Below are 63,794 nucleotides of genomic sequence, written 5' to 3'. Positions count from 1 at the left end.
CTTTACCAATAAATGCATTTTTCTGATTTGGATATACCACTGACGAAGTCGTAAATGTAATTTCTCCTTTTTATTCAATGTAGCATGTGTAATATTATGTAATGTTATAAACATTTATTTTGCCAAAAAAAAAAATCGGAAAATTACTTTCTGTATTGCAATTCTACAAGTCATTAATGAAAGATATGTATTCAAATCAAGTCAGTGAATGAACCCGCTTGAATGCATCGTCGTTTATCACATTCTGTACAGAAACAATAGAATCTGTGAAAAGATTGCAACATAATAGCAGACTCGGTTTGATTTGGTCTGTCCATTAGAGGTATATAAACATCCATCACGCCAGTAAGCATCACGCCCGTAAGCATCGGCGTAAGCGGATTTTTGTTTTGATACAATTGAATGTTTTTCACAATCCCAAATGACAAGGAAATTTAAAAAATATCTATGAGTCTAAAGTGGTTTGAAAAAAAAATGCAGCACAAACTGTACAAGTAGTGTGCTCCAAAAGGAAACTAAAAACAAGAGGGCCATGATGGCCCTATATCGCTCACCTGTTATCATTGCACTTGAGGACAAGAAAGTCCTCAGAAAAAATATCTAAGGACAGGAACAACAAAGGGAAGAAATTTAACCAAAAAGAAAAAAAAATTGGAGGTACCATCCATACCAACCACAGAAAACTAGTCTCGTGTTTTCCCTACGGCCAATAATAAAAAAGTTACTAAAAATAAGCTATATATAGTAACGTAAAAGGGAAGTAACTAAAAAAAATAAATATTGTAAATGGACAAAAGGATCTGCCAAACAAATCTGTTGACATAAATGAAATTTCAGATCAGTATCTTCATTATTTATGGAGATATACCCATTTTAATTTGAAATAAAGGGAGGTAATATGACATAAAATCAGTCCATAGTTATCTGTGACCCGGATTGTCTCAGTCCAACTAATAACAATAATGAAATTTCAAATAAATCCATTTTGATTACAATCAGGGGAGGTAATCAGATATAAAATAACTCTGGAACCTATGACTGGATCTGATTTGTCATGGAATCCAAGATTTATTGTTGTTGAAGACATTTTGGAAGTTTGTATCAAATAAAACCATAAATGAAGACTCTATATGGCTGCAAAAGCCAAAATAGCCAATTTTGGACATTTAAGGGGCCATAACTCTGGTTTAACTGATTCCTTGTTTGTATTTGAATTAGAAATATATGTTATATATACACATACATACGAATGTATGAATTCTATTCATTAATTAATTTTTTAAAAGTTAATTTTACTTCTTATTAGACTGACGTATTGATCTATTCAGCACCTGAGTAATTTCATGTAACATTCTTGATATTTCGTTTCGCATCAAGATTGTGTAACTGACAGTTGCTGATAATTTAAAGTAATAAGCAGATTTTATTTGTCTACCAATGTATAACTGATTATTGATGGAGCTAAATTGCTTGGTCAGTATGTACATGTCTCAGTATTTCAAACTTTTTGTTCTTATGTTTGATTCAGTTTTCACTAACATACAAATGGTTGTAGTATACCTTCATTAAATATCTTGTTTCATACCATTACTTTTTTGTACATTAATAAGGTTGTCAATAATGAATCTCTTTGTCAGTGGAAGAACATGTATAAGTAGATATACTTGTATTTTGTCTACCAATGTGATTAGTTTAAAACTTAATTTCTGATATCAGGGTATATTTTTATAATTGAAATATTAAGTGCTGTACATTGTAACAGTTCGTAAATTTAGAAAAATCATAAACAAATACACAAAGCCTATTTTTTCATTTTAATTGTAATCAGTTTAAGCTACTTTGTAAATTTATGTTGTTACTTAAATTGTTTGTAAATTTACATTTCCTAAAATTTGAAAGTCAGAAGTTGACATTTAAGTCCTTCAGAGTTATGCAATAATGGACAATTTTAATGATCAGTTTAAGCTACGTCATAAATTTAATAACCAAGTTATTACTTGTTCGTAAATTTACGAACTGTGCCAAATACATTTCTTCCCATTTGTCAATTTTTCACAGTTTTACTCTTGTATATGAATTTACGGACAAGTGACAACTTTTTTGCTTTGTTAGATTTACATTTCTTACAATTTGTTAATTTTTCACCTTTTCATCTTGTTTGTAAATTTATTAAGTTTCTCAAATTTTTAAGAATGATAAACAAGTAAATCACTTTCAGCTACTTCGTAAATTTACGAATTATGTCAGATTTACAATTCTTCGCATTTGTAAATTTTTCACAATTTTCATCTCTCTCGTAAATTTTCAAAGTGGAACTTTTAAGTTTCTCAGTATTTGCAAAATAGAAATTTTAATCACTTCAAGCAACTACGTAAATTTACGAAGCTGTTACATGTACATAAATTAAGAAATTATGTCAGATTTACATTTTTTCACTTTTATAATTTATTCACAATTTTCATCTTGTTCGTAAATTTACGAAGTGGAACTTTTGAAGTTTCTCAGATATTGGCGAAATAGAAATTTTAGTAACTTCCAGCTACTTCGTAAATTTACGAAGCTGTTACTTGTACATAAAATAATGAATTATGTCAGATTTACATTTCTTCGCATTTGTAAATTTTTCACAGTTTTCATCTTGTTCGTAAATTTACGAAGTGGAAGTGTCTCAGGTTTTTGCAAAAAATGAAATTAGTGTTACTTTAAGCTACTTCCTAAATTTACGAAGCTGATACTTGTACATAAATTAACAAATTATGTCAGATTTACATTTCTTCGCATTTGTATTTTTTTTTTCAATGCACATTTCTTTTTTATGCATGTGCATAGCTGATTGTTCCATTTTTATTTGTTACTTATTTCATGCCAAGCCTTGGCAAACTTCGTAAATTTACGAACTACTTCTTTTGAAGACTTTTAAAATCCAATTAATGTATTAGTTTATATGAAATTTTTACGACTTATTCCATTCGTAAATTTACGAACATGTCTTAATTAATAATATCTTAGTGCTAAAACTTAAGTATGTTTTTATTTCTTATGAAATGCCATTTAACGGTTGTTTGTAAATTTACGAACTTTATTATATTTGAAAATTTCCAAATAACATCGCTTTTGGCAAACTTCGTAAATTTACGAGCTACTTCTTTTGAAGACTTTTAAAATCCAATTTATGTATTATGAAATTTTTACGACTTATTCCATTCGTAAATTTACGAACTTGTCTTAATTAATAATATCTTAGCGCTAAAATCAAGTATGTTTTTTTTTTCTTATGAAATGCCATTAAACGGTTGTTCGTAAATTTACGAACTTTATTATATTTGAAAATTTCCAAATAACATTTTTATTATGTATTATATGTATTATATATATATATATGAAATAAATGTATCATGACATGTCATTTTATGTGTTGATTTTTACTTCCGTTGAAAAATTTACGAAGAAAGTATGTTGTAAATTGGGAAAAAAGCACAAAAAGTTTTAGGTGATGAGGTTAAATGTGTGAAGAAAAGCGTGTTGATTTTTTCTTCGCTAAAAAATTTACGAAGAAAGACAAACAGAATTTGGAAAAAAATCGCGCTTTTTTTTTAGGTTTTGGCTGAAAAAGAGGAATCTCGATATAAAATCCTCTTTTAAAATACAACAAGTTATGTACAAACAAAGGATTTCTTATTCCGGACGGAATTCAAAAAGTAACTACAAATGTCGGTGACATAATTGGCTTCACTGATCAAGTTAGATTTGCAGACCAGACTTTTCAGGTGAGAAAATTCCTTGGAATACCTTATGCCGAGCCGCCGACTGGTCCTCTGCGATTTGAAAAGCCAGTTATGAAGGCAAAGTTGCAGACGCCATTCAATGCACATAACTATTCTCGGAAATGTCCACAGCCGTATTTGGAACATGGCACCATGTCGGAAGACTGCCTTTGCCTAAATATTTTTACACCTGGAGTTTCTAATATAAATGTAGCACCGAAACCGGTAATGATATGGATTCATGGATGAGCGTTTTTTCTCGGATACGCAGATCTTTATGAAGGCGACGTAATAAGTGCTCTTGGTGACGTCATCGTTGTAACATTAAATTACCGTCTTGGCGTGCTTGGTTTTTTCAGTACCCATGACCCAAAGGCTAAAGGTAACTATGGTTTATGGGACCAACATATAGCTATCCGCTGGGTGTACGAATATATTGCTGCGTTTGGGGGTGACGTAACTAACATCGCGATATTCGGAGAGTCAGCCGGTTCTAGCAGCGTTATATATCAAATGTTGTATCCCGGTAATAAAGGATTATTTAAAAGGGCAATAGCTGAAAGCGGAACGATAGCTGCTTGGGCAGTTTCTCACGGACATTCAAATTATGAATCGTCGATAGAATTTGCCAAATCTGTCGGATGCAATAATTTAGCTAATATGTCTGCATGTTTGAAAGGTAAATCAGAAGCCGACGTTATCTCGGCTACCATTAAGACAGAAATTGGCAAAGTCGAAGAAGCAAACAGAACATGGGTTCCTGTATTTGATGATGACTTTGTGCTCGCAAAGACGCCCGATATATTATCTGAACTTCTTGACTCAAACATGGGATCAAAGTATTCAAACTTTTGGGAGGTAGACCTTATGATTGGTGCTAACAATTATGATGGTGTAGTGTATCAAGACTTGACGATGATATTACTAAATAATACAACACCTACATCGATCAATTATAAAGTATCTGCTCAGCAATTTGATAAGGTTATTGTTCCAAGAGCACTTGAAGCATGGCTTGACGAAATGCCTACAACTCTAGCTGTAGACCTAACTATAAATGAGTACATGTCTTGGGACGATCCAGCAAATAGCACAAAGCGCTTGCAGAATGCCATCGATATTTGGACAGACTATGCTCTAAACGCACCAATAATTCAAACCACAAATGCGCATTTGAATAACATCACATCAACGTACGTTTACCAGTTCACGGCTTCACCTCCGAAACATCTTTTACGGATTGCACCGGAACTAGACGGCGAAAATGTTGCCTGTCATTCTGACGAAATACTGTTCGTATTTGGATTTACAGAGACCATACGGAAATATTTGAATTTATCAGAAGAAGAAGTTAAAAGCCACTACAAGCTGTCTAAAGATGTTATAACGATGTGGACGAACTTTGCAAAGACGGGGTGAGAAACTTTCTTGTACATCAGGCTAAATTTCACACCGAGTAAAGTTAACTACAAATTGTGAAAATAAAATTCCACAAAAGCTTGCTGGTACAAGCGGTGGTTGGAAAGTAATGTAACTAAACCTGTAGTTTGCAAACGATGCTTATTTTATTCCCAAGTCCGGGTTATTGTGACAAAATGATTTCTTGCATTCTCTCTAGCAAGTACACAGTATTTCAGCTGAAATCGCGGGACATTTTGATCCCTATTTTCGGGTATACATGAAAGTAAATGAGCCGCACCATGAGAAAATCAACATGGTGCATTTGCGACCAGCATGGATCCAGACCAACCTGCGCATCCGCGCAGTCTGGTGTTCGCTAACGATTTCTCTAACTGCAATAGACTTTGAAAGCGAACAGCATGGATCCTGACCTGACTGCGCGGATGCGTAGGCTGGTCTGGATCCATGCTGGTCGCAAATGCACTAAGTTGGTTTTATCATGGTGCGGCTCATATTACGAAGGTATATATATATATATTCAAGAAAGGATAAAAAAAGTTCGTTAACAGTTTTTATGTGTTGTATGAATTAGCATTTTTAATCAAATTAAAAAAAAAAAACTTTCCTTTTTTAACATATGCTGAATTTGAGGGTGTTTATAACACTATTTCCTGTATTCATTTGTATTTCAGTATTGTAAGTACAGTCAAACTTGCTCAAAGACCACGTCTTTTAAGAGACCATTTGCATTAAGAGACCACCTTTTCAATTCCTATTTGTGTTAATAAAGAACAAAATATGTTGTATTAAGAGACCAGTTGTGTTAAGAGACTACTCTTTGTTCTTCCCTAGGGCGGACTCTTAATCATTAATGGAAGTTGTATATGCATTAACCTTATTTTTTAGTACTACAAAATCCGGAGATAATTTTTGACAATTGAAATATATTGCCTGTGTTCGTTTCGCTTAGTTTAACCTATTTTTAATTACCTTTCAGAAACCCTAACACTCCTATGTCACTGAACACACTTGGTAGCAGATCTTGGCCTGCGTATGATGTGCCTGGAGAGAAGTATCTGGAGATTTCTTCCAAGCTGACCGAGGTCAAACAACGTCTGCGAGCAGAGCAGGTAGTGTTCTGGAACAATTTGCTGCCAGAAATGCAGGCATATGCAAATAGCAAATCATAAATATATAAGAAACTTGCGTTTTAAAAGGTAGAACCGTTTGAAATTGACTTTGTTTTATGTGTCTTCCTATCAAAAGAAAGAAATTACGTAGTCTGCCATAATTACAATGGTAAATAATAGATATTATTTTAGTTTCTAATGATTTTAAACTCTCATTAGTCGCCGGGAAGAACCGGCGACTATATTTGATACGCTTTAGGATTTTGCCACTGGTATAGAGAAGTTATTAAAATGTGACAATGAAAAAATGATATTGTAAATAAAAGATATATAAGGCAGTTATTGAAATGCTTACATAAAGGAATTAGGAGCTGAGAACTGCATAAGATTTTTATTATTTCAAAAGAAAGCATTTTTAGGAAAATAGGAAAAATGTATTAAGAACTTATTCCTATGAATAAATTAACGACTGCTAGAGGTTTCCAGTGAACAATGATTGGCTGAGTCTTTACCTGTGTCTAGGTCACGCTGCGTATATTTAGAATATACTACTGCAGACGAAAAACAAATCTACATGAGCGCATGTAAGACATGGGAAGTAACACAGTGGGCATAATTTGTAGAAATAAGGTCAGTAATTCGGTCGAAATTGTGCTTTCGTGGTGTAGTCGAAAGAAGTCCATAAAAATAAATCCTAATTTTCCAAATTTTCCAATCCAATCTTCAAAATATTAGCCGACAGCTTTCCGGCGACGTGATGCTCTGCATCAAAATTTTACTTGTCGCTTTTGTGCAAGTTGTGACCCTATTGCTACCAAACAGTAGCGGTACTATCACTGTTCTAAATGACGTTCAAAAGTCGCCATATGACCTATCATGTGTCGATGCGACGTTAAATCAAAAAAAAAAATGACGTTCAAGGGAAAAGAGGAATTGGGAGTCACCTTCATACGAGCTAGTAAAAGCCATTATGGTAATAGATTTGTCAAATTATGTGTTGTCACATGCTGATGTTATGATTATTAGAGTTATATGTTGAATGTTACTCTTGTAGGACAAAACTTACGTGTTTATGTCAATCAATTTTGAAACAAAACGTAAGTATTTTAGGGATATTAAGGCAGTTTTACCATTTATTGTTGATCGTACTTGACTGTAATAAAGCAAATATAAGTAAAAGTTATAGTTATTTCTTGCTAATGCGAAAGTTTGCAGTTTCCTTAGTGATGCTTCAGACAACTGTCATGTACCACCTACGCACACATTCACGTATTACGCAGAAGTTTATACGGGCAGTACAAACACTTGCAAACTGGAATGTCTTAAATCTTAAAAGAGACAAGAAGAGAGAAACTATCCGCAGTTGCATAACATAGGCGTTAAATCTGTGACAGCAGAAGGTGTCTCTTTTTCCTAAAAAAATAGTTTGTTTTTGTCCTGTCCAACATATCTTTAAAACATTTCAAAAAAGGTAAAATACTACACAGATAACTTGCATTTCAATGCATGAGACAAGACAATCAGCATACACCTTTAGAAGTTAACATTAATAGTGCCTCCGCTGCGTTCCAATGAAAAGTCCAACAGGGAATGCTATGTTCCAAAAGCGCAGCCTCCTCGGATCGCAACTCACACCACGCGGACGTGCACATCACACGCACACGCACATACGCATGCTGATGCGTGTGCTTATACAAAGCAAACACACGAGGACAAGACGAACCGTGAAATAAAAACACAGCGGGGCACCGCCTTGGAACGGTCAGTGACAAAAACACCACTGAGGAGCTTAAACCGGTTAACCTCACTTTTACCCCAACTGTGTTAACACATGCAATGGCAACAGAAGGTATGGCACGTGATTTAAAATAACAGGTTTTCATAGACAAAGACATGACATTTAAAATAACAATGTGTTTCATTATTTGAAGTCTAAACTTCTTAACAACAGAATCCGACAAATTGATAGATATATAGGCTGTAACTAGTATGAAAATGGTCTGCAAATAATAGGTAAATGATTGTGATACGAGAAAAAATTATTGAGGCCGAGCTATGGGACAAGGGCTGACATTTCCATATTCCTAATGTCTTCATTTTGTTCTGTATTTGTCTTCTGTATGGGAGAGAAGTATAATTAAGTGAAATACTTAAGAATACATAACACACATAAAGGCAGTCTATGCAGCATTCATTTATTTTTACATGCCGCATGTCCAACATGTTCAGTTCTTAACCTATACCCTGCTAAACTTCTAAAATGGACTGGTCTATCACTCAGTTTGGGGAGTGCCATTAATCATTCGAAGGGGTGTTCACCGAACATTTTCTGACCGGATACGGAACAGCGCAGACTATGACGTGCATGCTGATCTTGGTCTGCAATTATCACAAAGACAAAATCACTTGCCGCCAGCAGGCTAAAGGTCAATGCTCGTTAATGTATGTTATGAAAATATTTGTGTCCGTTTCCATTTAACATAATATTTTGAAACAACAGTTAATGTTCACATGGATGTCCAACAATTGTAAGGCCACACCAAATTGATGTCTTGTTCTTCGGATTTTTTTCAAAAATATTTGGGGCGAGCGAGCGAAAAAAAAAATATTATTTTTTTTTTTCAAATCATCCTTTATTGAAGCGAGCGAAGAGCGATGAAATAATTTTTTTTAAATAATCGCTTGTGTCATGTTTATCACCAAATCAAGTGTATTTCTATTCATAAGCCGGAAAAACAAATGTGTGTGAAGTAACATTCAGACAGCATTGTCTTTAGAGTATTGAATGTTTAATGTGTGATGCATACAATAAAAAGTAAGAAATATATCAGCGCTTTTATTATTCTGAAATGTCATATTTATCCCATGTCACTTAACAGTTTTCTCTGCTCGTGACATTAGACCTTTTAACCCTTGAAGTGCTGGACAACATGCATCTATTACAAATGTACATCACACAGCACTCTATTGAACCTGTTAATCTGAGGTGGTACTATTCAGTGCCAAGTCTGCAGGCTGGGTTTTATTGTCAGAAATCAAATGAAAATCCAGCACTTTGAAAGTTTGACTATACAAAGTAAACAAAAACAAACGTTGACACTTTTGAGTGACATGTAAGCAAAATGTCTAGAAATCCGGATGTATTGTCATATACCATCTTTAATATCACTCAAACCAAATAAAGAATTGTAGAACAATCAACAAAAACAAAAAATTTTTTGTTTCATTTTCCGTCAAAGTGGTGCGGGAAATCCGACGAACAGGTAATCAGTTTGATGTGGCCTAACCGTTATTTTAAAAGAACAATTGTGACATACTACACTGAAAACACCTTATATTAATATAGCTTAAAGCTATAAATATTGTAAACATTATTTAGAAAGCTGCTGTCCTGACACAAGCGTGGCGTAAACTCCTTTTTTGTTCAAAAGTTGCTGATGACTTCCAGATTCCACAACTTTCCCGGAATCGATGACGTAGATCACATCAGCATTCTGTATTGTAGACAGTCTATGTGCAATAACTATGCATGTTCTTCCTTCTTGTGCATTATCCAACGCTGCTTGCACAACCTGAAGAAATGAACTATTTAATATCAAATAGTGTTACAATATACATTGTAATTTCAATATGTCATTATTATGATTTAAAAAGTATTTTTCTATATCTTAATATTCTCGTACATTCACAACTTATTGAAGTCTATAACCTATACTGTGTTGGTGCGCCGTAAAACCCAAATAAATAAATAAATATTGAAGTCTAGCGGTTTATTTGCCACTTAACGCAAAACAATAAAAAAAATGAACCTCTGTAGATAGATACAACATTGCGTTAGTCGCTTGTGATCCGATGTGGATAATATACGTGTCATAATACTCGTATGTTCTAGGAATATGTAAGGGTGACGCTATGTATTTTCTTACGTTGCTATTTTATACTGGTTGTCATTTACACATGACTGCAACTGCATACATGTAAGCCGCTTTCTAATAACATGTAACTTCTGTCATTGAATGGAAGTTAGCTGACAAATTACACAGACACCTGAAGTCTGGACCCACCGTCCCTTTCCTCCCGCCTCTGCCAGCACCTATCAGCCAAATTGAATAGCAAAGCGCATTTTAAAAACATGTTGAAATTATAGCAAAACATTGACTATGCTCTCCACCTATTTTCAGTTCATTTCAACATGCTAAAAGATACCGGCTGAGGGAGGGGGAGGCTTTGCGGAAAACCCCAAGTGTCTGTGGAAATTTTCATTACTGTCATGAAATTTAACATAAAAAGATCATACTCTCCTTTTCTCAAATGTTTGCTGTCTAGCATATTGGTATAATATTATACAATACGAACCTGTTCACTTTCTGTGTCTAAAGCACTTGTTGCCTCATCGAGGAGAAGAATTGTTGGGTTTCTAACCAATGCTCTTGCTATAGCTACACGCTGTTTCTGTCCTCCAGACAACTGCGTGCCCTTCTCTCCAACTTCTGTATCATAACCCCGCAGATTGAGAAAGTATTTGGCATTGTAATGTAATAATGATCTTGCGCTTCGGTTATTACATTCCAAATCAATCTATAATTGTTTTAACCAAAATGTAAATGTATGGCTATGAGGGAAAATAATAAACTAATATCAAATGGCTGTCATTGTCATTTTGAGAGAATGGTAAGTACTGATTAAATTTTGATGATGCTTGATGTTTGAGCTCAGTGGTAACAGCTCAGGACTATGGGTCGACAAGAATCAAGTTCAATCTCTGAGTGAAAAAATGTTTTCCGTGATGACTTGACAGATTGGAGACAATAACAGAAGTCATTCGTACTTTGTATATTAGGGTAATTGTACTTGTAAAGTATACAGAACAGTTGGTGAAGTTCTAGATCAAGTTTTACTGTTTTTGGCGGTGACGAGGCTCTGTCGAGTTATCGCAAGATCCGTATTTTCCTATCCTTGCCTCAAACCAGTAAAATATTGTTTTTACTTGCATACCGTGTTCTTCAAACAATAGAAAAAAATAAATGTTTCTTTTCTTTCAAGCAGTATTTTGTTATAGTAGGATATGAATTTACGTAATCACTTATAAATTACAGCACGATAGTCATCTTGCACTCTGGATGGAGTTTTCCAATAGAGAAAATCATGTCCGGCATACAAGAATCAACCAACGATATCACAGAATCCACGAATAGCGGGTCATTGCCCGCCGTTAGAAATGAAACATTGTTATCCCTTGCCGATAAAATCGGGAGGGGGTTATTGAAATGGCGTTGTCCGTCCGTCCGCAGCAATTTCTCAGTAACTACCAGGTAGAATTTCATGAAACTTGAAATAAACATGAACCAACATACTGTGATGATGCCCGTCAAGTTTTGTTTTTGATTGGTCAATTTCCCTTAGAGTTATTGCCCTTGATTTAATGAAAAATGTCCGTCCGCAGCCATTTCTCAGTACCTAGCAGGTAGAATTTCATCAAACTTGAAATAGACATGAACCAAGATACGGTGATGATGCCCTTCAAGGTTTTTTTTTCGATTGGTCAATTTCCCTTAGAATTATTGCCCCTTGATTTAATGAAAAATGCACAAAAATGTCCGTCCGCAGCCATTTCTCAGTTACTAGCAGGTAGAATTTCATCAAACTTGAAATAGACATGAACCAAGATACGGTGATGATGCCCTTCAAGGTTTTTTTTTCGATTGGTCAATTTCCCTTAGAATTATTGCCCTTGATTTAATGAAAAATGCACAAAAATGTCCGTCCGCAGCCATTTCTCAGTTACTAGCAGGTAGAATTTCATCAAACTTGAAATAAATATGAACCAACATACTTTGATGATGCCCGTCATTTTCTTTTTTATTGGTCAATTCTCCATGCAGTTATTGCCCTTTATTTGTTTAAAAATCCACAGATTTGTACATAACAAACCAACCAATTTGAAGAATTTCATTAAACTGCTTTTATTCTTTTCCATGAACATTTATTATAAACATGTGAAGTTGTGTACCCACTCCTGCTCGCCACCTTGCCTTGGTCACATCCCCTCCCAACCCCCCACCCCAACCCGCAACCCATTTTTTTCATTTTTAATTTTCCATCAATATTTATAATCAACATGTAAACTTTTGTACCCTCACCCCTCCATCCCACCCCCACAACCCCCCCCCCCCCACCCCAAAAAAAACATTCGTTTTCTGTTCATTTGATTTTAACTAATGAAATTATTTGCTAATCTTTGTAACATTCTTAACTTTTTGCTTGATAAATTTTTTGGCGTTCCTCACCACAGACCCTTTCGGCGGGGGATATCAATTCATCGAATTTGCTTGTTGAAACTGTTTTATTAAAGACAATAAGAACGAATAGCAGAGGAAGTAATTACTTACTTCAGTTATGTGTAAGAAAACAATATTAAAGCCACATATGTTTACAGATAACAAAACGTAACAAGTGTACACTGTTTGTGCAGTATAATGCCTTATGGAATTCAGTACTAACGGAGACACCTGAAAGGTCCTAAAAACAAAAGTGCATATTACTTAGAAGTTCCCAAAATACTTACGGATGGTAAATTAGAAATAAATTCATGTATATTTGCTGCTCTGGCGGATGAAATAACGTCGTCCATTGACACTGGTGAATCTAGACCGTATGTTATATTGTCTTTTATACTACAACTAAACAGAATAGGTTCTTGATGGACTACGCTTATCAGATATCTCAATCTCACTAGATTTATATCTTTGATGTTTAGTCCATCCACCGTCTGAAAGGAGAGGCAGATGAAATGTTATAACAAACGATTCATTTATTTATTACACTGTAATCGTTCAGACAAATACCGCCAAATACTTAAGGACACGTCACGGCTGAGATAGTTTAGCATTATTGCAATACACAATTGGTATTAAAATTGTGTTTCCAATACATGTGCTCATTAGATAAATCCTCAATATCTATGTGAAAATAAGAGATGTGTTTTGTATGACTGCAACACTGAGTTGCTCTAATTAGTGACAATTGACTGAAACAATAGGATTCGTAAGTGACTTGGATAGACAAACCATGAGTTGTAAGCTACAATATAGAATACCCATTTTTAAGAAAATCAAACTGGAAGTTAGAAATAACATCAAAAGTTTAATTAGGTCATGAGTCAACATAAACCTGTAAAAAATTGTCATTAGTTTTCACGAGCTGTCAAAATTATTTTTATCTCTCTATTCTTCAAATGCATTGTGTTTGTAAGTATCTTGGTCGGATATTGTAGTGTGTAACTTACTTTACATTCCACATTAATATTTGTGCTTGGAATTGCTTTGTTCAGCTCACCGAAGTCACGTATGAATTTCTATTGTTTTAGTTTATCGTCTGGTATAAAGGTACCAAACCTCAATATTAAAATATAAGAGTTGTTCCTTTCTGGTAGACAAAGGAAACTACTTGGTTAAATCATAACATAACGGTTTTTGGAAAGAAATGAATACTCTTTGGTTTTTTGTTATTCACCGGAAATTCAAAACGTTATACCACCTTAAGGTTTAGGAGTATATCACCAAAACACATAAAAATTTAGTAAACAAACAACATCCGAACCAACAATCTACCTTTTTATTACATGTTCTACATTACTGTATGATCAAAACGTTGTCCCCCTTTAAAAGCGAATGTCATTTGTAAAGTCATAAAATAAACAGTTGCTGAAAACTATGTTCCACCACATTGCAGTCCTTCTCTGGCAGTCAATTTATGCTATCACATGACATCAGAAATTAATTGTCCTAACTTATTCCTCCTGCAAAATTATATTTTAGCCTAGCAAAATTAAGGCTGAATATAGACCGGTCATATAAACCAAACAATGAACTGGCGCTAATGAGTCATGTTAAAACAGGCAATTTATAATCCTTAGTTTGACTTACTATGGTCCCTTCTTGTGGATCATAGAAGCGTTGAAGCAGTGAAACAAGGTTGACTTTCCACATCCACTTGGACCTACTAGCGCGACTGTTTGTCCTGGCTTAATCTCGAGGTCAATACCTTTCAGAACTGGCACATCTGGTCGCATAGGGTAATTAAATTGAATATTCTTGAACTGGACATGTCCGGATATTTTGGACTGAAGTGTAAACAAACATCAAAAGTATCAATCAATGATTATTTCTATCTGCTGTCAAGTGGTATTATTACCGCTATCTATTTCTGTCTTATGTTTATCTATAGAACGTGATCTATAATTCATAATCACTTTTACATTTGTTGAAAAATCAAAAAACGTATTACGTATTAGATGAGTTTGGAACATTACTAGTTTAAAGAAAATTCGCAACTAAGACAGGTCGTGGCTTTTTTACAGTAAAGGAAAAGGTGTGGTTTATATAAATTTAATAATAAATTTAATAAAACAACAGCTTTTCAATGAAGAACTTTTATCAACTACATGTATTTGATATGTGTGCACAAATTTTTGAATTCAAACTTCATATATACCAAATATTGTCCTTGTTTTGAGAAAACATCTATAAGTGGAATTGTATCCAAAACTTTAAATATGAGACCAGCGGCAGTGGCGGCTTTTGAATAATCTGGTAGAAATGAACTGCTCTGCCCAATCACCATTCCCGTCATTGAGATCGCGAAGAAAACTCTGAAAATTTTTTTATTCAGGTATTATAATACTGACAAGTGTACTCTTACCTGCATAGAATAGATAACTCTTTTTGGCATTATGTTTAACGGACAATAATCAAATTAAGAGTGGCTTCATTTTTATTTATTTATTGTCATTCAGTTATAAAAATCATTGCCCGACGCGCTAATAGTTTTGACTATTGACAGGCACGCCATTTAATAAGTGTTCTATTACATGACATGAAAAATGAATTTCAAGAAAATCTCAAAACTGATCAATGGTACGAAATATGGACCGGCCTTCTTTTTTAAGGACTCTTGCCGTAATTTACACTTTATTAAGGAGGTAGGTTTCCTAAATATTTGTATGTGCGCATGTCCATCCGGAAGCAAACGTGACGATTTACGACGACGTTTACGACAAACTAAATGTGTTTGTATATTCATTTTTGTTAAAAAAAAATCATGAACCTGTCTCCGATCTGATGCTTTATGGTTTAATTATACAGAAATAATGAATAAATTGTCACAGAAACGCTTCAAAATAATGTTGCCTTAAAATGACGTCACTGATGTCATGACATTACGTGTCAGTTACCGCGCAAAATCAATACCTTTTTTTTGAAAGTACGTAATTCTGAGCATTTTCTTTATTTGAACTATTTTCAAATAACCATCATTTGCTCAAATATTTTTATGAGTCTTTTGCTCTCAATAATAATCAATATTTTACTTTTATGTAGTTATATCAAAATGTTATGCGGGATGTCAGAAAATGGATGATGGTAACCAATGTTATTTGGAATATGGGTGAAAAGTTACTTGTTACGGCCATTTTCAATAAAAGAATTTTCAGTTTGATTTGTAATACCTTTTTTCAGTTTCCTTTGATGATTTGCTACTAATATACTAAAACTAGTAAGCTCTAAAGTGTTCAAATTTCAGTAGAAAATTGTGGTTTCTTGAATTGAATTGGTGTTACCATGGAAACGAAGCCCGTGGCCAATATTTCTAAATGTAAAATTCAAAAGCGTTGACAATGGTCCATTTAAGGAACACAGCTTCGGCTTTTTATTTACATTTCAACAATATTCTTGAGAATAATAGCAGCATGCTGAACGATTTTTCCATGAAAAATGCCAGACGAAGGGTACTGCTGTGAGTATTTTAAGCTGTGAAATTTGTTTGAATAAATGAAAATAACACGAAAATATAATTTACGTTAGACATAATATGTTTTAAAGCTGCATTAACAAGAAAGACAATTTTATTCAATATTTTTCATAAGAAATTACGACAAAAAGCAAGACATAAGCTATTTTAAACATCTCTGTTGCCATGGTTACTTTAAACTTTAAGAAAAATAGGGTACCATGTAAAGTGCTTGGTATTTGCTTACAATTTTACCCGAATATTCCATGTTGGTCACTGAATGGCACTGAAGCCATCGAAAAAAAAAAACAAAAAAAAACATTTTTATGCATAGTTGTTTAAAAATGAAAGAAAATGCGGTACCATGGAAACACGAGCCCCGCGACATATATATTTTTAGCTTATATTAGAAAGCTAACGCACATACCAGTAAAATTATCAATTATGCAGACTTCTACGGATATCAATGAAACTAAAATACACTGAAAAGTGTTAAAAATCCGTATTTTCCTTCTTCTTTCAATATAAAATACCGTTGGAGGGTCATGTTCTTCAAACCTGGATAAAAACTGAACTTTAAGTAACAGAGGTAAACGAAATTGAGATTGTAGCAGTTGAAACATCGTATTACACGAAATACAAAAAGTTGCTACGGTTCATTCAATCTGAATTTACCCTGATAACAAGGTAACCTACCTCCTTAAATGGCTTTTCAGTCATGTTCAGAAGTATTGCCCGGGGTCCGACGGCAAGCTGTTCAGTAAGTGTCTTATTACATGATATCAGAATTGAATTTTCGCAACTTTTTCTTCAAGTTTTGGCTTTAGCCCAGCGAAACTTGTTTAATTGTAGACTGGCAAATAGCAAAATTAATGACTGACAATTTACATAATAAATAATTTTATTTATCTTACTAATTGCAGACATTAACAAGATAATAAGATCATTATCATGGGTGAATATCCCAGTTTATGGACATAACAAAGGTGATATCCAACATCATACAATAACTTTTCAATAACACACTTACTTGAATACATTGTCAGGGGTCATATGTCCTGTTGTTACCATGTATGCACCAAATCGAAATGCTCCTGCGTATATCATAAATACTATGCCTTGAGAAAATCCAACAGTGAGACCAGTTAACTGTGCCATCTTCAGGTTTGTCCTGGAAATAGGAGTATTATGAATACAGGATGCAAAGGTTAACATGAAAGTCCCATCCTTTTTCAAAAACTACTTGAACACAGCAGTAGAGCATTTAAGTTTCATACACTCAGAACGATATGGCGCATTTCGAGAGTGCATAAAATCTGCTGTAATTTTACTAAATGCATCCCGCGATTAACAGAAAGGGACATTTTTGTTACAGCTTACAGCTTCAAAAAATGTCGGCACATAAATACATATATAAAAATTAAATAAGTTAAGACTGACCTGAGAATGCCATCCAGCTGGCTAACGGTAGGTCGATGGTTCTAACCAGGTGCCCGCTCGTGATGAAATGATGCACGGAGCGCGGCACCTTGGGTCTTCCTCCACCAGCAAAGCTGAAAAGTCACTATTTGACCTAAATTCTGTTGATGCGACGTTACACCCAACAAAACAAAACAAACGTTTGTACTGGCCAAACAATACAAAATTCATAATACAATGTAACTAATAAATAGTATAATAAGGCGAGCTGGTTGAACCACGCTAATTTCTCCTATCACAGAAAGAACAAGAGCTCGTCGAACACGAAATGCCACCCTTGATGCATTTAGTAATTGCACAAGGAACAAATTATATGCTCACTTATGCATATGGTTCAAATTTGAAGGCTGCAGCTTGAAAAATGTGAAAGTAGGTCACTAAGTGAAAATCAAGGACAAATTTTATTTCGGAACACAAAACTATGCAAGTGATCCAAATTTGAAGCCTGTACCTTCAGAAATGTGAAAGTAGGTCACTAGGTCAATCTCAAGATCAAAGTTAATTTCAGTACACAAAACTATGCTTGATGTTCAAATTTGAAGGCTGTAGCTTGAGAAATGTGAAAGTAGGTCACTAGGTCAAAATCAAGGTCAAATTTTATTTTGGAACAAAAAACTATGCACGTGGTCCAAATTTGAAGTCTGTACCTTCAAAAATGTGAAAGTAGGTCAATAACAAGGTCAAAGTTTGTTTCAGTACACAAACCTATGCATGTGGTCCAAATTTGAAGGCTGTAGCTAAAGAAATGTGAAAGTAGGTCACTAGGTCAAGATCAAGGTCAACTCATGTCAAGGTTCATCTTGCCACTCAAAACTATACATCTGGTCCAAATTTGAATAATGTAAGTTATGGACATGAATATTCTAAGTTTTTCCCTATATAAGTCTATATGAACCATGTGACCCCCGAGGCGGGGCCTATCTGACCCTAGAGGGATAATTTGAACAACCTTGGTAGAGAACCACTAGATGATGCTACATTACAAAATATCAAAGCCATAGTCTTTGTGGTTTGGACAAGAAGATTTTCAAAGTTTTACCCTATATAAGTCTATGTAAACCATGTGACCCCCAGGGCGGGGCCATATTTGACCCTTGGGGAAAAATTTGAACAATCTTAGTAGAGGACCACTAGATGATGTCATATACAAAATATCAAAGCCCTAGGCCCTGTGGTTTTGGACAAGAGGTTTTTCAAATTTTTTTCCTATATAAGTCTATATAAACCATGTGACCCCCGGGATGGGGCCATATTTGACCCCAGGGAAATAATTTGAACAATCTTGGTAGAGGACCACTAGATTTTGCTACATACCCAATATCAAAGCCCTTGGCCCTATGGTTTTGGACAAGAAGATCAGAAACTGTTTAACTGTTCCTGGCCAATGCGACCTTGACCTTTGACCTAATGACCTCAAAATCAATAGGGGTCATCTGCTGGTCATGGCCAACCTAACTATCAATTTTCCTGAAACTAGGCCCAAGCGTTCTTTAGTTATTGCTCGGAAACCATTTAACTGTTCCTGTTCACTGTGACCTTGACCTTTGACATACTGACCTCAAAATCAATAGGGGTCATCTGCTGGTCATGACCAACCTGCCTATCAACTTTCGTGACCCTAGACTGAAGCGTACTTGAGTTATCATCCGGAAACCGTTTAATTGGGTAGGGTCACTGTGACCTTGACCTTTAACATACTGACCTCAAAATCAATAGGGGTCATCTGCTGGTGATGACCAACCTTCCTATCAACTTTCATGATCCTAGGCCCAAGCGTTCTTGAGTTATCATCCGGAAACCGTTTTACTATTCAGGGTCACTGTGACCTTGACCTTTGACATACAGACCTCAAAATCAATAGGGGTCATCTGCTGGTGATGACCAACCTTCCTATCAACTTTCATGATCCTAGGCCCAAGCCTTCTTGAGTTATCATCCGGAAACGGATTGGTCTACATTCCGACCGACCGACCGACCGACAGACCGACCGACCGACATCTGCAAAACAATATACCCCTCCTTCTTCGAAGGGGGGCATAAAAATATATATACATATAAAATTACGTGTGTGTACTTGTACTTTATATTGTTATCATCATCACTGTACTTACTTGTTAGGTTTATTCAAAGATTTGGAATATTTAATGAAGAAGTCTGGCTCTCTCGTCAGAGATTGTACTGTCCTAACATTTTCTATCGCTTCACTTGCAGTCTGAAATGATATTTAATTTATGTTCACCTTACTTCACTTAAGAAATAGTGTATAGAAAAACCGTGTTTTAACGTTATTAATATACAGAAAGTGGTTATACGTCCGCGGAAGAATTATTCTGGTGACGTATAACCGATTCTGAGTGCATTAATTTAAGTAAAACACGATTTTCCTATATATTATTTTGATTATAATATGCCCTTAATCTAAAACAGTAGATAAAATATATTATTACATGACTGTATTCTATTCTTTCTCTGATTGGCTGAAAATGGTTTGAAAAGTAATGAGTACATATCATATCAACTTATCTTGGGTTATAAATAGTACGATATTAAACATAGATCGAAGCAGGTACTTGGGAAACCAATATCAACCTGATTTGGTCTAAAATAGATGTAATAAAACAATTATTGACTTTTTCATAGGTTGATATCGGGATTTATCAACCCTCAAAAAGTTATATTCCCCTCGACTTCGCCTCGGTGAATATAACATTTATCGGGTTATAAATCCTGAAATCAACCTATGAAAAAGTCGAAAATTGTATAGTAGCGCTCTTTATTGGTCGCATAAAAAACGCTGACGTCATTGCACGTTAACGTGACGTCATTTTATCGTACGCGTGTTGTAACAGAAACAAGCATATTAGCATTAGGAATGATTTGGGGCATATTGTTATATAGTGGAGAACTCATCTAATAAAACCTATAGGAAGATCATTTGGAAGCACAGATTGCAACGAAACAAACAAAATCAGATACAGTTTGATCGAGCCTGTTCATGAAAGGTAATGTAAAGTGCAACACCTCTCAAGCTCCCGAGCTCCGACTTAAATTTAACGTAACTCTATTACAAAGATATTGAATGGACTTCATGATCCCAATTTATTTATTCATTTATTTATTTGGGTTTTATGGCGCACCAACACAGTATAGGTTATATGGCGCCAAACAGGACTACAAATTTTGGTTCCACATCTCATTTACATCGAAATAAAAACATGAGGTATGGAATCAAAATTTGCATACCTGCTGGAATCACAAGAGTTACTGCAAAACCAAGTGTTAAGACCCTATTAGTCACCTCTTACGATCATGCAAGGGTAAGGCAATGGTTCCAATTCTTTTCATACACACAGATCGTCCCAGAACCACATGGGGCTCATGATCCCAAAGAACACAAAAAAATATAAGAAGAACCAAAAAATATAACAACACTAAATTCAAGTACGGGGAGACTTTTGTTACAGCTTTGTTACCTATAAAACAGAAAGCCCTGAAATATATATGATAGGATAAACATGTAAAAGGAAAAAACAAGAAACTTGGACATGTTGTTTATGCATAACGACTTCGCTGAGATAGAGTCAGGTGCTCCCATTAACAAGACTGGAAGCGGTTTATATGTGTATACAAAATGTTATAATGCAAATTGTTTGAATGTGCATGTCTGAATATCTACAATAAAAGTTGTCCATTGTTTTTAATCATCTGTCAACACATCAAAATATCTTAATAACGTTGAATTTTTTAACCGATTGGAAAACTATTAAATGATTTTATTACATGACTGTATTCTATTGTTTCTCTGATTGGCTGAAAACGGTTAGAAAAGTAATGAGTACAAATCATATCAAATTATCTTGGGTTATAAATAGTACGATAATAAAAATAGATCGAAGTAGGTGCTTGGAAAACCAATATGAACCTGATTTGGTCTAAAAATAGACGGCAACATTTCCAATTTCAATCGTCCAATTAAATGAGACGTTCCTTGGTGTTCAGCCAATCAGAAACTGGCTTCCATACGCAATCACGAAACCAATCTAAACAAAAATGTCGGACAGAAGAACGCTGGAAAGATTCCCGACAGTGGAGGAACAAGAATTTAAAAGGATATTAGAGGAAAAGGATGCTAAAAAACACATGGAGATCAACAAATAATGCTGTTAAAATATTTAGACAATACCTTCAAATCAGGAATTTGCCGGAAACCTTTGAAAACTACAGCAATGAAGTGCTTTATGATATTCTGTCAAAATTTTACGTGGAGGGTCGACAAGAAAATGGTGAAAATCACCAAAAATCTAGTTTTTATTCTATATGATATGGACTTAACAGGCATCTTTCTCTCACCAAAAATGTGGACATTATCAAAGACTCTGCATTTCAAGTGTCTCAGAAACTTTTTAAAGCTGTGGCCATAGATTTGAAACGTGAAGGAAAAGGGGCAATTACATATTATCCACCAATAGAAGAGAATGACCTGAAGAAACTTTTTGAATATTTTGACACTAATGACAATGTTAAACTTCAACAAAAATTATTTGTTGATATAATGCTGTATTTTGGTAGAAGAGGCAGAGAAAATATACATTAACTAACAGTTGCTGACTTTGCAGCCACAACCGATTCAGATGGGCGCGTCTTCATTTATTTAACAAAAGATGAGCAGAGAAAAAATCACCAGAATGATCCAAACAGTGCTGATGGCAGGATGTATGCAAAAAGAGGTATGTAAAAAAAAACAAAGAATCTCACTGAATATAAGGCCTAAAAAAATGTATCCCGAACTACCGTAAAAATTTGTCACAACCCTAAATGTTTTTATGGCGTTGGATTTTTTTTTTGGACATTTTCACTATTTTTATACTGGAGCACATGCACTTTAGCGGTCGCTATAATAATAGTAGTTTAATAATGTCTTAAATATCAAAAGTTAAAAGGGGTAACTTTATTTTGAGATGAATATGTTTGGGGGCTATCGCCCCAACGCCCCTACTTTACCCCACACCCCCAATTTACTGCGCATGCGCATTGTAAACTTCGGGGAACCACTACCCTTTATACTTTTCTAAGGGTAGTAACTGTTGTTATTTCTTCATTGTAAAAAAATCCCTCCTCAAAAAATTTCCGACCTACATACCCTTTTTTTTTTTGGCATGTTACCGGAAACACTTTTTTTTATAAATGATACCTAGTGGAAATTTTAATTTAGATAGATCTTATAAAATGGTGTGCATTGAATCTCATTTTTTATTTTTCGAGTCTGTTGCGACAACTGATTACATGAATCTAATTGACAAATAATACTGGAGAGATATAATTAATCTCAATTCTTATGAAAGAAGTTTACTGAGTTTTGTTCTTATCTTTTCCAGATGATCCACTGTGCCCAGTCAAATCTTTCATGAAATACAAATAACACCTGAACCCTAAATGTAACAGAAATGTAACAGACTGTTCCAGCGCCCGAATAAAGGAGAGAGCCCTGTAAATTGGTACAGTAACGCGCCGCTTGGCCACAATGCCATTGGTGACATGATGCCGGGTCGTCACATTACAAGTGTAACTGGTCATAAAGCTGAATCTACTTTGAAGACATACACTGGCTACACTACACCAAACATCAAAAGGAAAATGTCGAACACTATATCGGAAAGTTTAAGAAAAAAAAGCTTGAAACCAGGGATGAAAACAAAGAAAATGAAATCACTCCTTTGAACACTGAACTGGTTCCTCTTTCATATTCACAGTTTGATAACTTAGTAACTGATCTCAACACTGATGACACCGATCTGGATGAAATTCTGGAGCCGTGGACACCAGTCTATAAAGAAATGTAGACAGTACATACAATTCTACTCGTCAACAGTTTCTGTATTCTGCCGGACCATGTAACTTTCCAATGCCCTGTATTCCATGGTTGTTCAAATATTAACATCAATTTCAATGTGAAAACCTAACTCAGGGTACCAAATTGTAAAAAATTCTAAAGACCGTGGACACCAGTCTGTATAGAAATGTAGAAAAAGTAACTTTAAACTATATAAATCTGCCTGGAAAGTGTTGAAATGGACTTTCCATGTGAAAAAGTAACTTTAAAATACCTTTATTTTAAAAGTTGACATTCAAATCTGCTGGGAAAGTGTTGTTTCAGTTTCATATTATATCTACGTACATGATCAGAAAAACATGTTTATTAAAATTCATGTTTCTTGAACTTATTCATTTTTATTCCTTATTTCTTTATTAAAGATACAATTATAATAACAAAACTGACTATGCATTTATTCATGTAATAAAACATTCTATTATTTACTATTCATAGGTTGATATCAGGATTTATCAACCCTCAAAAAGTTAACTTTTTTCGGGTTGATAAATCCTGATATCTACCTATGAAAAAGTCGATAATTGTATAAAAGTAATGAAATTGATCATCATATAAACGGAAAGTAATTATCAAATAAATTCAACCGACATCCGCTTGTTAAGTTGAAAGTTTGTTCCAACTTGTTTGAATATTAAAGCATGCATGGAATGTTACTGACTTACATTCTTTCATTACTAAATACGACATTGATCTTTAACCTTTACCTTGGTAAATTTCTACAATTAACTTGTCCATCATTCAACTTGGACAGTACCATTAATTTAAGTACAATTTTGATCTTTAAACTAGTTAAAGAGCAGACACGAAACAGACCCTGTTAACCTTCAAAAATGATATTGATCTTTGATATTCAGATGAGTTACACATGACATATCATCTAATTTTGGGGTATATTTGCACCAGAGTATTAAAATTCTTTGATAAATGACATTATAACGGAGGGGACACAAAACAGACTTGTCTTGTTACGGTGAATGTTTGTCCCAAGTTATCTGAATATCAATCAGTGCATGACAACTGATATTGACTGGACTATCAAACTTACCTATAATAATTGACCTCTATGTGTTACATTGACCTTTGAACTACGGGTCTGGCTGTGGTTTCGTTATAAAAATAAATATTCCAATTCCCATTAAAATGCCTTCATGGATGGTTGAGTTATTGACCAGAAACATACCAGATACTGATTTTTTATGACTATAAATATTAAAATACCTCAATGGATGGTCAAGTTATGGAGCGAACAGGATATAACATTGTTAACTTTGACCCATAAATGTGTCGATTAGCTCGATAGGGAGAGCGCAGATCTACAGATCGCGGGGTCGTGAATTTTATCCCCGGACCGGACGTATGTTATCCGTGACGATTTGATAATAGACATTGTGTCTGATATCATTCGTCCTCCACCTCTGATTCATGTTGGGAAGTTGGCAGTTACTTGCTTTGTACTGGTACAGAATCCAGGAACACTGTTTAGGTTAACTTCCATACCTTATGTTTTTATTTCGATGTAAATGAGATGTTGAACCAAAATTTGTAGTCCTGTATGGCGCCATATAACCTAAACTGTGTTGGTGCGCCGTTAAACCCAAATAAATAAATATGCTTAGGTTAACTGCCCGCCATTACATAACTGTTGAAAAACGGCGTTAAACCCAAAACAAACAAAAAAACGTTAAACCCAAAACAAACGAACACAATTTGTTAATTTATTTATTTATTTGGGTTTTACGGCGTACCGAAATAAAAACATGAGGTATGGAATCAAAATTTGCATACCTGTTGGAATCACAGAGTTACAGCAAAAGTGTTAAGACCCTATTAGTCGCCTCTTACGACCATGCAAGGGTAAGGCAGTGGTTCCAATTCTTTTCATACACAGATCGTCCCAGAACCACATGGAGCCAAAAAAATAACCTTAACCTTAACAATAGTGACCTAGGTTTTGCAAATGACACGTCTTTTTGCTTTGGGAAACATTTGTGTCAAGTAACTCACGTGATAAATGGCACGGTTTTAGACAAAACACGAAAGTGCGAACGAATAGCCTGATGAAATAACGGACGGACGGAACAGCACAATCCTATGGTCTTCGAAACCAATCTTATGGACCGGTAGAAGACGAATACAATATTGATGGCAAACAGTAAAACCACAGAAGCTCACAAACTCATACCTTTCCAGCTGCCTCTAACTCTTTATTATCCTTCTTCTGAGTGCCCATAACAATTCGTATTTGTAGCGCACCTATAAGATGTATTGATAATTACTAAGTATATCAGAAGGTAAAACATATTGGCTGCATAACATAGTACATGATCCTTTTTTGAATATAAAATATGTTGCAAAAATTAGTAACAAGACTCACTTTATAACAAATTAGAAATGAATTCAGTTTTAGTACTGTCTCTTAAACAATAGACCTATTACAACGAAAATAACATCACATATATCGTAGAAAATATAAACCTGCTATTGCCATTAGAGGAACTCCGGCTAACACAACAAAAGCCAATTTCCAGCCGTAGATAAAAGCTATGGTCAAGGCTGCAGCTAGACCAAACGCTGACTGTACTAGTGTTGCTAAACGAAAACCGGTCGCCTGAATAAATAAATGTAAACATAGCAGATCTATTTGCTGAATCAAATAAATCGAATGAATATATATTGATGTTGCTTTTTTATTATTAAATCTAAAATTATCGTCCTTTCCATTGTCATAGGATTCAATGATAAAGAGACGTACTGACTCGCAGGTGGAGCAAAGAACGTGTCGACTCCAACATTGACGCTATGCTATTTTGACGTTATAATAAGGCGACGTCGTACACAACTTAATTTATACTGTGAAAATGATCCCTGCAAATGCTTGGATTTTTCTAGAATGAATTATATACATGTTGGATTAAGTTGCATTTTAGGTTTGGTCAATATGAGGATTTATTGACCTGAAAAAGTGATATCGACCTCTCTTTAAGGCAATCATTGTATTGTTTCGTCTGAATTCTTATCGCCCCTATTGTTGCAGCGTTTTACGCACACCCACCGAACTCAATTACAAGGTATATTTAGAAATGTAAACAACTTAAAACATTGGTGTTTGCCACATGCATGCAAATTACGCTAAATAGCAGAACAGAACAGAACAGAACAGAACATACATTTTATTTTGACTTGTACATAGTACAACATCATATACATATATATAATATACAATTAAACATGGTATCACGTGTGAAAGTGTAAGTTAACATGGATTTGAGGATGAATAATACAACCGACATCATAAAAGGTATCTTAACACTGATTCTAATCAATTGTAGCCTGTACCCAAATATATATGACAGGTTAATCGTATACATTTGAGAGTACAAAGCAAAGTATATTGCCCAAAGGTTATATAAATCATGAATAACAATACTGGTCAAAATGCAAAATTGACAAATGAATTGAGAAAAGTGTATGTTAAACGAACCGTAGGCACCGCCATATGCCGAGGTGTCAAGCCGCCAGGAGAGGGTCACATTTAGACCATCCTCATGGCAACACACCCTGTGGTGCCCAGTGAGCATCACATGAGTGCCCCCTACCCCACGGCGGTGTCCACCATAGGTGTAGGTTCCCCTTGGTTGACGAATCGGCAAAGGCTTTACCGTAACATCTGTGATATAAATGGAACTTCATATTATATTAGGCACAAAGCTAAAATTAACCATTAGCATTAATAATAGTATTTCTTATTTCAATGGATTCTTTAATATATTTAGCTAAATTGTTTAATACATTCCTTTTATTTGTAGTAATCAATTCAATAAATTTCATCATTGATGGTCTATTGTAGTAATATTTCTTAAGATATTTCTTTCTTATATCATTATAACACTGGCATATTAAGATGAAATGATATTCGTCTTCAATATCTAATGTTCTACAACATACACAGTATCTTTCGTTGCGTGGTATTCTGTTTTGGCCATATCTACCGGTTTGGATTCTAAGAGCGTGTGCGGATACTCTGATTCTTGTAGTATTGAATCTAAGACTTTTAGGCATTACATCGAGATACTATTCATATGCTATCGTCTTTTTACAATGTTTATACAAATCTAAGACTAAACTATTTTCTACAGAACCGTGCCACACCTGTATATAATTATCTATAACTCTACGTTTAAACATTTCTGGAAATAGTTTAGAGTCTATTCTATTCCAGTTAGTAAAATATTCTGTTAGACCATACATATCTAACATATTCTTAACATTCGTCACCCAATAATAGCGATGACACATATTTATAGAACTTCAAAAAATTAAATGCTGGACTTAGAGTTATAAAATATACTATTACTTCTATGACTTATGTACCAATTAGATATATGAGCTGTGAGACTGAAGCCGAACTACTTTCAATTTGCCTAGTATCATGTTTAGTCTACGGAAAACAGTCCGAATTTAGCACAGTTTTAATGTCAACTGCTAATGTAATGAGGAAACAGCGGAAATATTGAAATTTTACGCTAGTACACACAAATATATAGTTTACAAAGATATTGTTCTTACATTTTTCACGAGTGAGGCATCTGTTGCCAGCCGAGTGGTGAGGGCTCCAGTGGTGTGTTTAGGGTCATCGAAATATGACATGTCCTGGCGCATGAACGATAGGAATGTCCTCAAACGCAAACGGAATGTTAATCTCGCGCCGGATTGACCGAAGCACATAGACTGAAACTGAATAAATGGTTTTACAGAAAACGGGTACATTCTGATTTAGAATTTCCGTTTTTGTTCAAAGGGCATTTTTACTACTATACTAGGAATGTCAATTTAGAGTAGAAAGAACAATTAAATGTCTCATACCTGCAGGGCATTTGTTGCAAACTGAACACCACCGAGTACAAGGAACATCATACTCCAGAATAAACTATTCTCACCATTGTTCATAAATACCTGAAAATAATCAAAGATGAAAATATCCGATCTAGTTAAAATCCTCAAAATATGATGACAATCGAACATATATTTTTCTTAAAGGTCCATTACTAAGGGAAAGTGAGTTGGCAATTTTTTTCATAGCCAGTGCATAAACTTCTGCAAGGCATTTAATAATGAAGATTGGCAGGTCAAAATTTACAGAAGGTCTTTGGAACTCAAAGAAATGTATGTGTATTATATTGAAATTTCAATGAATCGACAGAATGACCCCCCAGGTCTTTTTAACTTTCTTCATACTTCATAGAAAAATAATTGTACATATACTGCGATTTATTTCGAATTTCTACATACCAACTTTCATTTTCCAATAAAATGAAATAGTTTCTGTGCTTTTTAAAAGAAATTAAAATGTTCACTTTCCTTAGTATTGGACCTTTAAGCATGATTGTTTTGTTTTAGTTCTGTTTACACCACACCGACACAACTTAGGTCTTATGACATTTTTTTCAGTTTCTGATGATGGCGTTAGATCCCAGGTACCACGGCGAGAATTATTTATATCACGGGCAGGCACCGGAGTAGAACCACCGACCTTCATAAACCAGCTTGATGGCTTCCTCGCATGAAGAACTACATCCCAAACGAGCTTCTAAACCGACATCGATAAGGGGCAAGTTTTTTTTTTTTTGAGTCAGCGACCTTAAACACTTAGTCGCAAAGGCCCCTAAATATAATAAATTTTGTGTCAAGTCGAACTGCAATGTAGATTGTTTCAATGTTCATCTTACCTGTCAATACGCTGAAAGCTGTATAGGATTACACAGTCAAATAGAAAAAGTGGACACTCTACAGGTCGCCCAATACGAAAAAATGAAAATGTTGCATGCTCGACTTGATTGAGCCTGTTCATGAATGCATGCTACCGTCCACGCCCTCTAGCGAGCAGGGTCGAGCAGAACTCAACATGTACACATGTTTCAAGTATAAAAAGACAATTTAGAGCTATTGGTAGATGTGTTCATATGGCGGTGCACTTAGCCACTTAGAATGGTTAGTAAAGGACTTGCATAAAATGAATACAAGTTAAAAATGTACTGTTCTCGGAAGTTCTTTCACCATTCAAAATATTAATTCGTATAGCATTCAGTTAATTGAAAGATAGACTGAGCACTGTAAACATCAATTTAGAAATTGAACTCAACATATTACCATTAAGTGATTTACAGATTAAAGTCGCTTAGTATGGTAAAGTGTTCAGACATATTACAGACAGTGAGAAACTGTTTCCGAAAGTTTGTTCACCAATCATAATCCTATTAGTAATGAAGAAAAATCTGTTTTTACATGAGTACGTATGAATAGTAACAATTTTGTGCTGAAAATGCTCTTGTTATCGTATTGCCTCATGCATTTTCACATTATCACAACTGGCCCTGAGCCCATTATCGATAATGGTCCTGATGTTAGCGCTGGAAATTAACGTCCATTAATGCATTGAACGCCGGGTAGTATATCTTACCATCCTAGCTATCATTTATATAGTTATATAGATTGAAAGTGTTACATGTGATGTACTGCACTCTCACAAATTTACTGGTATTTATTTAGTATTATAGGTATTACCATTTTTTCGTATACATGCATGTATATATTGTTGTATATGGAGATCAGCTGTATATGCTTAATTCAAAATAAAATGTATATTGTGTTCTGTTAACAGAAATGACGTCATGACGTTTAAATGGAGGTAAAACAGCGAATACTTTAGATTTAGGTTTATTTTCTTTTATCACATGTTGGACGTCGCGAGAGTGTAATAAAGCCATTAAATAAAAATGATAATACACTAGTGTAATAAAGCTTTGACGTCGACGTCGTTTATAGTTTAGGAAACGTTGGTCAAATTGACTTGTTTATATAGTAAAAGAAAGTAGATTTTTTGGTGTTTTGACGGGAAAGGCTAATATATGATAAAAAGAATATAACATTTATGACTTTCCACATTGAAATTATTAAACGAGTTGAATAAAATTGATAAAATGCTCGGCAGAGCCTCGCATTTTATTATTTTATTCAACTCGTTTAATAAATACAACATGAAAAGACACTCATGTAATATCCTCTATGAGCGTAACGTCGTGTATTCTTCGTGAAATAACTAATTTTCAATCCCAAAATGTATTGCAACATAATACCACTATAAAGGCATATGATCCTGTACAAACAGTATATAATGGAAATAAAATAGAAGCTGATAATCATATTATGCCAGTAGATGCTTTTACCCATAAAGATGGCACACTAAACTGTTTTAACTATATTATATGTAAACATGACTTGTAATAAACAGGTAAATACACGGGCATAACATATAGGTTAATAAATTTGCGATCGGTGCCTTTGAGTGATAATGGCCACGGAAGAAGAAAATAGCCCTAGGGCTATTATCACCTTGCCAAGGCCATTATCATTCAAAGGCACCGATCTCAAATTTATTAACCTATACGTTATGCACTAGCAGAAAGTCTATTATCCAAGTCAATTACGTATTATATAAAACCTAGACAAAATGATTTAGCAAGATCTAACAGATAACCTTACTTTGATCATTTCACTGAAGAAGATAGCGAACGCTGGCATTGTACAACCGTTCACAGCAGCTGAAATGCACCCTATCACTATAAACGGCCACTCGGGTTTATTTTCTCGTAGCATCGGACAAAACTTCGCTACTGGGGCTGTCTCCACCTGTTTATGGAATGCATTGATATAAAATATGTTGCATGTATTTGCAAGGAGAAATACTGCTGAAAACCAACATCACTGGGACATGAAATAGAGAACAAAAATCTGTTTTGTAGGAAAAAATGACAAAATTACAAATTACTTGGCTGTTCTAAGGTATTTTGATTTAAGTAATGTATTATTGATAAAGATGTTTCAAAACAGTAAAAGAAGTTTTCTGTTTAGAAAACATATACTTTTTAGTAGTTATACCAACAAGAACATATTGTTTTCATTAATACGTAAATCTGCTTCCGGAATAAAAGAGGATCTTCTCGTCTGTCCCTCTTTTTTGCCGCTATATGGAGTTTTTGCCGGTGAAAATCTCAGCAAACCGCAGCACAGAAAATCAAAATTTGTTCGTACGTACGAATAAAATTCCAAATTAAATTTACAAATTCTTGTTCATTTCTCACATTTTTAAATGCAATTTGTAATTTTGTTCGTACGTACGAACAAATCCTGGCTGTTCGTACGTACGAACAATAATCCATATTCCGTATTATTTTTCAGTTCTGACATTCTGTTCGAACAGCCCAGATTTGTTCGTACGTACGAACAAAATGCCAAATTGCTTAAAACATTCTTTTTCATTTCTCACAATCATTGTTCGTATGAACACACAGCCTGGATTTGTTCGTACGTACGAACAAATGAGATTTGAAAAGCAATTTGGAATTTTGTTCGTACGTATGAACAAATCAAGGGACTGTGTGCAAGAGATTAATTTTCAGTTCTGACATTTCCATATCAGTCTGAGTTGTTCGTACGTAAGAAAAAATGTGACAACCGAAAAAGAATTTATAAATGCAATTTGGAATTTTGTTCGTACGTACAAACAAATCCTGGCTATTCGTACGTACGAACAATAATCCATATTCCGTATTATTTTTCAGTTCTGACATTCTGTTCGAACAGCCCAGATTTGTTCGTACGTACGAACAAATGAGGGAACTGAATAAATATCTAAAAAATTCAATTTGGAATTTTGTTCGACGTGCGTACGAACAAATCCAGGGACTGTTTGCAAGAGATTAATTTTCAGTTCTGACATTTTGTTCGTACATACGAACAAATCTGTGGACTGTTTGCATTTCAAAAAATGTTCAAGACATCCAAAGAATTTCCATATCAGTCTGAGTTGTTCGTACCTACGAACAAATGTGAGAACTGAAAAATAATTTGTAAATGCAATTTGGAATTTTGTTAGTACGTACGAACAAATCCATGGACTGTATGCAAGAGGTTAATTTTCAGTTCTGACATTTTGTTCGTTCGTACATACAAATCTGTGGACTGTATGCATTTGAAAAATGTCCAAGACATCCAAAGAATTTCCATATCAGTCTGAGCTGTTCGTACGTACGAACAAATGTGAGAACTGAAAATAATTTGTAAATGCAATTTGGAATTTTGTTCGTACGTACGAACAAATCCAGGGAATGTATGCAAGAAATTAATTTTCACTAAAAGGATGGAAATTTTATATAGTAAGCACTATGCTGTTTAATATACATTAGTTTAGTGCATTTTTTAAAATAGCAATCTTCCAAAATGTCACAATTTGAATTTTGCTCTTTTACAATAAAGGAAACAGATATCTGAGAAAAAACAACATCATACGTTCTTGTAGATCTAGATCAGTATTTACAAATTTAGATACACACGTACCTCTTCTTCTCCCTTCTTATCATCCTCGGCCAATCCCAACTTTGAAACTTGTTTAGAAAATTTTCTGGAGATTGATTTTTTTATTTGTTTGTTTTCTGATATAGTCCTCTTTCTCGGAATGCCATTTGGAACTAGGTCTCCATTTTCTAAAAACATGCGTGACGTCAGGTAAAATAAAACGTTTGAAAATAAACGTTTACGTCTGGCGTGTATCTACGCCGTGACCATTTCATGAACACAAACATTATTGTCAGATAATAACAGAAGATCATAATTTGAAGATTCCAGACAAATATTCACGGTTCAGAGGTTGCTTGCTCTACAACAAGAGTATTCAGTTTCAAAATTAAGATTCCAATCCGTTCTAGCAATTTTTGAATTCTGTAATAAACAGGCAAGTCAATAAAAGATGCAAATCCAGGAATAATATTTAACTCACTAGACCTTTCTGCTAAACATTCATCGTTAACCGTGTCATCTTAGTTTATACTGATTTATCCTAGCTCGACTGCGATGAAAGCTTCAAGCTTTTCTTTAACCACTCTCGAGTCCGCCTTCTTAAAAAAATCTGTCATATACTGGTGTCATCTGAGAGGGCGTGGTCGTGACTCCAGTGGGACTCGAACCCAGGACACCTGAGTTGAGCGGGCGACATCTTAACCACCAGACCAACGCTAAGTTCTAAAACAAATGACAGGTAAGACGTCATTTCTGACGTAACAAAATACTTACCTTCGTCATCTTCTTCAACCTCTTCATCTTCCTCAGTCAACATCTGTACAGTGACCAGCTGATGGTAAGCTCCTTGTTTTGCCATTAAATCAGAGTGTCTTCCTGACTCAACTATTACACCATCTTGTACTACATCAATAACATCTGCATTCTGAATGGTCGACAACCTATGAGCAATCACTATCGTTGTTCTTCCCTGTCTTGCCTAGAAAAAAAAACAATTGAAATTACTATCACGCACTCCTTACATAGTTCATGTGAATGTTGTACATATGCCTTTCTGTGTGTATTCTGAACTTACTTTCAAAAGTAATAACATTTTTTGAATAGATTATACTGATTGCATAACATACAATACTACATTTGTATGATTATAATCGCGACAGTTTTATTTTCGCTAATATTGGCGAATAATTCTAGTCGCAAGTTCAAAGTTATTCGTGTATATTAACCTGCATTATGTACTGACTAGTCGCGAAATCAAAATCATTCGTAATGATTTATATAAATCTTCATTATGTCCTGAAACCTATATACAATCTCGAGTCGCGATTTCTTAACACAGCAAATCAGACTACAAAAAGTAACCACATTCGGCATGTCCTTTCTTACTTATAGCTTCACGTTTAACTGTTATTTTAATATGCAGTGAGTATCTTTTTCAAAATACTGAAAAGAATGTATTTTAATCAAGTCATTCCTTACAATAAATTGTGTGAGCAAAATCTTTTTATTTTTGGCAAATTACAATTCGTAATATAATGATGATTTAATGTAGATTTGCATATTGTTCAGCAAGTAAAATGCGCATGCGCATTTAAATCAAAACATCCGGTAAAACAACGGAGCATTCAAACGCGTTGTAAATTCGTCTATATAGAGAAATGAATAAGGATATTTGTTTGCTTCGGTTTAAGAATAAAATGTATTTCAGCCAGTGAACGCTTGATGAAATATTTTCACGAGAGGGATAGTGCACAAGATAAGCTGTCATAGATCCATATGGTGTTCACGATCACTACATTTAAAAGAAACATATTCATTTTACTCCATTCTTTAAATGCGTTTTACCGAATTTATAGTTTCTTTGAAAATCACACCTTATATTTTTTCACTACTCAAATAATTCACTAAAAAGCATTTCGTAAAATAGAGGCTTGTTTTGCCTCTAGACACAATATGTGCAAAAAACTCAAACCATACTCTAAAGTCTAAAGCTTCAAGATGGCGGTCATACGAGATATTCTTTAAATAAACTGCCATTTACTTCATAAGACTGTTTTGACGCTCGGGCAAAATTTAGAAATTTATCAAATGCAAGTTTTAATGTACATGTAGTAGTGATTTCTGAAGCATGTTATTTTTTCTTTTGACCTATACCTTATCTAGGGCGTCCTGCACGGCTCTTTCACTTTGAGTGTCAAGCGCCGATGTCGCCTCATCCAACAGCAAAATCTTCGGGTCTCTAATAAGGGCTCTGGCTATTGCTACCCTTTGTTTCTGCCCACCTGATAACTGAGCCCCTCTTTCACCAACAAGTGTGTCATACCCCTTTAGCAAAAAAGAGTGTAATTAATAGAAAAACTACTTGACTGTTATTGCAATTATCTATAATTAATTTGTTAAAACCTTATTAAATTCTTTCTTAACTTCGTAAAACATTCCTAATGTTAAAACCATTTCATGTCGGCATATTCAATGTCATTAGACGACTGGAAATTTTCTTAGGGATGGTACTCTTAGATAAATTTTAATTTCCCACAGGATATGCTTACATAAAAAAGTCCGTGTCTTGTTGCCTACAGAAATCAAATCAGCTATAATTAATAACTTAATCGCTACTTTAACGATTGCCAAGGGTGCGTAAATGACCTGCGAGATACAAAATCAACATATTACCTGAGGTAGTTCCGTAATAAAATCATGGCAGTTAGATTCCTTTGCAGCTTGAACCATTTCTTCATGTCTGGCATCAGGTCGACCAAGCAAGATATTTTCTTTGATGGATATTCCGAAAAGTATTGGTTCTTGTGAGACGACGCCGATTTTATTTCTGAGGTTTTTCAAGTTCAAGCCCCGGATGTCTCTACCATCAAGAGAAATCTGTGAAAAGAAACAAACTATCTAAATGTCATTGATATAAAACAAACGTATGATTTCCATCGTTCTTGGTACACGAGAAAAATAAGACCCTCCAACCAAAGACAAAGGCCATGTCGAATTCATTTCACTATTATAAAACCTCTTTGTCAATTATATTTCCTTTCCATTTTACAAAAATACTCATATTAAAGTGTATCTGTATTTGGAGACTAGTCTGTCAACAAAGACCGCCATTTGCATTTCCAAAATGGTTGCCATAGGCAATAGGAGCCATCAATGTTTAAATCGACGAGCATTACGCTTTGAATACATAGTATGGCTGTAAAACGTACACTTCCTCTATCAGGATCATAAAATCTTTGTACAAGATTAACTGCTGTAGATTTTCCACACCCGCTAGGTCCAACCAGCGCTACTGTCTGCCCGGGTCTCACGGTCATGTCGAAACCTTTCAATACCTGAAAAGAATAATTATTACTGACTTTAACAGATGTTTTAATGCGTTTATTTTGTTTATTTCGCCCCCTTGGAGCAAAACGGAACCAAGTGCTGATAATTAAAGAAGGTTATGGTACCTTTTTGCTCCAAGGGGGCGACTTGTTTTTGTGTTCTGTTTTTTTTTTCTAGTTGGGTTAAACATCATAGAGACAAAATTATACAGCTTTACATAGTGGAAGAAGACCCCAGATGCCCTTCCTGGAATTATTCCGTCATTAGCGGACACCTGGGTAAAACCATCAACCTTAGGTAGGTCAGCTGGAACCAACATTGATGCGGGGTAAGTGATTTAAAGTCAGCGACTTAACCACTCGGCCACGGAAGTGCCTGTTTTATTTCGTAATTTCTTATTCAAATAACATTATATAAACACAGATATACTAGAACCATTCTAGCTACATTCCGTTTCGTCTTTATATATATTTGATTTTTCAAGAACCTAGTGACAATGTTAACAATTAACTGTTTACAAAATAGTAGAAAACATTTTTGTCTGTTTTGAGCGGGCACCTGGGTAAAACAACCGACCTTCCGTAAGCCAGCTGGATAGCTTCCTCACATGTAGATTTCAACGCCAGTAGTGAGGCTCGAATTAACATTGGTGAAAGGCAAGTGATTCGAAGTCAGCGACCTTAACCACTCGGCCTTGGAGGCCCCTAGAATAAAACATTGTCTTTCTTCATAAATAATGTAATTACCATAACAAAGTATATTACTGAAGTTATTTTCTTACCGGCACTTCTTTTCTAGTCGGATAAGTAAACTCGACATCTTTGAATTCTATATTGCCATGTATATCCGACAGGATCTCTCCATCACGCGAGCTAGCGTCAATTTCTGGGTCCTGTGAAAAAAACAACATTTTTTATACATTGTCAATCATGCCGACCAAATGTCTAAACATGAAAAATAATGTTGGAAATAATAACTATTTTTTTTTATCATGTCAATAAACTACTACAACATGGAAATTATGTCAGATAATTTCAATACTGGAAATAACGTCAATCAGACGTGTCAACATCAAAACTCACATTCAGTCCTGTTTATCATATGATTTGGACGATGTCCTTTTCGGGCCACATTAAATTGCGCTAGTAAAACAACTCATTTTGTTGCAAAAATTAACAATTCATGTAAAGTTTTTAACGCGATAATAACCGTGCTAGAAACCTCGCGAGAATTGTTAAAATTCGCATGTAGTATTGTTTAATGAACAGGAAAAATACTAGCAAAATTTAAGGACTACCGATAATTATGGCGTTGGACATGCGAAATATTAAGTCAAGCGAAATTTTGTTAAACGGCGGGAAGTAACCGGTGTTACCAAGTTTTATTCAAGTTTATTTTCCACATCAGTGCATATAATATGCATGTGATGAAAACATTGATACACATATTGAACTAGTATTTATAAAGACAATGCTAAGTGTACAAAACATCAAAGCAGCATACTGTATATGTAAAAATAGAGCTATATATCATGTTACTGTTTCTACTAGCGGTATGACGGTATGTTTAGATCAGCCCTACCTGTGTTAATTGTCCTACCTGCATGGAAATTTTATCCTACGATTAAAAACACGAATAAATTTTAACTTAAATTTCGCATGTCCTTAAATTTCGCTAGTCTCTCAACTCTACATGCGAAATTTACACGATATGTATCGTTCAAAAGTTTCCGCAAAGATTGTTAAATTTCGCAACTACATGCATCTCTTGACCTTGAGAGAAGCGATAATTATCGCGTGTTACAAGCGAAATTTAATGTGTCCCGAAAAGGACACCGTATATAGAAATGTTTCAACATAAAAACGTTTGCAATTAAATACATTATATGTTTCACTAATGAATCTCACGTTAAAGTTAGGCTGTGAGCTATATAAATGAAATGTTTTATAAAGTCAATGTAAAATCATAACATGGATCGGACATTCTGTGATTTCACTGAAATATTGAAGACACAATCCGACATTCTCGGCGATTTCAAGGAAACGTTTCAAAATAAAAAAAAAAACTTACATTGTCAATAATGTCAATCATAACGGCGGCAGCTCTTTTTGCGCCGGCTATTGACGTTATATGAGGAGGGATGTTGCCGATGGAAAATGAACCAATCAGCACACAGAAAAACACCTGCAAGGGATATAAATGTCAGTGAAAAAATGGCTGCTTCTAGTGAAGAGAAATAGCGTTATTAGCACTTACCCTGCTAAATTTCTATTATGATCTTGTCCATCTCTTAGTTTGGACAGTACCATTAACTGTTCAATGTGGTGCTTACTAAAACGATACTGACTGAATGGCAAACTGTGTAGATCTTGATCAGACTGCACGAATGTGCAGGCTATACTGTTCGCAAAGGCAGAATCAATCGTGTCCAGCATAATAAGGGTTTATGGTATCATAGGGACATATTTCTCTCGCAAGAACGTTAGAAAAATAACAAATCCCTCGAAAAAGGTAAAGACAAAAAAACATGTGGTATAGTTGAAAAAAATACTGGAAAAAAAATCATGTAGATTTTCTTAGATTTATGAAACAATTATTTATCATTTATTAAATTTTAATTATTATTTTGATAAGTGTCTGTCTTTGCACCATAAAAGTTTACCGTTAAATGTCTTTGATTTTTAATGCATTACTCATGTCTTAGACAAGGCAAGTAATATTAAGAAGTATTTGTAGAGGTGTGTCTGCAAGTAAACAATATCAGATTTTTTAACGGGTAACAAGGTCCATGAAACAGTAAAATACAAGATAATGTAAATTATGATTTAAAACAATATAAGAACTAGTTTAATTCCTAATTATTTTCATAAAGTGTTTACTGAGAAACGCAGTGAAGTATTTGACATAGATTTAGCGGCATTTCTCATTAATAAAATACATCTGAAATAGTAAAGAGTATTTTTTTCCTCTTGCAAATCAATCTAATCTTGCTATTAGTCACTAAAACGTTTACTTGCAAAACCTAGGGTGTTGATACTGCTCTATAAACTTTACTGCTCCCTAGTCTTTATTTTATTTTTGTTCAAATCAAAGGCGACACAAATGTTGACTATTGAAAGTGAAGGAAGACTCAAGGTACCAAAATGGGCATTATTTTAGGCAACTAGGTAGAGACACATACCTTCCGTAAGCTATCGGTGAAGCTTCCTCCTGTCAAAAAAGTGCTATGCACCACGCGAGGCCTTGAGACCCCAGATATATAAAGGTATGGTGTGTATTTTATATGGGGGCAAATATGTGTATCTGGCGCTGGATCCCTCCACCCCCGCCCCCGGCATTCATTACTTAGAGTTAAATATCAAGTAGTACGAACTCAGAAAACTCTATTTTCTATATGTATCTTCACTAGAAACGCCCGTTTTAAATAAAAATATTTGACATAAGCTTTTACCGTTAGAACTTTTCCTCCTGTCATGTCACCGGATTTTACTTGCTCTGTACCATACCTAGATTGAACAGATATGTAGTGGAATGTTTAAATGTAGTTACACGAAAATAGGTTCATGGGTGTTTAAAATTCTATCCAATTACAATTTAATATGAATGACAAGTAATTGTTTTTGCAGTTTTGTTGCCGAAACATTCAGTACGCCAAATATTAATCGTAACGTTCTCTGCAAATCATTCCTTATTTAGCAAAGTCAAGTTTCACTTGTCTAGTTTTAATTTATAAAATAGTTCTGTATTATATTTGTATGTACACGTCCGTTGTATCATGTCTGTACTCTGTGATCTGTTGTTTCGTATTGTACTCCGTGTTTGTTTTATCGTGAGCAGTCATGTGTCTACCCGTGCATATAAACTTGTTTTGTAAGAGAGAATATGTTTTGACTGGTCAGATATGAAACAACCTTTTAGCGCAGACTTACGTTTTTCTATACATCATTCTAGAGATTCAGCTAATAGTGAACACTAACATGTTCCTTCTCGCTATTTAAGGGGACGCATATTGCTACATTCACAGTTCATACAGCAATGCGGAAGGGGTGCATATTCAAGAAATCCATGGTGGGAAAATAAAAAACATATTCCTAAACTGATATAATACTGATGGACACCTGTAATATTCAGTATTTTGTGGATAAGGATGTGGTACTATGAATGTAATAGGAAAACAGAGGTGTTTGTGAAAGTACATTCAACACAAAATATTAAGCTTTTGTATAAGGAAAAAACAGGTTTTTTACAATAACAGTGTTCCAAATAATGTTGAAGGGATGAGATTTTCTTTCTAACACACCAGGTTTGCTTAAACATGTAAAAATTTAACGCCACGTCAGTTCATCTCGGGATGGACGCCATATTTCTCATTGATAAAAAATGTAAACAAAAAAATCAGTGTGGGATTAGCATTGCAAGGGCATAACATGACATTCTACACAATGAATACCTTAGAACAGATATCTAAGATGCTACACAGGTCAGGCGGGTTAAATGCATAATGTCGATCACTTGAAATTCATCTTGAAAAGGTGGTTAATTTTAGTTTGTTTACATGGTTTTTAATTTTCCCACGACTTCTCGGCGATTCACTGCAAATGTATTACTGCGCCGGACGAAAGGTAACTCTAATAAACAACGGGAGACAACTTAGGTGTCAGCACGTGTACGATTTTTAAAAAAACATGTCGATGATTATAATTTCTTATCAAATAATGAATCCTATTCAGATATTCGTCTTTAATATTAGAAAATTATTAATTTCTGTGGACATTTGTCAAAAAATATTACCTACAGTGGACTACTTTGCGCATCAAACTGGTTTCCGCTTCAGTTGTGAGGCACTTCCGTTATACTTTTGACAACAATAACAAAACACAAAATGAATCAATAAAGTCACTTATAAACCGACTGCTACTTAAATCAGTGTAAGTAAAGTTGTTGTTACAACATTATACATGTTCGTTACGTTATGAGATAAAGTTTATCTTGAACTGCATAATCCATTAACTACGTTTACATGATATTGCATTTACAACTTATTTGACCCCATTTTTTTACGTGAATGACAGCATTCTCGTGCAACTCGTGCAAACAGAGTTATGAAAAGTATGGTGGAGAATTCAAGGACAAATTATAAATGACATTAAAATGAGGATAACTGTATATTCGTCCAGTTTTGATCATTGACATTCCTGCTGTGTATTAGTAACTTTTGTGAACAAGATTAGAATGTTGCTTTTGCACATATACACATTGATTGGACCTCTCAACCAAATTTCATACCTTATTTTAGGGATTTTTAAGACAGTACATTTTCAAAAGTTTGTTGAATGTGTTTTGATATTTAAGTGCATTGCAGTTCATGAATACCAAGTTAAAAATTAATAATGGCAACATTTCTAGGCCTTTATTGTAAGCCACTAGACTTCTGTAATGATAAATGTTTAATGTATTAAGGGGAATATACTCTTTTAGTTTTGTAATGTGGCATTCCTTGACCACCGTATCTTTTCTTATGCACTACTTTGTAAACTAAATAATGTGTTTTAGCTCACATATGCCAAATGAAAAGCAAGACAGTGAACTTATTTCACATTCTTTCTTTAAATTAGAATCTGTAGGACATTGATAAATGTTTGGACGAAGTGAAGCACTATTATTTTCGCACCAAAAAGTCTTAATTGTTGACTTTGAATGTACACAAGAAGTCTTATGTAATTCAACAATAACTTTCTTGTTTCAGTTTTTCTCATTTTTATTTTAGTGAGCAATCCTTTGTGTACTTATAACAGTTGAAACAGTATTCATTTCATTTACCAAAACCTTGTACTTTTTTGCAGGTAAATTTTATAATACCCCACCCACTTTTTTCTAATTTCAAAGTATGCGTCCCCTTAATGCGTTTATTCTTTTATAAAATGTCCTAACCTACAATTTACTTCATTTTTAAGGCATCGCCACAGTCACAATTCGGTTTCAGTTCATATTTTCAGGCCGAGTATTTTTCTCTTGAAAATTGCACTAAAGCCTTAACAGCTGGTCAAATTATCATCAACATACCGTAAGAAGCATATGATGATTTATAGTACATATGCCGCTTGTAAAATATTTGAGTCTCGTTTAGACCGAAAATTTACCCCAAAATATTGAAATTTTATGTGCAGTAGAACTCCAATATAAAAAATATTACAAAGACAAAATTTAGTTAATTTCATAGTACAATATGTATACTGCAAACTCCTACGGATTTTTGTCGAAATTGTTCCTGGTTATTGCATTAGACATAAAAAGACAACCCCATGTCAATTTAATTTAAAATGTTGTTTGTACATGCATTACTGACCACAGGTAGCCAGGTAAACCTATACATAATCCTATAATATCACCTGTTTAAATGCATGTAAAACATGTGTAAACAGATAACACAAATTGGATAAATTGATGGTGTTGGGATTTTTGTGTATAATTCAGTAATCAGGTAAAATTTCAAAATAATTTCTGAAGACTTTATTCTTCACGGTCTGCTTTACAATTGGCTGTAATTATCTTTGAAATGTATTGAATATATATTGAGTTTGACTGCAGATAAAATTGCAAAATTTTGTCATGATAGAAAAATATCGAATAAAGGCATAATACAGGTAGTAAAATGCACATCCTTCTACTTGCATATGTTCACATAGATATTTAAAACATGATTATGACACATTTATTGACTTTATTGTTACCACTCAGTCATCTTTTGTTTTTATGAAAATTTCCATGTAAAATTTTGAGTCAAATGGCTGCCACTGTAGGCGATGCCTTAAGGTACTTCCGCCATCTTAAATTTAGAGTGACCTTCATTTGAGGTGTGAAAATATAGTGAAAAAAAAAAGCTTTCAAATGTAGCTGTTCCAGAGTACAAAAACAGCTCAGTTTGCAAGATCTGAAGTAAAAGTAGTTGTATAAAAAGTAAAACTAAAATTTGGAAATAAACAAAGAAAATATTTTACCTGTATTTTTCAAATTTTTTGTTAGATTTATAAATCCTTTCAAAATACTTTATTAAAAATTCATGAATGGCAAAAGTTAGTTCAAAGTATCAGTTAGTGCATAGGAGAATTGTCTTACCGAATAGAACTAAACTTAGTACAAAATCTGTTTTCAAATCTGACCACCTCATGTATTAAAACGAAAATAAATCTGTACATATTGCTATTTTCAGCATACATAAAAGTAGTGCAATGTGCGGACAATGATTTTTCTATATATGGTGTACCAAACTGCCTAAAATTGTAAGAGAAGTCTCAGACTTAATGTGAACAAGATTTGCAACGATCCAAAATTTTAAAGAATTGCGTGTTTACCTGTACGATTCTTTGTTTTTAGGTATTATATTTATGATTTTGATAAGTATCAGTCAGTATGTTTTTATCTAATTTCTCGAAGAAATTATATAAACAGCTTGGAAACATGACACTACGTTCGTACTCATCCGTACTCCAATATAACTCGAATGTAAAGTTATTATTCTTGAAGTTGTGATCGAGTCCACCAAATTGTGAACTGATATGAAAAATTATCGGTAATTTTATATTGTAATAATGAGAGATAAAAAATCGCTTAAAAACCTTCAGGATGTGCTTTTGATAGTGATGTTTATTTCCGGGCCCTGGATATGGATATTTAAAACATGTTTACCGTTTCCAAGAACAACTGGAATGGTAAGTAAAAATGTACCGGAATCATCAAGTCATCACATATGAAAACAATACATAAATCGTCGTGAAATATATTTTTATGCAAGAATAGCGACCTTCGGTCTCGGTCACAAACAATCCCGCGGGCTTCTGCAGACGTTAATACACACACAAAAGCGTGTATTATCCCTACAATAAATATATATTGAAATTCCGGCATAGAAATGGACACTGACTTTACATTAGTAGTCATTGCGGTGCTGACAGCGGAAGCAGCGGTACAGTACTAAGACTGTCTACAAAACCAAGGATAACGACTTCTTTATCTGAAAATTACGAACATTGGGATCAGTGTTCAGTATACACCTGAAAATAATAGACTTGCTATTTGCCGAGTGCACACTTGTTTTCTATCATCGTTAATATAAAGTAAACTAGTAAATATTCGTACATATGCATAATCTCATAAACACTTCTTTATTGTATGTTCTCTGAAATTAACAAAAAACTGGCACAGCTGAGACACTATACTTTAAAGTAAATTCAGTTTATTCACCACGAGGTTCAAAATGCACGGGAGTCTCGTGATAGTACATGCCTTTATATTCACATGGTTGAAGTGTAAACAAAAAGTTAAATTTGCTTCGTTTTATTTCTCACGGAAAAGATCGGACGGTTTTTTATATTGGAATAATCATAGAACATATATGCATTTAAAGTTGAAAGTTGATTGTTTTCTACAGGACGTAAAACTGAAACAAGTAAGCACTTTTACTTTTCCAGCAATGTTCCTCAGGTGAACTTTGACATTGTTTACGAAGAGAAATCAGTTTTGTGTCATCTTGAAATGCGTTGTTCGGCTGAAACGTATAGTTCCCGGAAAAGTTCTAAAATGGCTTATTTGGGGGATTTTCGTTTTATTTATAAATTCAACACAATTTGCAATATTTCCAGTCTTTGAAAATGATTGAAATTGAACTTGTTTTTAGAAAAAGTCCCGATCTTTCATCAATATTTTGTCAGCGGATGCTTACAAATTTTAAGTGAAACGGCTTTCTTGTCCAAGAGAGGTGTGTAAAGCGAAAAACTATCATTACACATTGCGTTTATTCTTTAAATGTATAGGATCGGTAACAGATTAAGGAGATCGGGCAGTGCAAAACTATACTAAATGGATATCTCTAACCATTGATAAGGAGGCATATATATTTCAGTAAGGAAATCTGCGATAAAAGAACAATCATATATTTTATTTCTTGAAATGAACATGGCGGCGAAATATTTTAGAAAAACTGTGCACGTGTTTTGCGCATTAGAATGTTTAACAACATTTTCTTGAGAAAATGGCGCTCGTATGCACTATTTTGGCATTTCTTTGATTTGAAAATAAATACTTTATAGCAATTTAGGATGCATACGATACTAAAATTTTGCACCAAAAATGTTCACTCATTTTCTTCCAAAGCACTGTGGATATAGGGTTCAACGTAACTTTCATGCTCGCAAGTTTACCTACAGATATATCTTTTCAAGTTTTATCGTATATTTTTTGTGTCCTTGCATTTCGAAAGCTGTTTCGAGGATTCTGATTTTTCACATGAATTTCTAATTTCAATTTGCGGAAGTACCTTAAGTGTACCATTCATTGACGTATCTGGTAAGTTATTTTATTTGTAATTGTTCATTTAGTAAAAACCGCGAGAAATGTATATTGTTTGTTGAAATATGCGTATTTCCGCGTTTGCTATTGTTGTATTACAGTTTGTATAGTTTCATGTTCCTGATTTTACTGCTTTATGTTTTCGGTTTTCTTTATGCGTAATACACCAGTACATGTACTATGTCCAATAAATATATGGAAACAAGTACAACATAAGTTTTTGTTTGTTTTGGGTTAAACGTCGTTTTTCAACAGTAGTTCAATCAGTTATATAACGGCGGAGAGTTAATATAACCAGTGTTCCTTCATTGTGTACCAGTACAAACCCGTTCTCCATAAGTGACTGCCAACTTATCCACATGAATCAGACGTGGAGGAGGAATGATTGCAGACACAATGTCACGGAGAACATGCGCCTCGCTCGGGGATCTAACTCACGACACCGCGATCCATTATCTGAGCTAAGCGGGCAGACTACAACATAATTGAGTTCATCATCAAACGCTATACATTTAAAAAATAGAAGAAGGTATTTTTAAAGATAAAAATTGCATGTATGGTGTACAGTACTTACCAAAACGCCAGGGCGTTTGCCGAGAAAATGACAAGCATGATGAAACCTACACTAAGTCCTAAAACGTAGGACTTTCTGATACCCAGTCTCTTACAGTAGTCAAGTTTCTCCTCGTATCTAATAGTAGTACAGAAAATATACATAATATGCATTTTGAATAGTATTAGTTTATGCTCATAATATCTATTCATTTATTTATTTATCTATTTATTTATTATCGTTAAATAGCCAAGAGTAAAAAATTGTAAGTTATTGCGCTCATGTCATCTTGCATGTAAAACAAAAAAGTCTCTGTTTCCATGTTTTGACTAAATTTACCATTTTAATGTTTCTTACTAGTGAAAAATATATTTGATGTTTTTCACTGGGAGCCTGATTACCAGATATATTTCACACTATAATGTTTCGATGACTACTGCGGAACATGTGATAAGTTTTAATTCAACGTCCTGGTTTTGAGAAAAGATGGCACATTTCTCATATAAGATATAAGCTTTTAAGCCCTGCAGTTTACAGTTGAAAGACACCACAGTTCTGATATTATGATTTATCAAATCATTATGGTGTTTTCTAAATCGTGTAATATTTCTGTAACGGTTTGTGATATAATATACATGTCTAAATTTACCTTTTTAAGTCCTGATTTTGACCGTTGAAAGACGCCACAGTTCTGATACAGGACAACACCTCCTCAGCCACACCGCCACCTTCTGCGTAAATCTCCTGTTCCCTCTTAGAAAAATTTGCTATCAACTGAAACATATATCAGATTCAGTGAAATTATTTGTTTTCGTCGAATTCGACCCGTTAATGCAGACATTCATAAACATAATTGCACCAATAAAATATTGAATAGTACCATTTCATTTAAGCTGCCTGAAACATTAATAAAATCTCCGAGAAGAACATATCTCTTGCGTTTGAAAATGTATGTATGTACATGTAGCAGAAGCGTGTTAGTGTTAAAATAACTGCAAGTGTGCGTGTAAATTGTTAAATGCGACTTGTAAGTTTGAATTGATTATCCCTTATCATACTGGACACGATTGATTCTGCCTTTGAGGTGAGAGTTAAAAAAGGTATCTCCTATATATTATTGCGATTCTAAAATGATTTATATAAAGTGCATTTGGTAGCGCTATTCCTTGGTTTCTATTTAGTTGCCATATCGCGTGCTTTAATTCTGCTGTTTTATTTAAAGGATCACAACAAGTTTTTTTAAAAGTAACTTTCTTTGCTTTCATGTAATTACGTACATGTATTACGAAAGTAAAGTCACAAATGAATCAATTGTCTTTGCCATATTATAATTTCGTATTCGTATTTCATACTTTTTGATTCAGCATTTTGTATTGTTTATACAGTGGAATCTCCTTAATCCGAAACCCTCTTATCCGGAAACCTCTCTCAACAATAGTAGTGATAACTGATCGTCACGGTGTTTGTTTGTTTAGTTTGGTTTAACGCCGCACTGACATAGTTCAGTCATATGGCGACATTCTAGCTTTGATGATGGAGGAAGACCCCAGGTGCCCTCCGTACATTATTTCATCACGGGTGGACCTAGGAAGAACCACCGACCTACCTAGATAGATTCCTCACAGGAAGAATATAACGCCACGAGCGAGGCTCGAACTCGCATCGGTGAGGGGCAAGTGATTTTAAGTCAGCGACCTTAACCACTCGGTCACGGAGGCCCCCCTACCGTCATGGTGACCTCCGATGCAATAATTTTTCATATATTTACACTTTATGACGCTTCGAGTGCGGGAGGTCGTGGGTTCGATCCCTGGCCGCGTCATACCAAAGACGTAAAAAATGGTACTAGTAGATTCCTCACTTGGCGCTCAGCATAAAGAGGATAGTACTAGGACTGGTCAGCCCGTCGTCAGTATAATGTGACTGGGTAGGGTATCATGTCATGTGTCTACGGCGTGAAATTCCAGTGAGGCAGCACTATAAAATTGGGCATTGTTCTCACTGCCATAAGTAGACACCGTCGTTCATATGACTGAAAAATTGTTGAGAAAGACGTTAAACCCGAACACACACACACACGCACGCACGCACGCACGCACGCACACACACACACACACACTTAATGAAGCATGAAAATACTCATCAAACATACTTTTGATATAAAAGCTGCACCAATAGCAAGCAATGGCGACAATGACATCATAACCATAGAGAGCTTCCAGCCTTTCCAAAACCCGATAGCAAACCCAGATATAAATTGTGCCAGGTACTGTATTGCGTAACTAAATTTGTCGCCAAGGCCCTCGCGGACTCGCTCTAGACCACTACAATGAAAGAATGTTATCAGATGAAGCTGTTTATCATACATATTCTTTATGGGCATTTCCGGCATTTCCACAAGACTAAAGCAAAAAGATAAAGAAATAATGGGGCAGGTGTGTGTGTGTGTTTTTGTGTGTATGCGTGTGCGTATGCGTCTGTGTGTGCTGGTGTGCGCGCGCGTGTGTGTGTGTGAAGGGATATTAAGAGAACATATCAAAAACACCATACATAAAGTAACATTTTAGATGAGGGTTGGTGCTGAGATGTTGGGGTCAATTAGGACGTAATGTGAGGTGTGTGTGTTGGAGGGTGTGAGTCAAGAAACACATGATACTAAATTTAAAAGGACACTTTTTAAGGGGTGTTGGTGGAGGTGGTTGGGTGATGGGTAATGTGCGAGGTGACGGTACATGAAGACATAGTATCAAAAAACACAAGCAACTGATTTTTTATTTTTGCGGGAGAGGGAGGTAGGGGTTAAAGGTGGGTAGAGTGAGGTTGTGAGCGGGGGTTGTGTAAGGGTTGGTGGAGTGACGGGATATTAAGAGACAACATAAAAAACATGAATCTAAATTTAGACAAAAAGATATGGGAGTTGAGTCGGGTTGGGGAGAGGGTAAATATAAGACTGGATTGGGTGAGGGAGGCGGGCACTGTAGGCAAGGGACAGATGACGGGATACTAGAAGGCAATACAGTGTATCAAGAAACATAAGAAACCAGAAGAAATGCTTTCGGATTGGTGGCAGATAATAACAAAATATATCCAAGAGATAAAATGAAACAGATGCTTGAAATCTAATTTGTGTAAAGATGGCTAAGTAAAAAAGTGGCATACTTTCGTCAAAATGAGAGGGCAAGAACTATGACACCTATGTCAGTTGGAATCATCTTGGCAAGGAAAAGTGTTAAGTTTCGTTCAGTTGTGATGCCTAGTTTCTGAGAAACTAACTCGCTGACAATCGCAAGTAATTTAGAAAAAAAAACACGTGACTAAATAAAAAGGGGCATATTTTCATTAAAATGAACGCCAGTGTTATGTGGCCTGTGTCATTCAGTTATCATTATCATTGTGAAGAAGTGTGTAATGTTTTCTTCAGTTGTGATGCGTTCTTACTGAGATATTAACTTCGCTGACAACCGCGAACAGAATATTGTTAATTTATAAGAAGAAAAAGTGCAAGAACAAAACAATAATCACAATATTAAAAAAAAACAGTGTAAATCGCAAAGAACAATTAAACGTGTTCCTGCATAAATAGTGTAGCATTTTGATATAGCGCGTGATGTTGAATTTGTTTATTCGCATTTTATTAAAAAAAAATGAAATGCAAAAAAGGTAAGTTATGTTAGTTTCACTCTTGAAAGAAATATTCTCCCCCAAAGCGTATACCGTAATTATGAAAATATTTTCCTAAAAAAAAAAAAAAAAAAAAAAATTTGGATATTTCTGAAGAGATATTTTCAACAAAATCTTACTCGGCTAATCTAGTAGTTAGTTCTCCGCTTTGGTGAATATCAAACCACGGAATTTCCTGCCGCAAGATGGCGCGGAAAAACTGCTTCCGTATTCGGTGAACCTGCCTCTCACACGCTACTGTCCAACATGCCACCTAAATTGATAAAGAACACGTGGATTTGCTGAAAATTTAATTACACAGCGTATAGCTATGTTAACATATCAATTTTTTTCTTTCCAAATTTTTGATAGGTTTAGACTGTAACGAAGTTAAGCTTGCAGAAATTGTGTCAAAAGGAGGTAAAAGTGAATATCTAAACAACAGTTGCTACAATGAACACAGAAAGTTGTATTATTTCTATCAAAACTTTACTATAATGATTCTGTTTCAGACGTGGATACGTTATCTTACAAAATGTGTATGAAGGAGGATTTTCATGTACGTGATAAATAGTGCTAGCAATTAAGTTTACATACTTGTATATATGAGGCCACGAAGACAGCGGCACCAATTAAGATGTAGTACAGAGAGTATTTTGTCATGCCAGAGTTAAATTCGTCAAACAAAGCCGACGTGTCATTCGGATTTGTGTCAGATATATTTACTGAAAAAAATATATATACAAGATTGTTCATAACACAAAAAGTGTCAACATTCCATTGGCTCCACTTTCAAAAAAGCAATATTAACGCTATTAATGTCAGTGGTGTATCTGTGACATTTAAGAAATGAAATCAATTTTTGAGAGCTCATGCGAAATGAACCACAGAATATGATCAGCAAATCCATTTCCCATTAACTTAAAAAAAATTAAAATTGATCTGTATTTACATCAGATTTCCTTCCCATTTTTTGAAAGGTTCTTTTTATAATTGGCACATATTTTGATGTATTTAACATTAGAATAAGCTTTTCGATCACTCAATTCACTAGGCAGAGCAAATGCGACGTCATCTACGGAACGTTCTCCCTGATAACTATGCGATGTAATATAAATTGTGATATATTGCCCTTTAAATAAAGAATGACAGAATCGGATTTGTTTTACGTTTGTGGTCCTTCTTAAGTGGGTTACATGTTTTTTGATTGCGGGTATAGCTAATTTAACCTGTTGTTTCTTGTCTTTTCAACTTTTTATGTCATCTGAATTCATCAATATGAATACCATGAATACGTACACTATGACCGCGTGCTAGTTTAAACTAATCTACAGTAAGACGTTTTGGAAGCATACCTGAGAGAATAAAGGTAGACACGACAGCGGCTTGTTTGAATCTGTCTATGACAGGTCATTAAATGGGTCTCCTCCTCATACTGAGTACACTGGGTCAGCTTACACGGAACCCTGGCATCAAGAACATTTAAGTAACTCTATGATCCCAAAGGACCAAAACCAGAAACAACTCTAAAAAGTTACCGTTTATAAAAGAGTCTGTCATGTCACCAAAGAAGATCATTAACACTGGCCAACCAGCACCATGTACAATGGCTGCCAGCGCTCCTATAAACATCAGGAAAATGTCCAAGCAGTCAGACGTCCGGAACTGAAAGTAATAAAGAACATTTATTTCTAAGTGATTTTGCAAGATATGGACGTTCTTATTACTTGCAGGTTTCATTATAAATTTATTATTATATACCTTACCATTACCGGGTGAAAGGGTGCTGAATCATTTTCAGATCGATTGTCAATAACAAATGAATTGTAATGAAAAAAGCAATTCAAATGAAAATTTTAGTGTGATGAAAATATGCAAAAACAAATTTGAAGCAAATGTATATAATAAAAAGGTGAATAAAACGTCTGGTTGTGCCTTCTAGCCATAACGGCACACCTAGTTACATAGTGGCCCTCGGGCAATTATGGCACTATGATTGTATATTAACCTCTTAGTACATTCAAGAATGTCAAACAGTATATAGAGTAGGTAGAAATCCAACCCCGCTCCTCCAACTAAACATTAATAACACTGGGATAAGAGTCCCGTGTATGGGTGCTTTACACCTGGTTCGCTAGAAAACCAGTGTAGCTTCTGAAATTGGAGCGTCTTCTGTATCTTGCACTATCCTCCCACTAACATTACTAACAGTCTCCTGGGACGCAACCGGTGGCGACTATAAACAAGAGGACAGCAATGCGAAGCAATATACACCCGAAGGTATGACCTTTGACCCCTAATTGTGACCTTGACTATGAAGCCAGCCATTCGAAACATGCGATCTGCAGGTCGTCTTGATGTGGTGAATATGTGTGCCACGTTTCTTTAAAATCCTTCAAGCAGTTTAAAAGTTACAGAGTGGACACGTGATATGATATTTGACCCCTAAGTGTGACCTTGACCTTGAAGCGAGTCATCCTAAACATGCGCTCTGCACGTCGTCTCGATATGGTGAACATTTGTGTCACGTTTCTTTGAAATCATTCAAGGGGTTCAAGAATTACATGGCGAACAAGAAATCGCTAACGGACGGACGGACGGACACCGGCGTCATAATATAATACAAACATATTAACTAACCAGCTGTCCGAGAGACGCTGTTTTCTTGTCATCTTTCTTTTCATCTTTGCTTATTTCTCTGAAAAAACAAAATCTGAATACCGAATGGCATCTAAACAAAAACTGCCTGCGGTACCTGCCTTACCACAGGCCCTTACTAAAGGGGCATGCCCCCAAGACCTACTTCAAAATATTATAATTTTCAGTTCATATGAAAAAGTATATTGATTATTCAGAACAATAAAATAGGGTTATTTTTATAGTAGCTTGATTTAGAAAAATACTTCTGCTCGAGTGGATTTTGCCAGGTCAGATCAAAATCCACGAAAGCCGTATACAAAATCCCATTATAATGACCCTGTTAATATACACCTCAATCTCTTTGTCTGTTATTTTGTTATCGAACAATATCTTCAATGTTTATCGATGTTTTTTTATAAGATGAAAGTAGTCCGTCAAGGTACTATACGGATTTTTTCTAAATCGAAAGCAATTACATAAATCTTGAGACATGTCCCTTTAACATTACACAAGTACAAAAGTCACAGGTAGATAACGCACAAGTCACCTTATCCTTGCATATGTTATGATTAAATCTTGTGGTGTACTGAACGTGCGAACGCATGCCATGAATATACTACCACAATGACTTTAGATTCCCTATTAGTGTAGGCTATAAGCCAGATGATTGTGCACTTTTTAGAAGAGTTTCAGATTTGTATGATTCTCGCGTATTGTATCATAATATTACAATTTTGATGTAGAACCAATCGCTGCATGAAGTATTTTACAAAATATAGGCCGATTTTTAGGAAACTTTACCAGTGGAGATTTTCATTGTACTTTTCATAACTTTTTATTTTTTGCTCAATTCTAAAAATATCTGGTATAAGTATTTGTCTTTGAATGCTGATGCGACACATATATTTGTTTAGTGTTTGTTGCAAAATTATTGGACCGTGTCGAACTTTATTGATTTAAGCATTCTGCATGTAACATGTGTATATATTGACTTATTTTGTAAAAAAAAGCATGTAAAGATTAAGGTTGGAGCCGTGCCAACTAGAATTAACATAAAAGTGGATAAAATGTCAATGTATGCATAAGTAGATTGATCTGAAACTTTTTAGTTAACAATTTCATTGCAATGTTTTCATACAATGTTCAGAAGCTTATGACAAAAACAACTGGACCGTGACAAATAGTATTTATTGCAAGTATGCACGTATTCATTTGTATATATTGACAAATACTATAAAAAATCATGCAGATGATAGCCAATAAGACGTTCATATGAAATAAGGCAAAGTATCAAAATGAGCTTTACGACTTTGTTACTACTCGAAATGCGCAGATTCTTGAGAAAGTGCTCAAATAAGGAACGAAGGTAGTAATTCGTCGATTCTGCCCCTGTGGTCACACTGAAAACTGAAAGTAGTCTGTGTCAGTATATAGTGTTTTTTCCCGTCTAGATAATGTATTTAAATGCCAAATATAAAATGTACTTAAACTTGAATGTCTGTGGATGATTTAGAGTTACGTAACGTTATATTGGTCTATGTTTGTGTAGAAACTGCATGGTAGAATGTAAGTGAATGTACGTACCTGCTGAAGTTTTCCTGCGCAATATTATCGTTTTATCAAGTATCTCAGTCACGTGAACATGACTTCACTGCATTATGGAAAACCCAATATTTTTTTATTTACTGATTGAAAAAATTAAACAATTGCCATTTCTTACAGGTACGAAGATAGTTATTCGCTAGATATGTCCCTGAAGAGCAGTGGCATTTTTTTCCAATTTCATTCTAGAATATTTCTGCAAAAATGTTATCATTCTTCCATCTAGCTGGAAACTTTGATAAATAATTGATATGTAAGTTTGAGCAACCGGATGACGTTACATCATTATCATTATTATTATACCACATATATATAGCGCCCTTTCCATGAAAAATATGCAAAGACGCTTTACATAGCACAAACGAAGATTAGCAGGGCGCGAAAATAATCGTCTTTAATAGATCAGTTAGTTAAATGTTTTTTACGATATTGTATTTTGTTTCATGATTAGATCTGCTTACATCAAATTTAAAATGCTAGGTATCTTACTATCGTAATGTAATTTTAAACTGTTTTCTATAATAGTTCAATTACCATTTGTATTGGACATTATATAGATGTTGTTTATGTAAAGCACTTTTGAGCGTATTTTTATATGAAAAGAGTGCTATATAAATATGGTATATAATGATGATGATAATAATAATAATAATATTAATAATAAAGGGAGGGAGAGAAATCCCTTTTGGATATATGCTTGTCCGGTTAACTTAGCTTAGTTCTTTGTGAATAGACAATCTGGTTCTTTAAACGTGTCCGGTGTATAGCTACGATACACACAAAGCCGTCTTTCCCTGGAGTAACCAGTACAGTCCTCTTACCGGACGTTTTCTCTTCACTGCACAAAAAAAGAAACAATTTCTCCACGACAGTTTTAGAATCCATCGAATGTATAAAACGAGCTCTCTGTTAAATACGAAATTAAAAGTATCTTTATGTCGAGTTCTGTGTATCTTTATCAGTTTGTTTTGTAAAGTTGTGCGCATACCAAAACAACACACACACTTTTAAAATTTTGTTATGATGTTTGAGGTGTGTGCCAGGACGACACAAAGAAACGTGTTGCCTAAACCATGCGAAGGCCAATGCAACATCACGAAACATCCTAAAAGCCATCATAGATAAATCAATGACATCATTTACATCTGACTACATACTGAAGTTATCACGTATATCGCAGAATAATTGAAGACGAGTTTCAGATGTTATCACCGACGAAATGAAATTGTTTAACGACAAGTTTTATATAAAAAAAGTAAACATATCTTTTTTTTTACATTTGATATATCTATAAAAGTTCTGTTTTCGCTCTAAACAAACAGATTCATTTGATAAAAATATCTTACCTGATTTGTCTATGTCTATATACTACAGGTATTTTTGTAAATGGTTTATTCAAATCCCCTTCGTAGATGTAAATATTTCTTTGTCCATTTTAGGATTTCTGTGTACTGAAAACTCATTTTGATGTGTCCAATCAAGAAATGCCCGAGTCATATATACATATTGATGGAAATGATATCTCGACTTGACTTATTGTACACTGGCTTACGAAAGAGACACTGAGTTTTGGTTCTTGTGCGATTGTAGAGTCAACGGTAACTCCTAAACATAGTCACACTTTTCCCTCCAATCATTCTCATAATATTATAAAGCATTTAAATTTGTACATTTGTAGTCAATCACACAAAGTTTTAATAACAATTTCATAATCTGGCTTTAAAAACGAACCATTTTCTTGTGGAACTTAAGAATTTCTGAGCCCACTACCTGTTTTCTTCATTGAATTTTCCACATTTCTCTAAGGGGTCCCGAACTCCACTTCTACTTTTACTAAAATTACACAGACGAGTAGTCGTATGCGTACACTTTAACCTGATTTGCTATGTTTTTTTTGTCAGAGATGGTGTAAATGTCCCATTTATCTTCTATCAATTTAAAATTACGGGGGAGGACCCTGGACTCCATCTCTGTTTCTACTCTAGTTATGCAGCCGGGAAATGTGTACATTTCAACCTGATTCTCTCCAATTCTTTATCAGAGATGTCTTAAAATGCACCATTTTGTCTTTATAATGTCAAAGTACTCTTAGGGAAGACCCTTGAAATCCATCTTTACTTGTATACCAATTATGCAGGCGACTAATGCAAACATTTTAACCTTATTTTCTCATATTTTCTTTCGAATGTTGTTTAAAATGCACAGCTTTGACCCCGAACACAACCCTCTACGTGTACTCCAATTTTGTAAGCAAGTAGTGTGACATTTTGCTCAGATTTTCGTCTGAAATCGCTTGAAACTAACACAGTTGTATTGTATAGTGTCAAAACTTTACAAGACCTCAACTTGGCTTCAATATTGCAGACGAGTTGTGAGTACATTTCTGAAATGTTTTGTCGAGACTGTTTTATCTGAAAAAACTAAAATACACCATTTTGTCTTGCAGAATTTCACAGAAAATTCTCAGGATGGGCCCCTGTAAACAACTGCATTAACATATGCTACAACTCCACGTGCTTTCTATGGTTGAAGAAAAAAAAATGTTCAATTAACTGATGAATTGTAAAATCGCAGTTTGTACCTACCCATGAAAAACACTATAGCGTAGTCACACCCTTAATTGTATAGCTGCTAACAACAAGTTCAGTTACAAGGTTTACTACAACTTATATTCTTACTTCATGTTTACTCATATAAAATCAAACAGAAAAATGATAACGAATCTTAGAACACAAATTTTTATAGCACATAGACTATATCTTGGGGTCTCACAATTAGATTTCGTCCAAAGGACTTACAGTAAAACATCTTTGATTGGCATTTAAGTTATAAATTTTATCTACTTTGGAGGAAAGGCAGACATTACACATCACGTACTAGCTAGAATATTAATTAGATAGACATCATATATACCACGTCTGAATTAACATATTACTAAAGTTACGAATTATGAATTTAAACGCACGTGATAAAGCTTGAAAAATACAAGGATTCTGTTAATAAGGAACGTGATGTAGCATACATATAACACCTGTTGTTAACAACATTGCAAACAGAATTTGTGACCCGGCAATTGGTTACATGTTTAACTTTAAGTAAAATTGAAATGCAATATATATGTAATAGATGTACATTGAATGGACATTAAAAGTAAATAAAATCAATTACAAAACAATAATTCATACACACATTATAATACAAATATATGAATTCTGCCTCGGTGTTTTTTCAGGGCTTGTTATGGCACTGATGTTTCTGAGCATTTCTAATGTCTATTTTATAAAAGACAAGGGTAAAGGTGTTGCTTATTATCGTGTCACCCCTTTTTAAAGGGCTAGCCAATTCGGTTTATGAGACACATTTAGTGTGCGTACCACCTGCCTCCCAACTCCTAGCACTTTGCGAAGGGCCGGGCGGATAGAAGTCGGTAACCGTTCATCTAACTTGCTCGTGGCTCACGAACCGGACTTTTCGGAATGAGTCCCATGACAAACATCCACCTTCGACCTCCTGATCCCGAGGAGGACGCCTTAACCACTGTGCCACGGTCACCGGTAAGTGTCGATACATAGAACATGAAAATGTGAATAAATACAAGGGCCAATTCCTCTCCACCCCTCCCCCCCCCCCTCATCTCCTGGCGACTCATTTTGTAGATTCCCAATGACAATCGTTTTCATATTAAGCTCAATATACATGTATGCATGTATGAAGACAAGGCTTTGACATGTTCATTTATAACCAAACATTTTATACTTTGAGTTGCGGATACTAAAAGGTTATTTTTGTTTATGACTCCTGATTAACTTGAATTTCAAATGTCACTAGTTAAATATTGTTTTATTAAAAGGCTTAGTCCTTTTGCAATTATGTCCTGCAATGCTTACATTAAGGGAACATCTTAAATATTTGTAATGGTGACAAACTTATGGCCAATAATTGTGTTTATGTTTTTAATTTTCCTTTACTCGCATCTGACCTTGATCTGAAGGTTTAAAATTGTTCTTGACCCTGAGAACAAATTGTTGGATATTTCTGAAGTACAAAAAACTGAAATAACGGTGCTGAAAGCAAAAATCTGATATGTGTCGGACACTGACAGCCAAAGATACACGGACGACGGACAGACAGACAGATTTAAAATACTGAAAAAAGCTCGTACATCACGAAATCCCCCTCAAACCTTGATGCATTCAGTAACTGCACAAAAAAAATGAACCTATTCGGTCATTGTGCACTGAACATTTGACGTATGACTTCAAATCAAAATAAAAGTCATTTGCAGTCATAAATGACCTCTAAATCAAATCTGATTTTAGACCAAAGCATTTTCTTGTTATTTGACAAAAATTTTAACTGTTTGGGTCAATGTTTTACCTGTGATCTATGATCTCATAATCAACAGGGGTCATCTGCTGGTCATGATCAACCACCTATCAAGTTCGTTAATTTCGTGATTCTAATCCTAAGCGTACTCAAGTTATCATTCGGAAAACGGTTCAACTGTTCCGGATCGCTGTGAACTTGACCTTTGACCTACTGGTCTCAAAATAAATAGGAGTCATCTTTTGGTCATGATCAACCACCCAATAATGTTTCGTGATTCTAGGCCTAAGGGTTCTCAAGTCATCGTCCAGAAATGGTTTGACTGTTCTGGATCCCTGTGATCTTGACCTACTGATCTCAACATCGACAGAGATCATCTGTTTGTCGTATCTCCTTATCAACTTTCAAAATCCTATGCCAAAACATCCTTGAGATATCATCTGGAAACGGTATACCTGTTCTTCATCAATTTGACCTTGACCTTTGACCTACTGACCTCATATCAGTAGTGGTCATCTGCTGGTCATGATCAACCTTTCTATTAAGTGTCGTGATTCTAGGTCCAGCGTTTCCAAGTTATTGTCCAGAAACTGTTTTAAATGTTCCGGGTTCACTGTGACTTTAACCATTGACAAGTGACCTAAAATCGATAGAGATCATTTGCTGGTCAAGACCAACCTCCTTATCGACTTTCTTGACAGCATTCTTGAGTTATCATCTGAAACTGTAGACCTGTTTTTCGTCAAAGTGATCTTGCCCTTTGACCTACCGACCTCAAGATCAATAAAATCATCTGCTAGTCATGATCGACCTTTCTTTTAAGTTTCGTGATTCTAGGACCAAGCGTTGACAAATTAGCGTCAAGAAACTGTTTGATTATTCCAGGTCACTGTGACCTTGACCTTTGACCTACTGACCTCAGAATCAATACAAATAAATTTGCTGGTACTGACCAACTTCTCTATCAAATTTCATGATCCTAGGTTTAAGCCTTCTTGGGTTATCATCCGGAAACCGATTGTTCAACATATTAAAAGACCGACAGACAGACCGACCGACTTCTAAAAACAATATACTCTTCCTTCTTAGAACGGGGCATAAAAATAGGGCTTCACAACTAATCAACATATCATTTACTACTTACAACATCGTTTTCGGAAAGATAGCTAAACAAAACTTTTCAAAAATCAAACATTAAATGTACCATTATAAGTGTTGTCCAATTTTTCTACAATTTTACAAATTCAAGGGCCGTAACTCTCATACATGCATATCTGTTTCAATTTTTAGCCCCCAGACTGATTAATAATTTTCTTCCGACATACATTTCGCATAAAATATTGGGAATTTGTATTTCATAAAGAAGTATATGGTGGGTGTTGTATACTAATACCTTTTATAAATGATTTCAAGGGGCATAACTCTGACCCTTATTATTTACCATAAAAGGCTTGGTAGAGGTGGGTTCTACATCTAAACTGTTCCGTTATAGATAGTAGTATTGTATTAGATAAAGATCAAAGCTCTTCTAAAAAGTGCACAATTCGGCCATATTTTCAGCCTTATAGCCTACACTATATAGTTTGTTAGCGAGTTAACTCAGCGATGAGTACAGCCAGTCTACCTATCCGTCTACCTATCTCTCTGAACCGTGACATTCCGCAATATAACAATATTATAAATACATGTACACTACTGACTGGTATACTTATTAAACCCGCTAGAGCTAATGCGGCTTTATTCTTAAATTAAGTTATAAAGTTTATTATTAATCAGTGAGGCTACAACTCGTTTAAATGGGTCAACTGTGTTGTTGTACTTATAAAATAGACTGGCCCGGATTATAGGTTAGTCAGAGCTATGATATGTGTAGTTGATAATCGGCAGTTAGAATTTTGATACACTTACTGTACACGGTTGTCACAGTGTGAAAACAAACATGTCTATTCTCAGATATTTTCAAACGAAAGAAAAAGAAGTTCTTCTTCCAGTAGAAAAAAGCACCGAGAACTGTAATTTCCGCGAGTTGTGTAATGCGGAATTACCAGAAATATACAATTAAACACCAGGCCGCAAACGTGGGAAGTACATCATTTTATCCCCAGATATTCGTGAACATTTTAATGAATTTCATTGCTTTTATATTTTATACAGTTTGCAATAAATTTAAGTATGTATATACCAGATATAATAAAGTCCAATGTACGCAGTTTGCGTTGTTGGATAATCGCAGATAAGTAACCCCGCTCGGATACTCTTTAAAAATGCCGGTAATAATGATGGATTTTGATGAAATTTTCGGGCAAATTTTCGCCACCTATGTAAGATGGCGAAAAATACACACGACAAAATAAAAAAACTACATTTTGGGTTAAAAGGACGAAAATCTGCCGACACGAAAATATCCCAAAGTACGGTATTGTATTTTGCCATCGAACTATTTCTATAAAATGCTTCTTCCCCTTCCGTTTGGATCCGTCCATGTTTACAAACACGTTTGTTTATTTTATGGACATTACAGTCTATCTTTTGGTTGCCATGCTGTGTACATAAATGTTATAGCAATACTATGCCCCAACGATAACTTGATATTTACAAACATGACAATAAATATATTAAAATGGAACATAGGGAATTTACCATTTTTCTAACATGCTAAAATCTAAATATTTCTAGATTTAGTACCCAATAAAAATTACTCAGAGGTAAAGCATACAGTCCATGCTAAGCAGATGTTTTATCGTGTAAGTTCGAAACCGACATTTTTTGTCATTTTTGCATAAAAAAAAAATAGATTCCTTCATGTGCTCTGTGACAACACAACAGAGAAATATCTAAAGCCGATATGCCAGACTAAAGAGGTTTAGCATTATATCAAAGATGATATTAATTGTATTCACTGAAGCGAATAATGAACATAATATGATGTTATACAACAACATGTATACAAATACAAAAGTAGCGAAAATATGGGAACAAAAGTTAAACCAAATAGGAAAAAAAATCCTCATGAGGAATCGAACGCACAAAATGATTCACTTGTATCAAATTGTTCTCTGCATTTTACCCGACTGAGCTATGTTGCCGTATACTTGGTAGCTAGTTCAAATGAAACAAATGCTAATATTTACTTGTCAAGTAATGTGCAAGCATTATGAATTGTTATTTTATCAGTTTATCATGAAATGGACTCGTCCTCGTGTATCGGCGGGAATCACGTTATCATTGGGGATTAGTACTAAAGGGCCATATTCATAGTCGTCACTCAAACTCACACTTGACTCAAACTCGGGTAAGTATCACTCAAGGGGGCCTCGAGTAGGCATTGCGGGAGTGTGAGTGGAGTTCGAATGTCATATTCATAAATTCCACTCAATCTTAACTTTCGGAAGGGCAACTCAAGTATTGGTTTCATTGTACACAATGGATTTAGCGGATTGTAACGGTATATATGACCAGAACATCGAAGGTATGCAAAAGTGCTGACCGCTATTTACTGAACAGCAAAAGAAACTATCCAGGTGTATGACTGGGGAATTTGTTAATAAAACACTTAAATTTATACATTTGACTTATTTTCTTTATAACACATTACTTGACTGTCACTCACCTTTTTGAATACAAATCGAATCTTTCCTTAGTAACGGAGTGACCGTTAGGCAATTGAATTAGAGTGCATTCAATGAGTAGAGTTGGAGAAAGGTCTATGAATATAGCCCTATGGTCTTTAAACAAAAGCAGTATATAAACACTGACATTTCCTGTAATTTCCTGAATACCAATGGTTAAAAATAAATAGCCTATTTATTAACCACACCCTATAAACGACTGTATCCCCCGCTTCCTCTTGCGAGTGATCAAAACAATAAAATGACACGGAAAAGGTACGAATCGTCATTAAATTCATTATTTGGCTTTACACTCTATGTGTATTTAAGTTAAACGACAAGTCTAACATAAATATGTGTTATGATGATATAATAGATGCAACTGACAGGTAATGTTTAAAAAATGTTGACTGATCACACTCATTGCATGAAAATTCTTTCGACGATGTCACGAAATTGATGAATATCACGCCAAATTGATTTGTAATCCAATTATCCATTTTGTTTTCTGTAATAAGTATGCATACTCCATAAATGTATGTAAATAAAATGTTTTGTTTCTGTTGCGTTTTTGAATGAAATTAATTTTTCTCTAGTCGGTAAAATAACATTTACTGTATGCCGGCTTGCCAATTGTGATATTTGATCTGAATTCGTATTTGCGAATGATACTGTATTCCATCTTGCGATTACAAAAGGCGATTTATGTCCTTGAAATGCGTAAATGAAATAAAAAATATGCATATAAAATTGTTTCTTTTAATCAGTCGTCATGTTTATACTGCCATTAAATGTCGAACCCCACTCCCCCCCCCCCCCCCCCCCCCCCCCCCCCCCCCCCCCCCCCCCCCCATGCGATGCTTATACTAATCCATTGGGGGTGGTTGGATATGAGTGTCTGTGGCTCGCTATCCTACTTAATTAAATAATCAATTGCTTCAGCATCGTTTACATGCAAGTGTTCAGAGTTGGCTTTACACACATATACTATCATAAAATACGAATTAGAAACTGAATGTATACACAAGGTCCCTACCATGTCTTGCAAGAAATTAATCGTCGATTCCCTATGGAAATCGCACGAAGTAATGTTACCTTACGATTTCAAAATATCAGTGAGATGAGACAGGAGAGGACTATAGGTTGACCCCCGTCTGTCTGTCCGTCTGCAAGAAAATGATCCTCTGATTTAAAAAACAACAAACAAAACTATTTCACCCGCAAGTATCCTCTGCGGATGAACGTATAAATAGAAAAGGATAACGAATATATTATCGGAAAAGTCGATTAAGTCCTTATTAGTAATTCAGAGTTAACTTCATGGTGAATCAGTCAACAAGATTCAAAAGCAGCACAAAATAGCTGAATGGCCTAATGGTTTAACCCCGTTTCTCAATAATAAAATAAACATGTTATCGTTACAAATACAGCCGTCATGTTTACTGACTGTCAAGATTTACCGCTATTTCTCATTTTAGAAATAATTTGCATTTGATAGTGATAACGCACACACGCCAGGAATATGTCCTTGCGGATTTGGTCGTTTTCATTGCTTTTTACAGTTTACAGTTTATTAATCAAGTCAAGGCCCATAAGGGCCTCTGACAACAATTGTAACAAATAACAAGTCATAGTACAAAATCAGATCGGCATGTTAAATCTGACAAATCGTTTTTAGAAGTAACTGATGTACAAATACGAAAAAAGCAGGTTCCTTGATAGTTTCTCTCCGTTCCTTATAGTATATTTCTCGATTCAAAATACGTTAGTTTACCGTAAGAACATAACGTTACACTACAAACGATAAAACTAAAGTGGAACTTTGTTATTGTGCGTAACGCTAAACATCATGACGTCACTGCTTACGGACGTTAATTTCCCGCGCACTACTATAAGAAAGAGTGCTACAAAGAAAGTATTTCTACCTGTTAT

The 63,794-nt window shown here is 34.8% G+C and overlaps 1 protein-coding gene and 1 pseudogene across 1 annotated transcript; one reads left to right on the top strand and one right to left on the bottom strand.

The window, feature by feature from the left end:
* Window positions 1-3,666: 3,666 nt before the first annotated feature.
* LOC128550754 (acetylcholinesterase-like) lies at window positions 3,667-6,905 on the top strand. Its single transcript, XM_053530468.1, has 2 exons — window positions 3,667-5,179; window positions 6,163-6,905. Exons 1-2 carry the CDS (start codon window positions 4,278-4,280, stop codon window positions 6,353-6,355), a joined length of 1,095 nt encoding a protein of 364 aa, XP_053386443.1. The 5' UTR covers window positions 3,667-4,277; the 3' UTR covers window positions 6,356-6,905.
* A 1,564-nt stretch (window positions 6,906-8,469) lies between these two features.
* LOC128550753 (ATP-dependent translocase ABCB1-like) lies at window positions 8,470-55,535 on the bottom strand (annotated as a pseudogene).
* Between the last annotated feature and the right edge of the window lie 8,259 nt (window positions 55,536-63,794).

Source organism: Mercenaria mercenaria, chromosome 18, assembly GCF_021730395.1.
Source record: "Mercenaria mercenaria strain notata chromosome 18, MADL_Memer_1, whole genome shotgun sequence".
Lineage (NCBI taxonomy): Eukaryota > Metazoa > Mollusca > Bivalvia > Venerida > Veneridae > Mercenaria > Mercenaria mercenaria.
Note: the sequence above shows the minus strand (reverse complement) of the source record. Positions and strands in the feature narration are given on the sequence as shown.

Coding starts and splice junctions, on each gene's coding strand:
- LOC128550754 (XM_053530468.1), top strand. CDS start 4,278: ATGTTGTATCCCGGTAATAAAGGATTATTTAAAAGGGCAATAGCTGAA. Junction 5,180..6,162: donor ACGAACTTTGCAAAGACGGG/GTGAGAAACTTT, acceptor ATTACCTTTCAG/AAACCCTAACACTCCTATGT.